Source organism: Astyanax mexicanus, chromosome 12 (genome assembly GCF_023375975.1).
Source record: "Astyanax mexicanus isolate ESR-SI-001 chromosome 12, AstMex3_surface, whole genome shotgun sequence".
NCBI lineage: Eukaryota > Metazoa > Chordata > Actinopteri > Characiformes > Acestrorhamphidae > Astyanax > Astyanax mexicanus.
Window position 1 is genome coordinate 39832029 of NC_064419.1, and position 71262 is coordinate 39903290.

A 71262-nucleotide genomic window follows, 5' to 3' on the forward strand; every position below is an offset into this window, starting at 1 on the left:
CTCTCGCCTTGCGTCCTCAGAGGATGCTCCGATGCTCTCTGTAGCTTGAGGGCAAAAAGTCTAGGCGCCTCTTAGAGGTGGAAGGTCATATGCAAATGCTGCTGTGAGGGTGTGTCAGCATCTGTGCGTGCGCAGATGGGTGTGTCTGCCACGCTTATGCGTGCTTCAATTTCCATATATTAATATATCAGTTACTCGCAGGCCCCGTCCCTCGACCCATCTATTTCTCTTAGTCTTTGTTCTCAGGGGCTTGTGTCACCCCTCCCCCTGTGCGTGGCTCCTGATAGGGGCAGCTCATTGACTCTTCTGTGTGTGTGTGTGTGTGTGTGTGCTCGCACATTTCTTGTTTGCCATTGTGAAACTGATTTTAACGGACATTGTGAATACAAATGTTCAGTTGAGCAAAACCTTGACTAAAACACTTTATAACAAGTAATTTCTTATCATATACTGATTATACATTTGTTATACACATATTATAACCATGTGACTATAGCCATAAGTGTTTACCACTATTTATTTGATGTTTTATATATAGGATTTGCAAAATTTGTCTCAAATAAATTGGTTACTGTGCTAGTTACACTGGTCACATATGCAAAAGCTGTGCCCATGATAAAATTGTATTTTTGTTGATTGTCTAGGTAAAGATATGTAAATATAGGGCTCCAAGTGATCCAGCAGACTGCCGCTGCCAAGCACTGCCACTATGATCAAAAGAATCCTGTTCATGTAGCTTGCCTTCAGCTGCCGGAGTCCTGAGAGAGCACAATCGGCCTTGCTCTTTCTGGGTGGGTAGATGCCGCTCTCTCTCTCCACATCACTCCAAAGGGTGATGTTGATCAGCACAAGGCGTCTGTGAGCTGATGAGCTCCATTGGCTACCAGTTGATGCTCGCATCAAATTCAAAGCTCTTACAATCGCCTACAAGGTGATGACAGAACAGGCTCCTTCCTACCTGCACTCGCTCCTGAAGGCTTACGCTACCTCCTGGCCGCTGCGCTCCTCCAATGAACGTCGCCTCGCTTTGCCAAACATTCACACAAAGCAATCCAGACTGTTCTCATACAGAGTTCCCCAATGGTGGAACAAACTACCTTCCACTACCAGATCAGGAGAATCTCTCGCTATCTTTAAGAAACTCCTGAAGACAGAGCTCTTCAAAGAGCACTTACTCTCTTAACACCTCTAACACACTAACTACTTCTAACCTCATTTCCTTCTTCCCCTCCTTCACTCCTCTATCCTATTATTCCCCTTTGACCTCCTTTTATCCCTATCCAAAGATGCTTTACCTTTAAACTTATTTTACATTGTACTTGACTATTGTAAGTCGCTTTGGACAAAAGCGTCTGCCAAATGTAATGTAATGTAATGTAAAATGTAATGTAATGTATCGGAACCGAGTCACTGCACTTTCCTCCGAGTGCGCTGTGATGCTACTCGGCAATGCTGCACCAGCAGCAGTTCAAAAAAAGGTGGTGACTGACTTAACCCTCTTGGTGTTGGGGAATTACTAGTGATAGGGGGAGTCCTAAAAGTCCTGTAAATTGGGTTTAAATTGGGATTTTGTACATTTGTTGTATGACTTATACGTACTTGTTGTGTAATTCTGTTTTCTGTTCGTATCCTTCTTTTATAAAATATATAGAAATATATGATCTATCCTTTAAAAACCTTTTCAATTTACAAATTAATCATGGACAATAATTTCACACATCAGATTTTTTATAATCTGTTGGAAATACAACTTTTTAACTACTGTGAGAAAAACAAAACTAAAATAGGCTAATTGACTAACTCCTTTGTAGTAATAACAAAATTATTTCAAAATAACTTACACAAATTAGGTTCTCTGACCGCATAAATTGAGCAGGCTGAATTAGCTTAATGTGTTTTTATTCAACAACATATAAACATTTTAATAAACATTTAATTAACATTAACAACACTTACCATGTTCACAACAACAAATTTTGATTTTGCAAAAATGCATGGTTGTACACAGTACCATTCAGCATCATAGAGCCACACTTAGCAGCAAAAGAAAGCATTAACTTGCTTTTACAGCCTTTAACGCTGTGTCAAGTCCTTGTCCTGTCTCTTGTTAGCCTCCATGTTTTTCCCCTCCTTTGTTTGTTCTCCTAACCATGTGCTCATAGCACATGGCTCTCCGTGTCTCTCCTTGTCTCTGCCAATGTCTTCAGTGCTCCCACCTACATTTGTACCTCCGCCCCCTCATTATCTGTCCCCAGGTGTTTCCTGTTTCCTGTGCCCTCCTTGTGAATTAAAGCCCCTGTGTTTTTAGTGTTAGTTTGCCTGGTCTTTTGCGTGTTCAACGCTGTCAGGTTGCTGTTTCTTTGTTTTTTTTGCCTGTAGTTTACTCTGTGTAAAATAAATATATATAGTTTTGGTTTATACTTACCAGGCAAGTATAACACAACAAAGATTACAATAGCACAAACTACACACTACAAACAGCGAAATTAGTTGTGTCTTTGTTTAGCATCTTTATGCTAAAATACAAATAACTTTGAAGATAGGACAGGCCTTTGGTAGGACCAAGTCATGCAGTTTAAATTGCATGAAAGATGAGAATGTGTGGGTAGAAACACAAGGCTCAGTGGACCAATCACCGCTGCTCCTGCGTAGTTACATTTATACAGAAGTGCATATCAGGTTACAATAAACAATACGGCATAAGGTATATTATGCGGCTACCTTTTCAGCATCATTTTTGTATGCTTGTAGAGAATTGTGGGTAATTGTAGCCTTGAAGGATACATGGGTTCTATTCTCAGAATTGCTTCGAACACAGGCTGCATTTCTTGGCTGTATAGGAGGGGTCCTTTATTTTGCAACAGCCTTATATAATACATCAGCCTAGGCTTTGGGACACTGCTGAGGTCTTGTGAGGCTACTCTGGGATATTTGGGTACAACTCTGACATTTCTGCAGATATTTAAGTATATCTTTTCATGAGACAACAGTGACAAAATTACACTTTGACACAATGAAAAGTAGCCTTGGCCATCTTCATGTAGAGCAACAATTCGTCTTTTAAGATCCTTAGAGAGTTCTTTGCCATGAGGTGCCATGTTGGAACTTTCAGTGACCAGTATGAGAGATTGTGCGAGTTGTACTACAAAATTAAACACACCTGCTCCCTATGCACACCTGAGACCTAGTAACACTAACAAGTCACATGACATTTAATAGGAAAAATGACAAGTAGTGCTCAATTTGGACATTTAGGGGTGTAGTCTCTTAGGGGTGTACTCACTTTTGTTGCCGATGGTTTAGACATTAATGGCTGTATATTGAGTTATTCTGAGGGAAGAATAAATGTACACTGTTATATAAGCTGCACAAAGACTACTTTTTATTGTGTCAAAGTGTAATTTTGTCAGTGTTGTCCCATGAAAAGGTATATTTAAATATCTGTAGAAATGTGAGAGGTGTACTCTGTTTTGTGCTACACTGTATAGGAGTACAGAGTGAATTTTAAGCATTTAAATTATCTTAATTTTCAGTGATTATTACCAAAGCAACTTATGGGTTTATAGGTTTTCTGATAATCAGCACTTTCTTTGCCCTTTAAATAGAGATAGATAGATAGATACTTTATTGATCCCAGAGGGAAATTCTGGAAATTTTGAAATTCTGGTCTTAAAGAACACACTACTTTTTCCATACTTTCCCAATGTTTATCACTTTTTGTTATAGAAACAATGATATTCTGGCTGGTCTGTCCATGAGGTCATTTTTTTGTACCGCCCCCACGCCGAGGTGATGCATGCTTTGTGATTCACTGATCAGCTTTGCATATTTATCACAAATCTGAGTAATGTTTACAAGAATACTGTTAGCAAAAACAAATTAGACCATCAGCGTTCCCCCATTAAGCAGATGTGTTGCTGTTTAATTCAAAATGCTTGATTGCATTCCATCAACCCTCCCTACAACCCACCCTACCCCCATACAGAGCGCTCCAGAAGCAGCCAGCGTCTCGTTCCTAACACACAGCCATTTGCATTTGCAAATGATGACTAATTAATCTGACTCATTTAGGGCATTTCTCACAAATGAGAGGAATATTGTCATTTATAATAATGTCTATTAGACAGAAATCAAATCAACATACAGCGACAATCAGCCGCCCACTGTCCCTTTGCGGGGATTAAAAGAAATAGTAGTGGGTGGAGAGAGAAATCGCTGTAAAAGTCAGGTTTGTGAAAGCAGGCTAAAATACTAAGGGAAAAAATCATACACATTACATAATATAAACATATTTAATAATAGGTAATATGCCTACATTCACTATCTTTCAGAGTAGCAACTGAAGTCTGTCATCTAAAAAAATGACTTTTTGTAATTTTTATAGGAGAATGCACATTTGTCTCATTGTTTTTACTGTGGCTTAAACTTAATTCACACACATATATATGACTATCTTTGAAAATATAGGGTTTTTCCCTCAGTCTCCAGTAGCCTTTAAACAGCTCACATGATCATGCCAAACCAGCAGGGGGCGCTCAAAGCTTACACAGTTTGATGTCAGATTCCACAAGGGGTAGCATAACAGCCAAAACAGACATAAATCAAAGCCATTATATATGAAGAATCTGGACACCGTCTTTCAGGAAAAAGAGCCTATGTGTCTTTTATGTTAGCATGTAGTATGTTAAGCAACAAACATGGCAAATGTGGCAGAGGCCGTAATGTACTGAAATAAAACAAACAAAAGGGTCATAACTGTATAAACTGCAGTGTAAACCCTTGGTTGCATCCCAACTACAATACAAATTACTAAAGATCTTACAATACAACACTTGTTTTTTTAATATAAAACATATAGTATAGATAAAAATACATAAAAGAAAGTTGAATATTCTTAAATATCCATATACATACTGCAAACCGGTAATTTTTTTAATGTGGTTAGGATGGACACTATTATCCTACAATGCAACTCGAAATGAAACATATATTACAGAAATTGCAGATAATATAATATAGTATACAGGTGCATCTAAAAAAATATAGATAATCATTGAAAAGTGACCTACTTTTAGTAATTCAGTTAAAAATGTGAAACTCATATATTATATAGATGTATTACACAGTGATCCAATATTTTGTTGATGATTATGGCTTACAGCTTCAACTTATGAAAATCCAAGTCAGTATCTCAGAATATTAGAACATTATATAAAACCAGTTGGTACTTTCGGCAGTGTGGGCAGTGTGCCAAGTCCTGCTGGAAAATGAAATCCACATCTCCATAAAAGTTGTCAGCAGTGGGAAGCCTGAAGTGCTGTAAGATTTTCTGGAAAAACACTACAGTGACTTTGGACTTGATATAACACAGCGGAGCAACACCAGAATCAACACCAACATCAGTGAATTTTACATTTAATTTGGAAATTAAGGGAGCAGAGTCTGGAGGAAGAGTGGAGAGACACACAGTCCAGGCTGCTTGAGTTTAGTGTGAAGTTTCCACAATCAGTGAAGGTTTGGAGAGACATGTCATCTGATGAGTTTCACATGTTGAACTGAATTACTGAAATTACTAAAAGTGACAATAATATTCTAATTTTTTGAGATGCACCTGTAGTATAGTTTTATAGTATTAGTTTCACACATCTTCAGGCTTTGCTAATTATGCTTGTAGACCAGCTAAACCATCACACTTGAACCTTGAACAAAAACATACCTTTTAAACATAGCTTTTTCATCAGGGTTATAGTGTAGCACCCTAATGTAGACCTGTGTGTTTCTAAGGAGTTGTTTATGAGTCTGGACACCTCAGATAGTGGCCAGAGCAGTTTTAAAACCTGTGATAATCTCTTTATCCTGGGGATCAGAAGCTTATTTTTGAGAATATTACAAATATACAATAATAACAGCCCCAGAGTTAGATGGAGCCACTGTAGGCTGTTGTTTTTTAGGTGTTTTTTTATTACGTGTTTTGTTTGCTTTGGCTAATGCTGTGATGTGATTGGACAGGTTACTAATCCCTCGGCTCGTTCCTGGGGTTAAGTAGTGCGCGTGCTCGGGGTCCAGGTGCACGAGCGTCCATCATCATTACATCACAGCATGGAAACAGGAGGAAAGAAGTGGCCCAATGCCCAACAACACCAGGGGTCCCAATTCAGCCTCCCTGCGCCCCACAGCGAGGGTCCCGGGACAGGAGGGCTACACAGGGGTCACTGGGAGGAGACCGTACTTCACAGTGACCGCGGGGACCACACCGGACACCCGGCAGCAGATCCACCAGACCCATGCCGCTTTCGAGGAGCACCAGCCACGCGGAGGAGGGGCGCGAGCGAGAGGGCGCGCGCACTGCGCGTGAACATCAACGCTCGCGAGCGCAGGCGCATGCACGACCTGAACGAGGCGCTGGACGAGCTGCGGGCCGCCATGCCGTACCGGGCCGGACCCACAGCCAAGAAACTGTCCAAGATCGCCACGCTGCTGCTGGCCAAGAACCACATCCTGCTGCAGGCGCGCGCGCTCCAGCAGATGAGCGGGATGGTGGGACAGCTGAAGTTTGGACACAGTGTTAATAATAATAATAATAATAATATTAATACAGCAGCTGCCAGAGGAGGAGGGGGGCTCAGTTATCAGCCCGAGTTTATGACTGAGATCATTATTAGATGATGTTTTTTAATCTTTAATCTGTTTTTCTTTCTTTCTGCTTATTGTTTTATTTGTTCTTTTTTATGTTGATCTATATATTTGTATAAAAAAATCTAACAGCTCTGGAATATAATTAAGAGGAAGATGGATGACCACAAGCCATCAAACCAAACTGAACTGCACGATTTTTTGCACCAGGAGTGACATAAAGTTATCCAAAAGCAGCGTATAAGACTGGTGAAGGAGAACATGTCAAGATGCATGAAAACTGTGAATTAAAACCAAGGTTATTCCACCAAATACTGATTTCTGAACTCTTAAAACATTATGAATATGAACTTGTTTTCTCTGCATTATTTGAGTTCTGAAAGCTCTGCATCTTTTTGTTATTTCAGCCATTTCTCATTTTCTGCAAATAAATGCTCTGAATGATAGTATTTCTATTTGGAATTTGAGAGAAATGCTGTCCGTAGTTTATAGAATAAAAAAAACAATGTTGATTTTACACAGACATATACCTATACATAGCAAAATAGCAGAGAAACTGATTCAGAAACTGAGGTGGTCTCTTAATTTCTAAAGTTGTATATACGCTTGGTTATACATTCTTGTAAATAAAGCTGCAGTTGGAAGCAAAATGTCTTTTTTGTAGTGATGCCTCAAAGCAACATTTTATTTAAAAACACTGCTGAAACTGATGATAATTAGTTCAATTTTAAACTGAGTTATTGACCTCCTCCAGTACCAGTTTCTCTAGTTTCCTAGAGTCTTTTAAAGGTGTATTAACAGTACTCACACTCTCTCTAAAGACAATACTATCTTTCACTAAAAGATGTTATCGTAATAAGACATTAACTACTATCAGAATTATTATTTTGCAGAATTATTTGTTTATTATTTATGAAGCGCTTGTAATCTCCAATAAACATTATTTAAAAGCGATCTTTTTCACTATTATTGGAACCCACATAATAAGAGCATAACAACCTGTTTTTATGTTGTTGTTTTTTTAAAGTATTTTCCACACAACAATAATATGGTATACTAATTTTGTGCCATTTCCAGTTATTGACTTATTGATGGACTTTTTAGATGGGTTAATAGGACAGTTGTAGCAGTAGTGAGGGTCAATTACCAGCCCAAACTGCTAAACAACATGATAATCAAGATGGTAATGATATGATAATTTATTTATGGCTATACATGTCTATACATTTGTTTATATACTTGCATATACACCTGAACATCTTGACCTGAAACAGTTGTGCTAGAATAGGAATCAGGCTAAACTCCACTAGTGGGCACCTCAGAGTGACTCAGAGCAGAAGCCTCCAGCTGCTGTTCTTTGGAGGGCAAGAACATCCTGAAGCCCACACTTCATAGATTTTTGATATTTATAATAATATAAACTGCTCAGCACCTGCATTGATTTTTGCATTTCAGGCCTGAAACAAAAACAAACAGTTGAATGAAGATAAAAGATAAATAGTTAATATACTTTCAAGTAATGAAGTTTGTATGGTGTTCTCTGAGACATTGCTGTTCTAGACAGCAATCCTGATTAGGATTTAAAGTAGGGGCACTTCAGTTGATCCTCATTATCTTCACATAGTTGTGGTTTATTAATTAAATTACTGATGAAAAAAATTATATAGGTAATATTTGGTATGTCAGGAGTCATTTAAACTGTATAGATGTAATGTAATGTAATGTAATTTTCTTGGAGTGTTGCTCAGACAACTTTAAAATTAAAAACACAAGAAACCATGATACATATTGTTAAATTATTCAATTAAATCCTAAAGGAGTTTTTCTTAAATACTTCTTTAAATACTTGTTTATCCAACATGATAACATAATAGTGGTTAACAGACAATCAATCTCTTTATTAGTTTGAAAGACATAGACCAGTTTACACACTTCAGCACAAAATGTGAAAATGTCTTAAAATTAGCAACAGAAATGCTCAAAAATTGCATTGATTTGATTGTGATTTCCACTGATTTTTCCTTTTCGTGTAAAGTTGCCATTTTTAAGAGAAATAGTTATAAAAGGCATGTTAATTGTAGTATGTGCAAAGCAAATATATTTATAATTTCCTTAATAAGAAGGTAGGAAACACTTTCACTAATAGATTAATTAGTTTCATAGTTTTATAAGCTTGTAATATATGTAAAATTTCGAGTTAACATTATTTAAAAAATGTTTACTTTTACTATTATTGAAACCCACTTGATAAGAGCGTAACAACCCTGTATTATTTCTTTTGTTTTTTGGGTTTGATTGTTTTTGTGTTTTTTCCATATTATCTACACGACTGTAATATGGCAAACAGTTTGATCATTAACCTGAAAGCATGAATAAACAAGTACATTAGATCAGCCTGGCACTAATACAGAGCGCAGAAGTTAATACCTTGTTTTTGTCTTATTCTCAGGATGAAAACAATAGCTGATCTCAGTAATACTGTGGACTATGCAATACTAAAATTATACCCCCTCCTGTCTTCTTTACGGGGGATTTTATAGAGGAATTGCATCAGTAGATCCCAAAAAAGGTGACAGACCCACATGGATTTAAATCTGTTATTTTTCTCGCTGTATTTTAATGCTTGTTTTGAATCAGCTCTCTCTTTAGTTGGGTGTGATAAGAGGATTGAGAAAATTTAAGCTCATTTAGGAAGGTGAGAGTGTATAAGGCATCAGCAGATTGCATCATTGTTTACAATAATCTATAATCTTAAAGCGTAATCTATAATTCAGTAAATTGTAGGCACAATATACTGTGTATATTTTAAAATCTAAATAACAATGTTAGAAATAGTAATGGTAAACAATGGTAAATAATATTAATTATAATTATATAATTATAATTTGATAAAATATAGGATTCTGTGGTTCTAATAGCTATTGTTTCCTTAGAGAACCCCCTCTGCTAAAGTGTACAGTAATTAACAGTTCTATGATTATTTAATTATACAAATGATTGTGTCATTTAAACACATTTGATGATTATTTCTAAAATAAATTAAAATAGCAGATGATAAGCAAAAAGGAACCATTTATTTTCTGTAAAAACTCACCAGTCTCATTTGAGCTGAACCCAGCCAACATGCTTGGGAGTAACTCTTGTGGGTGAACATATTACCTATGTGAGTTTTAGGTGGGTATGGGCACTAAAGGGTTTGTACATGTGTTTTTCTTGTATCCTATTGTTACTTGTACCCTATTGTTAAAGCTAATCTTAATCTCACCCCCCATTTTGGCCCCATGTGCAGTATACAACCCAGATAGGCCCCATGTTTAACCCTTCCTGGTCCCATCACTGGCCTTGATGGGGCACATCTTTGACCTATAGACTACTGCTAAATGCTACAATTTTGGTAAAAAAAAAAAAAAATTAATGAAGTTTTAAACAGTTTTAAACTATGAAATTATATGATTATATATATAATATTACGATATATATTTTTCCTTTATATTAATTGAAATATTAATGTTTAATGTGAACAAGATATATCTCAACTAACTTAGTTAGTGTTTATTTAAGACTTTCAATTTAGTTTAGTTCATCGGTTTCAAAGTATCCTAACATAAAACAAAAAAAATAAAAATATGCGTCACAAATGTGAGAGTTTCTAGCATTCTAGCATTTTTAAACAGCTGGTAGGCTGAAAGTTGTTCCTCGATTGCCTTATTTATTGTTTCATTTTAATGTTAAACATTATATTAGATAAACTTAGATATATATTGAAACTATGCAGTACGACGTTTGATTTCACATGTTCTATCTGGCAACCCCAGCAGCTCTGCCACAGCAACCATGACATCACCGAGCTGGCCAATCACATCGCTCAGCCCAAGTCTCGTTCTGGGCTACCGTGTGATCTCGCGTGATCTCCGTATCAGGCCCGGTGCCATCGCGGAGAATTATTTGTAAGTATTTATTTATAATAACTGCGCGCGGTTTACGGATTATTTTAACTGAGAATAGCGGAGATATGGGTTATTTTTTCTGTACGTGTGTTTTATATAGAGCTATTGGAGAAAGTTCTGCGCGTGTTTAAAAGGCGAGCGCGGCTCTCAGGCTTCAGTGTTTTGCTTCCTCTCGAGGCCGCGGCGGAGTTTCTGTTTTTTACGGAGAAAAAATCGGTTTTTACTCAGATTTACTTCAGTTTCGAGGCTTCTGTGGGCAGATTTAGAATAATACAGAGTCTGCAGTGTATTTATAAGAGTGTTATTAAACGCAAGCAGGATAGTAAACGCTGATCAGGCCGTTAGTAGAGCCTCTGCTGATGGGTTTACTAACTACAGCAGCTTAACCGCGAAAATACGAACTGTGCGCTGAGAGCTCATTCATTCACCAACACTGCAGAGCAGAGCCTAAATCACAACACAGACACTAACAGCAGCTCTAGTTACAGATAATATCTATTAAATGTTTCCCTAATATAAAAAAACTTTAAATAAACGTTATTTTTTTGCATTACATCATTTAACGTTGATGATGGAAAAGCAACCTTAAAACAACCTATAACCTACTATTATAGCATCAGACACTGTTGAAATTCTGACATTGATTCAACGTTTATTTAAATCTTTTAAATGGTTAAGCTCAGATCTGCTACACTCACAGGTTTCTAGCTATCTAATGGTTTTTGGCGAAAGGTGCTCTCTTCAAATAGTAATTCAAGAATTCAAGTAGAGTTTGTCATTCACATCACATGTGGTACAATTGTAAAAATTAGATAAATATAAAGAATACATGAAATAGAATTAAATAGATGTCAAGATAAATACGCAAAACATAAAGGAGAGTCACAGCAACATCCAGAGATGCTGTAGCATCATGAATGATTATAAAAGAATAGCATTAAAGGAGAATACCAGTGTAAAATTGACTTTTGGTGTAGTAAAACATGATACAGAGGAACTAACCTTTGTCGAATAGCCCACCTCCGTTCTTCTGCAGCTTTCCCAGATCCAGAAATTCTTTGCAGTTTGTCTAAACAGGCTGGAATGGGTTTAAAATGGGCATATTTAGCCCCTGCAGATAAATCGCTTACAGCCAGCATAACAGAGGAGAAGGCAAAGGGAGAAGAATACATAGTGGTTTGTATTTGTGCCTTTCCATGCTGCTTTATTATGGCAGTGAATCATTTGTTTTACTGTACAGAAATGTTACATTGGAAGATTCCTAGAGGCACCCTGTGCTGCACTTTTTAATAGTTTTCCTCCGTTAACACACCCACTGCTACTCTGAAAGGCTTGTTAAACTAATTCAATAGTTGAGTCAGGAGTGTAAAGAAAGGAGAGCAGTAAATGTGTAGGCAGGATGTCTGAGGAGTTGAGAAAGGCGCTAAACATAAACAGTCATTCCCTAAATTGAACAAATTATTTCTCTGATTTAAGTCTTTTCCCTTAATTTAGCAGATTGTTCCTTCAGTTTAAGTAAACTTCAGTCTGTAAGCTAATGGAATGATTTATTTAATTAAAAGAATTAAGCCAGATTTAGGTATTGGATTGGTAAAAAGAAGAGGAAACTCTATTTTTGGCTTAATATTTTCACCCATGCAGAGAACTGATTGCAATTTTTTTGTTTTATAGGTGGATAAGCAGCAACTTGAGAGACGTGTCCATGATGAGCTACGCGGAAAAACCTGAGGAGATCACAAAGGAGGAGTGGATGGAAAAACTGAACAATGTGCACATTCAGAGAGCAGACATGAACCGCCTCATCATGAACTATTTAGTAACAGGTATGTGTGTTCATGGCTGCTTTTCTCTGAGTAGATATGCAAGTCTTCTTTTATTATGTACAATTTGCCTTGCAGTAATCCACACTTCTGATTTTGTCTTGTGAGTTGCTTAACTAATGTTAAGCCTGGGGGTCAAACACATTTTCTCTTTGCAAACACAGAAACTGTACATTTACATTGTTTATATCTTTAACGCTTCATATATTTTGTAATACTTTTGCTTGTAAACAAAAGTCTTGTTAATACTTTTCATTCTACCAGTTCTTTTCCACACAAATGTCAGAACCTGCTAATTTAACAAGCATGCCTTAAATAAAAGAAGCTCCATAATTATATTTTGTCTCACAGAGGGGTTTAAGGAGGCTGCAGAGAAGTTCAGGATGGAGTCAGGCATCGAGCCTAGCGTGGATCTGGACTCGCTAGATGAAAGGATAAAGATCAGAGAGATGATTCTGAAAGGACAGATTCAGGAGGCCATCTCCCTCATCAACAGTCTTCATCCAGAGCTCCTGGACACCAACCGTTACCTGTACTTCCACCTTCAGGTAAACACATTGTTCTGTATGGTCATTCTGGGAATAGCTCTGCTCCTGAAATAGTGAGATTTAGTTAACGTGATATTTGTGGATCTGACCACTTTGCAGCAGCAGCATCTGATTGAACTGATCCGTCTGCGGGAGACGGAGGCCGCACTAGAGTTTGCGCAGTCGCAGCTGGCTGAACAGGGCGAGGAGAGCAGGGAGTGTCTGACTGAGATGGAGAGAACTTTAGCCCTGCTGGCTTTTGACAACCCTGAAGAGTCACCTTTCGGAGACCTCCTGAACATGATGCAGCGACAGAAGGTGAGGGTTCATTTTTTCCTGCTACATTCCATAGCTGTGCATGGGACTGTTTATCCTGTATGGACTTTCACATTAACACTATGCATATGTCCAATACTCACTCACATTCTCACAATTCATAACCTGCTCTTATATTACCCACAGTAACTCATTGCAGGAGTAAACACGAGATAACCGCATGGCCTCCATCCACCTGGCTGGGCACATGCTTGTAAACGCATGTGTGGAAAGCTGTTCTCCTCAGTCTAGCACAGTTTATTTATTTATGCTTTTAATCCCAGAAAAAACACTCTTATTTACCTTTTAAAAAGCCATTTAAATGCCTATTTAAAGGGCAGATTACTGTTGTTTTGCTGTTTTCCTCGGGTTTTGAGTGCTCGGCGCTGACTCAGCTCTTGATCAGTCTGAACGCGAGACAGCGCGTGGTTAGGGGCGGGGCTGGTGACGTCATGGGCCCTGCATTGTTTAATATCGCGATATATATTGACGATAAAAGAACATTTGCAATGTAACATTTTTCCAATATCGTGCAGCCCTACTGTCCGATGTGAACCAGCAGAGGATGGGTTTCCCTTTTGTGTCTTGGTTCCTCCAAGGGTTTCTTCCACTCAGTCTTAGGGAGGTTTCCTTGCCACTGTTACATTTGTGCTTACCCCAAAAAAAGACTTGGACCTAGATTCTTTTGAAAGCTGCTTTGTGATGACGTTTGTTGTAAAAATGGCTATTTAATTACATTTGTATTAAATTAAATTGATGTGTGCACACATGCTATCCTGAAACAGAAAAGTGTCACAGATACCTTTTTTGTAAGGATGTAAAATTTGATGGGTTATTTCTTGTTGAATGAACAAGAAATCACAGTTTGTATAATTGCAGTTTGTTGTAATTGAAATATTACTGAAATACTACTGTCCAGCTGCATATTCTCAACAGGGCATAGTTTAAACCTTAGTTACTACAATATATTCTTCTATGATCAGTGGAGCTGATATTGTAGACAGTGAGTGTAGAAACATGGAGGTTGACATAAAGTTCAGATATGACTGTATAAAAGGCATTTATCTCTTGTCTTTCTAGACTCTGTAAATAAACAGCAGATGTAAATACTAGTTCCACTGCTTGTCCACAAGGTGGAATCATTGTGCTTTTTTTTTTGTCTATATTTATGTTAAATACTGTAATCCTGTTCTTTTCTCTTTTAGGTTTGGAGTGAGGTGAACCAGGCAGTGCTAGACTATGAGAACAGAGAGTCGACGCCGAAACTGGCAAAGCTCCTGAAGCTCTTGTTATGGGCGCAGAACGAACTGGACCAGAAAAAAGTCAAATATCCCAAAATGACAGACCTGAGCAAGGGCACGATCGAGGACCCAAAGTAGAAATTGACAAACATGGACACCAATGCTCCCCCCCCCTCCTTATTTATAAGCGGTCAGTGACTGGACCATATATGTAAATCATATATATGAAAATGAATGAAACTTTTTTTTTTTTTCCTTTTTTTTTTATTTTGTTGTTTTTGATGCGCATACAAGAGAAGTAACCTAATCGACTGTACTTATATGGTATTATTTTTTAAAAGCATATATGCTAATCAAGTAATTATAACAAGCATTCAGACATGTCCAAAGTGTCATTTGCTGTCCACCCATTTGCAGATTGCTGCATAGTTTAGTATTTGTGGATATCCACCATGTTTTGATTTTATTTTTTAAGTACTGACTGGTGGTTTTTTTTCCCAATTTTATTTTACTCTCATTTCATGTATATTGTATTATTTTATTTTATTTTATTTTTTTTTTTTTAATGCCTAAATTAGGCCATAGGTTAGACGGGTAAAATCAGCTAATGGTTTTGAAGAAAGTGTTTAGCTTTAAAATCTGTTTTTTGTATGTGAGCGTTTCAGAAGTGTGGGACTGGCTTTGGTGATGTTGGGTTTGGTTGGTGGAAAATGCCACTGAACTTGTCTTTGTGTTTTTGACTGGTTTGTTGTTCGTGTCCTGGTGAATGGAACAAGGTATTCTGGTTTGTCCTCTGCCCCATGCCTGATAGACTTGTGCTCATGCTGTGCCTTGTGTAGGCTAGGTTGTGCTTTTTTCGCATCACAGTGTGCTTAAGAATTCTAGCCTTGCGTTGTTTCCACTTGGAATGGAAACAGGCCTACTCGTATGGGGATCAGAGGAGTATGAATATTTCAAGAAGGTGGATGAGTGTGTTGGATGCTCTATTTAGACGTCCACATCATAAGCTATTTTTACTTTAAATGCACATATTTATATTGTCCTTGCAGTCACTACAAAGCCGCCATGCCTTGTACGACTTGGCTGTGTCCCCACCCTGTCCCTGTTTGTTTTACATTTCTAACTGCTGCTGAAGTTCATAGTTTATTCATACTAGATATTGTTGTCATTTTAGTATTATTTATTCAAGAGCACATTCCCTAGCCCCTGCTGTTTTTAAAGTCAGATTTACAGGTACAATAAAAACTTTTCTTTTGAAACAAGTGTGTGTCTGACCTTTCAGGCTATTCTGCTGTTATACCTACATTTAATTCTCTGATTCTTGCTCTTTAAAAAGAAAATCAGTCACCTTTATGATGTAGAGTCAATAACTCCATCAACGCTTGATGTCAAGCCTGTTTTGTCCCTCTCCGTCCATCCCCGCCCCGCCTGCCATACCTGTCAATCCTGTCCTGCAGCACATGAAGTGTGATCGTCATTCCGATTCATGATCCTCAGTAGCTGAACACTCAGTCTTACAGCACATGAAATCACTTCATGAAGGAGAAACTGGAAACACTGAATGGAAGTTGAGGAAAAGTCGATCAGTTTCAGTTCACAAGTGGACAATGTGAGACATCCCTCCAGCCATGTGTGCACGGCTGGCCTTGACACGACCGAGACGAACAACGATAGGTGTGGAATTTGGCCCAGGTAAGATAAAACTTTGCTTCTAGTTTCACATTGTACCTGTCTTTACTTCTGTAGCTTAGAAGAGTGCATAGTTTCACATTCAGCGTAAAACTGCACTGGGAAATGTTTACATCACAAACTAAATGTGTTACATTGACACACAGACAAAAAAAAAAAGTAAACCTGTACACTACTTATTTTCTCACTTTCCACTTATTCATGTGGAACTGATGTACATTAGACGTGTTTGTTTGTTTTTACACTTTTAACATTATAAAAAGCTTTCCAGGGCAGTTGTTTTCTAAACTTATGACACAGCTACTAGATAAGGAAGCACATTACACTAGTATTGGCTTCACTGCACTGGCTGTCTGTTGCTTTTAGACTAAAGTTTAAAATTCTGGAGTTAAAACCATGTGTTTCATGGTGATGGATCAATATGTATATAGTAGTAGGACACTTTTAGTACAGGGCTTTTTAAGGATTTGTTGCTACTGATACATTTAAGAGTACAATCATGTTTAGCAAGATAAATATTGTATCATATAGCTCTGGAAAAAAAATACCACTTAAAATTATAAGTTTCTCTTGATTTTACCAAAGATGGATGATCACAAGCCATTAAACCAAGCTGAACTGCTTTAATTTCTGCACCAGGAGTAAAGGCGTAAATTTATCCAAAAGCAGTGTGTAAGACTGGTGGAGGAGAACATGCCAAGATGCATGAAAACTGTGATTAAAAAACAGGGTTATTCTACCAAATATTGATTTCTGAACTCATAAAACTTTATGATTATGAACTTGTTTTCTTTGCATTATTTGAGGTTTGAAAATAATTTTCTGCAAATAAATGCTTTAAATGACTTTTTTCATTTGGAATTTGGGAGAAATGTTGTTCGTAGTTTAAAGAATAAAACAACAATGTTCATTTTACTCAAACATCTCTCTCAAATGTCTCTTTTTCCAGAGCTGTATATATCATAAATTGGTTTTGTAGCATAACAGCGTAACAACAAGGATATTTTTTTTTTGTAAACTACAAAGCACTTATATAGTTTAGTTGCTATTATATTTTTACCCTATTGCTCTCTCCCCATTGGACAGTTTTTCTTTCTTTGTGATGGGGTGGTGACTTGAGGACTGGCTTGAGTCCTCATTTAAATAGAAACAGCTGCAGTTAAGTCACTTGAAGGATGTAGATCACTCTGAGCCCTCAATACTGATACAGGTACATCAGGGCAAGTTAAACATATATAGTTTATATATATATATTATATATATATATATATATATATATATATATATATATATATATATATATATATATATATATATATATATATATATATATATATATATATATATATATATATATATATATATATATATATATATAGTTTTTTCTCAAACCTTGACTATCTATTTAAGTTAGCTAATGCTAAAGTTAAGCTAACTGACTGTCACAGGCTGTAATTTATTAAGCACACAGTGGGTTAGATATGTGGGTGTTTTGATTCAGAGACGAGTCTTTTTAACCAGCTATCAGAAACAATCTCATTACAGTTTACATGGTTAGCTCATTTACCTTTCTTTTAGAAAAATAACATCAGCACTGCAACCCGCTGCAAGAACTCAAAAACCCTCTACTTACCCACTGACACCAGGCTTTCACCACAGCCTCTTTCAGTTTGTGTTTGTTTTAGGAAGTAAAAGTAAATGTTAAGTATTTTCTTAAGCAGGTAAAATGAATGCCCTATAGGGTTTAAGTCTGGAGATTTACTGGGAGATTGGGCATTCTTAAACCTACTTTTTATTGCTGATGAACTCCTTTGTAGTTTAAGTTTTTGGATCCTTATCTTGCTGCATGATAGGATCCCCCACTCAGTTTGGTTGCATCTTTTATCAAATCGACAAATAAAATGTTTTTTTTTGTGGACTTCTAGGGTCATTGTACATTAATGAAGATTAATAAACATGTCACAGACAAAACCATGCACGCTCAAGCCATGAGACTACCTCCACTGTGTTTCACAAATGAGCTTGTATGTTTATGATTATGAGCAAATCCTTTCTTTCATCCAGTTTTAGCCTTTAACTTTCCATCACATTGGTAAAGGTTAACCTTTGTCTCATCAGTCCATAGTCAGTGAATAGGCTTATCTCTGTACTAATTTGTAAATTACAGCCTGGCCTGTTCACCTAGCAATTAGTGGTTTGTATCTCTTTCTGTTTCTGTCATCACCTGTTGTTTCCTTGGTCTACCCGTTAGACACCTGTTTTTCAGTACACCAGTGATGACTTTCTTCTTTATGAAATTATAAAGTGTTGTACTGGCCATGCCCAATATTTGTCTCACAATTGCAGGTTTTTCACTCATAGACAGTTCTCTGGTTTTAATCTAAGTTACTCCTCTAACAATAAATTCACAGTCTGCTCAGTGCTGTTTATTCTTTTGAATAATCAATGTATCAGGACACACCTGGGCAAAAGGTGCTATCTTCTAAAATGTGCATCAGAGGCAGATGTAATGACCTAGAAATAAAAGCTAAAATGTTAATCTTCTGTGCCTCCGATAGCAATGAAATGCAGATGGTAGGACGTCACCAGAGGGGTGGTATTATTGATTGACTGATTTACATATTGGGAGTGTCCATGTACTTCAATACTCATCATCCTTGCCTATAGTACAGTTCAACTTGAGAGGGCCATCAGCTGCCGGAGCCCTGAGAGAGCACAGTTGATCTTGTTCTCTCTGGGTGGGTAGATGGCGGTCTCTCCCCTCATCACTCCAAAGAGTGATGTCAGTCAGCACAAGTTGTCTGTGAGCTGATGTATCAGAACCGAGTCGTAGCGTTTTCCTTCGAGTGCGCTGTGAAGCTACTCGGAAATGCTACATCAGCAGCAGTTCAAAAAGAGGGCGGCTGACTTCACATGTGTCGAAGGAGGCATGTGCTCGTCTTCCCCCTGCTGGTTTTGGGGCATCACTAGTGATAGGGGGAGTTCTAATGAGTCAGTTGGTTAATTGGCCATGTAAATTGGAAATAAAATCGGGGGAAAAAAAATCTGAAATATAATTATTAAAACAAGTTCACCTACTAATGGGAAAAATATGGTTTAGGGTTTAGTTGATACAATTTGCCACCATAAAAAACTGTAATAACCAATCTCAAAACTTTTGGCCACAACTTTACTAATAATCATAAATCTTTCAACATTCCTCTAATTCATAGGCCGCTTGCTCGAACATGGACCCTCATGCTGCTGCTGGTCACCTGCCTGCTGCACTGGGCCCGGATGGCCATGCCGGTCTGCGCGGTTACAATGGCGAAGCAGTTCGACTGGAGCAAGACAGAAACTGGACTGGTGCTGGGTTCATTCTTTTGGGGCTACTGCTTCACACAGGTGGTTGGAGGGCATATCAGTGATAGGTCAGTACTATTAGACAGTGCATGTAAATTGTGCAGGGTTTTTCAGATGAATAAATGCAGGTTACACTCTCCTGCTGTATTTCTTTATTTTGTTTTGTATTTATATGGTTGGCCAGTATATAAGGGTCTTTAAAAAGTTTAAGAAGTTATAGAAATGATATATAAACCAGATTTTTTCCATTTACAGTATGACAAATATAAAACATTATGTATCTAACCATGGGGCTGCAAAACAAATTAATATCAATATATATTTCAATAAAAATGTTCAGTAATAGTGATATGTTTTAAATTTTAATATTTCAGTATACATTATTTGCAGCATCTTTAACCGACTGACATTCATTAAAGGGTGCATTACATGAAAAATACACTTTCATTTCTGGTAGAGAAAATGGCTGAGGGAGTTTGGAGTTTTAAGTTTTTTGATATTGTTCATGGTATTATGTTAAAGATCGAATTATGGTTTCAATTTTGGCCTTATTGTACAGCCATACCCCCTAATTTACGTGAGATTGAGAGTCAGCTTTTTATTAAGAGATTTCAAGAATTAAAGAAACTTTAATATATATATATATATATATATATATATATATATATATATATATATATATATATATATATATATATATATACTTACTGTAAAAATAGTCTTATTGCCATATAAAAGAAGTCTGGCAATATGTGACATTTAATTATACCCTAACATGCCAATAGTAATGGGATTTATAAATGCAAATTGATTATGAGGTTTTTCCTCTGAGAATGACTTGTGAATATCCGCACCAGTATGGTACCAGGTGTTATCTTGTGAGTGAGGTTAAACACAGGCCCGGGTGCGCATGGCAAGACCACTTGAATTACTGCCGTTCCAAATGTGTTTACCAGGTATGTGTCAAAGAATGCATTACCTTCCACAGTGGACAGTGCAATGGATGGTAATTGTGGTAAAAATGAATTGTTACTGGCGGTGTCTGTTTATAAGGAAACAGTCCGTTTTGTTGATGTGTTGGATTCAGGAAAATAGTGGGCACCTACCTAGCTACCTAAACAATATTAATATTTTTTTAAAGTTATGACATGTTTTAATGTTATGGCAGAAATGGTTCACGTACATGTAACTCAACTCTGATTTTTGTAATGTAACAATGACAATATTTAATATTCAAAATTTGTGTTTTGCAACATTTTGTCAGGATTGGTGGAGAAAGGGTCTTGCTACTGTCCACCATGTCTTGGGCAGCTATAACAGCAATCACTCCTTTTCTAGCCAACGTTGGCCTCCCCCCACTCATCACCATGATGTTCGCCAGGTTCTTAATGGGTGTGCTGCAAGGTTAGTATCTAAAGATGATTATAAAAAACGTAAGAAGAAAAGAAAAATAATAAGCTAGAGATGGAATCACAGCAGTAAGACCATGCTATATAATGCATATCATATCATGCGTGCCATTTAGCTTACAGAATCTGGGAATCTGGGGGTGGTGAGTGGGGGAGGAGATGGATGCAGTCTCACTAATGTGTGAAAATACATTGGAGCGACATGTTTGAACTAGCTGGCAGAATAAACGCCTGAAAATCTCTTTAGCTGGGCGTTGCAAATAATGGGGTGGGGATCCTGTGAGTGTATGTTTTGGTCTTTCTTAATGGACCCTTTTTTCTTGGTTCTTAATAATTTGAGTCCGTTAAAGATTATCTTTTTCTATCTGCAGTTTATGATCTACATAAATATAGTCACTACCATATCATACTCAATGTCAATGTCATGTTTCGCTTCATTTTCACTCCACATTGCTCACTAGCAGCTCAACACACAGATGTATCAAATATTTAGATACAGTATTTACTTATATATTGTCAGTCTGATTTTAGAGTTACAAAGAAACATATTGCACATGAATATATTAACTTAAGATTAAGTTAAAATAGCCTGTTTCTTCAATTCAACTTTGTAATTATATGGATACTGGGTTGTACAGGACAATGAAACACTGTTAGGCTTGATCTCTGGTGCAGTTTCAAATAAATATTAATGAATAACAGACAATGCATACAATAAATGGCAATATAGCAAAATAGCAATATTATAGAGGAAGTAAAAACTTTTCTAACCTTGTTTTATTGATTAATTAATAAATAATAATAATTGCCAAATTTAAACAGTAAAAATAGGAGACAATGTGTAGCTTCAAGGCTTTTGTGAAAATGTATTGTTATTGTATTAAAAAGTTCAGCTTTCAACTTTAGTGACCAGAAGTCAGAAGTCACTCTTTCCCCTCATCATTTCAAAGAGTGATGTCGGTCAGCACAAGGTGTCTGTAACCTGTGAGCTGATGTATCAGAACCAATGCATGAGCTAGTCTTCACCCTCCTGGTGTTGGGCATCACTATTGATAGGGGTAGACCTAATGAGTGGGTTTGGGTAATTGGCCGTGTAAATTGTGGAGAAAATGGGAAAATAATTAAATAAAATTAGAAAAAAAAATTATATCATGTGATAAATGATGTTTTATTCTTGTATAAATTTTACATTTTTCTTCAGATTTGTTAAGAATGAATAGAGGTCAATAGAAATGTCTAATTATAGATTTAAACATGTATTGGTGTTAATAATTATGGTTTGTCAATATTAAACATTATTTATAATCTTATTTATGTTATTTTTGGTAATATCCTCAAACTTCAAACTTTGGTCAACTTTTAATGTATTACTAGGAAAGTGAGAAAATTATATAAATAAATATTTAACTGGTGTTTAAAGCTAATGTTTAGCATTATCCGGTCCAAAGGGTTCTGCAATCTTATTCTACATTAGTAGTGTGATGTTTGTGTGATTAAAACAATGTGTTGCTGGTCTTTGTGTTGCAGGCGTTCACTATCCCTCTCTCACGAGTGTCTGTGCCCAGCGTGTAGCTGAGGGAGAGAGAGGCTTTCTGAACAGTATGTTAGGCTGTGGCTGCTACCTGGGGTGAGTGCACAGAAACTACAAACAAACCAATACAGAATAAATTAATTAAACAGTTGCAAAAGTTTGCTTACTGCTTACTGTGCATGATTCCGCACACATCTGGCAGTGGACATGAACTAATTGGCAACGTTCCAACTCCAGGTTATGTAAATGGACTGCAACAGGTTAGGCACACTTGTTTTGTCACAATGATGCAAATACTCTAGTAAGACACACCCAACAACACCCAATCACCTGGCACACCATAGCATCCACTTGTGATTAATAACACCTGCCTGGCAACATAGTATCACCCTTGCCACCAGCAATGCCTAAATACCATTACAGTCACCTTGCAACAGTGAAGCACCCATCAAGCAAACACTTTTAGAGCAAGGTTATAGCAACTTCCTGTGATAACATAGTAACCAGCTTGCAAAATACTGTATTTTACAGACTGTAAGGTGCACTATTAAAGAATGTCTATTTTCTGGTCTATTTTCATGCAAAAGGCACACAAGGACATTTTAAGCAACACTAGTAAGGAACAACTGTTATTAGGTTAGCAACAGTGCTAGCCACGGCTAGAGTTGTTGCTAACTGTGGTTAGCAGCAGCCCTAGCCACAGTTAGCAGCAGCAGCAGCCTTAGCTGCAGTTAGCAGCAGCAGTCCTAGCTATGGTTAGCAGCAGAACTAGCCGTGGTTAGCAGCAGCACTAGCCGTTGTTAGCAGCATCCCTAGCCTCAGTTAGCAGCAGCAGCCATAGCCGCAGTTAGCAGGAGCATTCCTAGCTACAGTTAGCAGCAGCCCTAGCTGAGGTTAGCAGCAGCACTAGCCGTGGTTAGCAGCAGCAGCCCTAGCCGCAGTTAGCAGCAGCAGTCCTAGCTACGGTTAGTAGCAGTCCTAGCTACGGTTAGCAGCAACCCTAGCTGCGGTAAAGCAGCAGCACTAGCCGTGGTTAGCAGCAGCACTAGCCGTGGTTAGCAGCAGCACTAGCCGTGCTTAGCAGCAGCCCAGCTGCAGTTAGCAGCAGCAATCCTAGCTATGGTTAGCAGCAGCCCTAGCTGCGGTTAGCAGCAGAACTTGCCGTGGTTAGCAGCAGCACTAGCCGTGGTTAGCAGCATCCCTAGCCGCAGTTAGCAGCAGCAGCCCTAGCTGCAGTTAGCAGCAGCACTAGCCGTGGTTAGCAGCAGCAGCCCTAGCCGCAGTTAGGAGCAGCAGTCCTAGCTACGGTTAGCAGCAGCCCTAGCTACAGTTATTAACATCCCTAGTTGAGGTTAGCAGCAGCACTAGCCGTGGTTAGCAGCAACCCTAGCTACAGTTATTAACATTCCTAGTTAAGGTTAGCAGCAGCGCTAGCCACGTTTGGTTAGCCAGGGTGCTATCAGCTAGCGGTTTGTCCCACATAGCTTGTTTTAACACTGTAAACACACAGGCTACAGTCCCATATACTCACCTCTGAACGCTGAAAGAGCTAGCGCTGCAGCTAGCGACTAATGCTAATACTGCTCCAGCCACAGTGCTGAAGAAACTTCACTGAAACTCCTGTATAACGCTGCGTTTCTGTGGAGCAACTTTACTTCTCCTTAATACATGACTTTATAGAATTTATACATAAGGTGCACCAGATTATAAGGCACACTGTTGATGTTTGGGAAAATTAAAGGATTTTAAATGCTCCTCACAGTGTGAAAAATATGGTACATAGAATATCACAACATCATATAATCTCAATTTTATCACATTTCGACCTGCTACTTTAGTTGTGCAGACCTTCTGCATTTCCTTTGCACAATTCAAATTTCAAACTGGCATCAAATTACCTTAGGTAAATCATAGTGAAAACAGTACAGCACAGAACGTCAGCAAGTAAACACTGCTCTTTGTCCACCTGGTCCACGTATGAAGCTCCAAAACTGCCTGCTTTACATAAGCAATACAAATGTGTCATGTCACGCGCACACAAACTCCCATCGAACAGCAGCAGTTTAACCACATCTGTTCATGCAGAAGTGATAACGAAAGGTTAAACATTGTGCAGGTCCTGTTTTTAATTTGTTCTGTACATAGTCTGTTTTTTATGATTAAAAAAGGCCATCCAATGCCTGATGATTAATGATTATTTCCAAATGAATATGAAGTGTTATAATGACTTTTGTTGTTGCATATTAAATCATACTAACATTAAGAATCTAAATATGAAAAAAAAAACATAAAATGAAAATGTTTGATATAGGCCATACATGGTTCATTTTCTCTTTTCTGTATGTAAGGATGCTGTTGGTTGGTGGGGTGGGCTCCATCATGTTGGAGTTGTATGGCTGGGAAAGTGTGTTTTATGGACCTGCTGTCCTTGCTGCAGTCTGGGCCTTCTGCGTATGGAAATGGCTACTTAGAGGTACAGTACAGAGCTTAGTACAGTACAACTTTACTTGCTTAGGTTTGTTCAACAAGCAGTCTAGACTAACACACAAGTGAAAATATTAACATGCAATTGGCCAATTGGCCTACAAGAGGCTGATTAGGATGATCTATGTAAAAAAAAAAAAAAAAAAAAAAGTTCTATTACAAGCTTAATGAAACCGGCTGAAGTATTAAACATAATTTCCATATGTACTAAGAAGTGAATATTAGTAAAGAAATTAGTGAAGTAGGGACAGTTTGACACATTTAATAAAAATACTTTCTGTGAAACATTCATTTTTCTATGATATGGAACCAAAGTAAAGGGCCACAACATGAATATTCTGATAGTCTTGACTGTTTTGATAGTCAAATAATCTATTGATTATTGAAACGAATATTCATAATATTCAAATAATGAATAATCAAATATTTATAATCTAACATAGATCTTTAACATTTAGCTTGATATTTTTTTATTTCACATGTTATTTTCTATAGATGAACATCATATTAAAATGTAAATTCATTTTCCTACTAATATAAATCATAAATAAAAAGAAACTTTCAGTATCTTTTTCTTGAAAAAATTAAATTGAATTTATTTTTACATACAGGACCAGTAATCACATTTGGCTCCTTGTGGAGTTCCCCTGTACCAACACATCAAACTAAAGCCCTAAACGTATCCTGGCTTCATCTGTTTAAGCAGCCCTGTGTATGGTAAGATTGATCAAATTAACTCATGAACCAGATATAAGATATTGCTTAAAAAGGACCACTAGTACCATGTTTAAAACTGTAAATAACTAAAACAATGCTGCTGTTTTTCTGCTCTCTGATTCATCATAAAACAGGCTGGTGTTTAAATACTGAAATTACTTTGCACAGAAATTGAACTGTAAATATTATCTGTAAATATTGTATTAATTTAGGTTAAGCTACATGCTTATATATATTGAAGTTGCATTTTTCCTTCTCTCCCTCTGCTGTAGGGCTATGATCTTTGCACATCTTTGTTACAGCAGCACCTATTACACCCTCATGTCATGGCTACCAACTTTCTTTAAAGACACATATCCTCATGCAAAGGTAACTCAGCATTTGGCACAGTCTTCAATGAATTATAGTATTGGTCTTGAACGCGATGGTATTAATCACAGTGTTTTAAGCTAAAATTACTTGCTTGGCCTGTATCATTTACATATGCTACTACATATACAGAATGTCAGTAGGTATCCAGGTGCTTCCTATGATTTGAATTTGAATTAATGTAAGGTTACTGTACTGTGAACTTGATGTAGCAGGTTCAGCTCTGCAAACACAGATTGTTCTGTAAAACTTCTACAGAAAACAAAAGCAAAAGAAGGTCTGAGGTCAACATACTCAGTGACATGCCTCAGCAACGGATGTAAATTCTCCAGATCTAATCATCCAACATTAAAATCTGACATCACTAATTTTCCTTTGTGGGAATGCAATCAAGTCCTTACCAGATACATTTTGAATATATAAAACCAAGGTTAAAATAACAGTTTCATGTACTGATGTGCCAAAAGTCATAGAAAAGCAGTATATATTGGCCATTAAGTGTTACCTTAGTAGATGTTTTGGGAATGTCCACACATGTATAAGTTATGAGATGAAACCTTGTGAGTGAGGTGAGAGACACTAGCCATCATGCTGGTGGCAAGGCAATGTGAATTAGCTATAGGAGTTATAGGGAAGGATCCACAGTGTCACATGTGTACTATGGATACCTCACAGAAGGCATTCCCACCCACAGTGTGCAGCACTGTGACTCTCATTAGTGATTGTGACTCTCAGCATCTGCATAGAACTTTCCATACAAACACATAATAAGTGGACTCCGAGTGGTCCAGCGGGCTTAGAGCTGCCACTATGATCAGGAGATCGCTAGTTCGAATCCTGTCATGCAGCTTGCCATCATGCAATCAGAGCCCCGAAAGAGCGCAATTGGCCTTGCTCTCTCTCTGGGTGGGTTGATGGTGCACTCACCCCGCATCACTCCAAAGGGTGATGTTGATCAGCACTAGGCATCTGTGAGCTGATGTATCGGTACCAAGTCGCTGCCTTTTCCTCCGAGCGCAGTTCAAAAAGAGTCTGACTTCACATGTATTGAAGGAGGCGTGTGCTAGTCTTTACCCTCCTGGTTGTGGTGGGTTTGGGTAATTGGCCTTGTAAATTGGGCAGAAAATGGGTACAAAATAGAAATAAAATTATATAAGAAAAAAAAAACACACATGAGAAGATATTCCAGCAAGATCACACATGATGTCACTGGGCCCATGTTGACAAAAACTGGTTTGAGAAGCATTCTGGAGAGTTCTGGATGATGTGATTTGCATGTTTGCATTTGTAGCTTTCCATAGGCATGGTTTAACATCCCCTCAGATGTTCTCCATCCACTGGTGAAATGCCACACTGAGATCCCTTTACTTGCTTAATGCTTAATGCTTCATTTGCTAGAGGGGGTCCTACACTAAACTAGTTCCCATCCCATGACTTTTGGTATTCCAGCACATGTGGATCCTGTAAAAAAATTTATGTAGAAAATATACCCAATAAACAAAACAATTAAAAAAAAATTATTTACATATTTAAAACAGCTTGTTAGAGGCCACAAACTCAAACTTTGTTTTCTGTATGTCATGAATTTTATCACATTTTTTTCTGTGTGTAGTTTTGAATCACTTATTTGACCTAGCTGCTTGATGATATATGTAACGTGTAATACACTGTGTTTTGTGTGGGAGTGCAGGGCTGGGTGTTTAATGTGATTCCCTGGTTCATGGCCATGCCTTCTTCCCTGTTCGGTGGTATTATATCAGATCATCTCATCAGAGAAGGTACACATCTTTTTTTTAAATACATCTAAATAACATCAAATGTTTTGTTTTAAAGCAGGAACTATGACACACGCTTTAGAATTTGATCAAGTGTGATAAATAACAATTTCTGACTATTTTTACATTGTTGTGACATCTACAGCTCTATGAGCTCCTATACACACTGTAGAAAATAGATATTTCTCATAAAATATTTTTCTGTTGGATTTTGTCTTCACTGCAGGAGTCGACACTGTGACTGTCAGGAAATCCATGCAGGTACATAAAATAAGATCTTCTCACTTTGATATTTTGTTCATTTTAGCCCATCACAGGTCACTGGGTTCATTCTTTCTGCAGAGATTGGCACTGTTGGCACTGTTTTCACAGTGGAGGTGTAATTAGCTGATGGGTTGAACCTATATAATTAGCTGATTGGTTGAATCTATTTAATCAGCTGATGGGTTAAATCCGGTTTGTGCATCCATCGAGGAAAAATGCTCAACTTTACAGTGCTCTGCTCCATGAAGAATGGAGTCTGACACAAGTGCCCCAGATGTTGCAACACACACCAAATGCACTCATTGACTTTCTACTGAAACCAAGAATAGCACCCCCAGTGGAGAATCTTGAACTTGCAGATAAAAAATAAATATATCAAAATGTCCAGTGTAAATTAATCATTACAGCAGCAAATATATCCACGTTTAAATGTAAATGTAAAGAATATTTTCATTTAAATGTATTTTTTTATTTTTTAAACTGTTATATTTAATTTAAAAATCTCTAATCAGAATGCTAGGTTTAGTCTCTTTCTGAGAAACAGCGGATATGCTTTCGGTGGATTTCTGATCTCAATATCGATACATAGGACTGTTTCACTGTTTCAACTTATATGTAAAGTTTTACTTTTGTCTTTATTTTAATATGCGGTATAATGTGTATCAGGTTACATTTTACAGTAACCCTCCCAACCTGGCTTGTGTCTGGTGGAATTTGACAGTTTTCTTATAAAAATGATTATTCATCATTATTCATCATGAAATTCTTGTCTCTTCTTCTCAATGACATCAGGCAGTATAAAAGAAATATAAAAACTGTATAAAGTGCTTCCATTATTCCATTATTTTCTGTATTTTCTGTATCTTGTAGCTCATGTGTATAACTATTTTAGAAAAACTATGTGTGTAACATTGTCTAAATAAGATTTTTAAATGGAACATATATTGCTTTTAAGGTGCATATTGACTCTTGACATCTAGACAGGCTTATTTATTTATGGTCAGAGGCACTAACAGTCTGCAAGTCTGCAAATTCCTGCAAACAAGTTATATCTAGTTCAGATATGCAGGGTATCTTGCCATGAGCAGTTATCTGTGAGGGAGAAGATTGTGATGCATTATGAAACCAATGTGCTATTATTTAAATATTTGCTTATGTTGATTCACTTATACATTTGTCCACATAAAATATGGATTATGTTGCATAATTCTTACTAGATGCATGGTGTCTGATTTAAGAGATCAGCTTCTGTCAGTCACATTAAATGTACATATTATATTTTATGCTTCTTTTTCAGTTCTGCTCGATGGGCCTTTCGAGTGTGTTCACCATCCTGCTGTGTAAAGCCACTGCCTTCCTACATGCTATAGTCTTTGTCTCAGCAGCCATAGGCCTGTCCACCTTCCATAACAGGTCAGTTAAATACCACATACAACCTTTGAAATGTCTGTTTAGTAGGGGTGTGCTTTGTCATATCATATAATTTTTGTATCATTGTTTATGTGTGCAGTTTATGCATGCACTAAATATTATAAATTATTTGTTACATTACTTTATTATTGTATCACATTACTTATTTTGCTGATTCATGGTATGTTACAATTTTACTACTAAAAACGTTTATTAAATATATTTCTTCTGTGTTTTGCCATATCCCCAAGGAAATTATTACAAAAATCCCCTGAAATATTTGTAGATTATTTTACAGCCGTATCGCCCATCAGTAATATATAGCTCTGGAAAAACAAATAAGAGACCACTTAAAAATTATGAGTTTCTTTGATATTACCAAATTAAAAAAACCCTGTAATGTAATGAAGAGAAAGATGGATTGTCACAAGCCACCAAACCAAGCTGAACTGCTTGAATTTTAGCACCAGGAGTAAAGGCATAAATGTATCCAAAAGCAGTGTGTAAGACTGGCGGAGGAGAACATGTCAAGATGTATGAAAACTGTGTTTAAAAACCAGATGGTGATCCAGTTTTAAGTGTTGAGTGATGTAGGAAACCAGTTTGGCCATGTTTCCTAGTGTCTAAAATTACATCGCTGTCTTTAAACCAGTTTTCATTTGAAAGAGTGTTTACTTGCGTTTGAGACACCCTGTATATTTTAAGGCAGCCCCAATTATGAAACACTCCAGCTGAGATGAATGTGAGTACTGTATATGTAAAGGTGAGTAATATAATAGCCAATAACTGAATGTCTGTATCCATCTAGTGGCGTGGCAGTGAATGTGCATGATTTAGCACCGTCATGCGCTGGAGCTCTCTACGGTCAGTCTGTCTTCACTGTATATATTTACAGTCATCATGTGCATGTGGGTGTAGGTGTGTGCATATAATACTATGTGTTGAATTTTGGCACTTAGAAATAACACTTCTTTGTGTTCAGTGGAAGTCACTTTGAAACAAATGTATTGGTCCATTTATCAAAGTGAATAAAATGATGATATAATGATTTACATTATGTCAAATGTCAAAAAAACTGTAAAAATGAAGATGGGTACATACCACTAACTGTAGTTAGTAGTGTATTTAGTAATGTAGTTCAGTGTAGATTTTCAACATTGTAAGATGCTTCAATTATTTTTGTATTTATGCTGTTTGTACTGCTTTATGTTTATGTTCCACCATAAACTGAATATCTCATTCATTTTCTACAGGTATTATGAACACATGTGCTGCCTTTACAGGTAAGTAAAGGGTCTACAAAGAACATGCTCTACAAAAAAATCACATTGTGAAATTCCTTCATAATTAGGAACTGCAAAAAGCAGTAATTTAGATTTTTTTTTTGTAATTACAAATGTGTGCCATCTCCACAGGTCTGCTAGTGGTCTATATCTCCGGCTACCTGATTGAGGTCACTGGGTCCTGGGCAATTGTATTCACTCTCCTCTCTCTGGTGAATTTAGTTGGAATCGCTGTGTTCATTGCATTTGGTAAGGCAAAGCGATTGGACCAAGCGGATCAGTCCGAAGTGGCGGAGACCTAAATACAGTATTGTTGTTTCAGTAGCGAAAATGTACGAACTATGTTGAAGGGTGTGATGTTTATATAATGTCATATATAAACTTTGTATTTCGCTGTTTTATATTGTGGTTTGGACTGAATCCAGACTGAAGTTAATGGTAACAGTGGCAATAGTTTGTTATTTAGAGTCAACAAACATATTGTTTGCAATATTTATGAAGAGTTCAATTACAGTGGCTTGCAAACACATTTATACCCCTTGAACTTTTTCATATTTTGTTATTTTATTACAACCACAAACTTAAAAATTTTATTGAGATTTTAAGTGATAGACCAACACAAAATAGCACATAATTGTGAAATGGAACGAAAAATGATACATAGATTTAAAATCAAAAAAGTGTGACGTGCAAAAGTATTCAGTATCAATACTTTGTAGAGCCACCTTTCACTGCAATTACAGCTGCAAGTCTTTCGGGGTACATCTCTACCAGCTTTCGACTGTGGTTTTCTTCTTGCCAGATTTGTGGAGTGAAGATTCTGTCGACAGATTCTTCTTCGAGCTGTGGATTTCTGCAGCTCCTCCAGAGTGACCATGGGCATCATACCTGTGCGCATCACACTTTTCAGATATATATTTTATAAAACCTTTGAAAACAATGTATCATTTTCATTTCACTTCACAATAATGCGCTATTTTGTGTTGATGTATCACTTGAAATCTCTATAAAATATATTTACGTTTGTGGTTGTAAGGTGACAAAATATGAAAAAGTTTAAGGGGTATGAATACTTTTGCCACTCAAGCCACTGTATATATATATCAGTGGCTTGAGTATATATATATATATATATGAGTGGCTTGAGCCCAAATATATCAGTGGATAATATTATATAGCTGTATTACATACAGTTTTTCTGAGTTTGTTGGGTGGTGGCAGTACAGAGTCCTTCACAGGGGCTCTAATTAAACCTTTTACCAGTGTTACCCTGCCAGCAACAACAACCCACTGCTTTAGAGGGGATTAAAGACCCATTAGAATAACATTTTACATCCGATTTAAATTTCTTCTGGAAGAGGCATGTAGGTGGAGTGTGGGACGTCTTTAAATCTGCACAACAGCCAGGTGGTGATAAAAAGAAAGAGCGTGAAAGAGAGAGAGATCAAGCCTCCTCCTCTTAAGCTCCTACTGCTGATAATAAAACTAAGCATGTTAGGTTGTTTATTTGTATATTTTTTGTTGGAAAAAATGAATTATATAAAAGGTTACTTTTTGGTAACTTGTTTTTTTTTTACATGAGCTGTATTTTTTTAATCTTTCTGGTGGAACAAAGCAATAATGTACCTAAGTGAATTAAACATTTTGTTTACTGTATTACGCAGCCTGCTGTATGATGTTTAATTTGATGTATGACGTATCTCTAATTAATAACTGAATGTTGTTTTCACATATAATTTTTCTGCTTTCTTTTACTTCATTACCTAGAATGTATTAGGCACATACAGATCTGGACAAAAATAAGAGACCACTTACACATGATTAGTTTCTTTGATTTTACCAAATTGAAAACATCTGAAATATAATCAAGAGGAAGATGATGGAAGATGGATGATCACAATCCATCAAACCAAGCTGAACTGCTTGGAATTTTGCACCAGTGGCATAAAGTTATCCAAAAGCAGTGTGTAAGACTGGTGGAGGAGAACATGCCAAGATGCATAATAATTGTAATTAAAAACCAGGGTTATTCCAGCAAATATTGATTTCTGAACTCTTAAAACTTTATGAATATGAACTTGTTTTCTTTGCATTATTTAAGGTCTGAACGCTCTGCATCTTTTTTATTAGTTCAGTCATTTCTCGTTTTCTGCAAATAAATGCTCTTAATAACAATATTTTTATTTGGATTTTGGGAGAAATGTTGTCTGTAGTTTATAAAATAAAACTACAATGTTCATTTTACTCAAACATATACCTATAAATAGCTAAATCAGAGAAACTGATTCAGAAACTGAAGTGGTCTCTTATTTTTTTCCAGAGCTGTATGTAATCCAATTATTGGGACCCATACTGTGTTTAATGTGCAAAAATGAATTGGAGTTAAATGGGAGTAACAATGTATGACGAATTACAAACACACTAAGGAGAACATGCAGTTTGGTGGATGCTGGACAACGGCTAGAATGAGATTTGATAGGGAAGAAAATGAATGGAAGTAAATAAGAGTAATCAGGAATAAAAAGAAAATGGAAAACTGAGTATGAATGACAAAATGGCATTTAATTTGTTCCTGGGGGCCATTCCTTCAGTCCTAAGTACATCTGAAACAGTGTGTATCAGTCAAGCGGCATTTATTGAAAAGCTGTATATAAGCCTGCTTCAAACCAACAGAATTAAAAATATACCAGTTAGAAAATGTAAAAACATATCTTAAAAACTGTGGGTCATGTTACATTGTGTAAACACTGGCCTGGAACACCTCCTAACTCCGGTGACTGGCAAGGAAACCCTGTCATATACACACACAAAATGGCTGTAACTGGATAACTATGTTGAAAGGTTACTGTGTATGTGGCTTGGGTACATTCTTCCTATTGCAATGATTGTATAAAGGTCACACATTTGTACAATTGCAATAATATATTTTGTTTTCTCGCAGAAATGTTGCCTATCTGGCTTTCTTAATACCAGCAAATTATAAAATATATCAAACAAAAAGATCAGTTCAATCTGTCTACCCACCACCTCAAAGCTCCCCAGAGCTCTTCCTACCTTCAGGATACTTTATGTCCTCAGAAGAGGCTTCTCTGGTCTTTAAACCAGACTTATCCTGCACTAGAATTCTGCATGATAGCTATAGGATGCTGGTGGACCTGACTACAAACAATGTAGTGATAATTTGTCTCAATTTTGACTGGAGTGTACTATATAGCGTAGTATTTTTAGTGTAATAACATTCTCAATAGAGCAACAACACATTTAATTATACTCAGTCTGTATGAATAACAGTTAGAAACTCAATTATATTATTAATTATATAGTCCAATTAGACCAATTACACATTAAAAACTATTTCCAAAAATGTCACAAAAAGAGCAATTAAATTGAACTCACCCTATTACTGTGAATATTGGATATTTGTTAATATTTAAAGTATAGTCGCAGTCCAATGAAAAACAAGTATCTTCATATTTGTTGATTTTTTGACAAACTGTCTCTTACACTAAGCCAAAATTTTTGGATGATTGGACCAATCACTTAAAAGACCTGAAATTAACTATTTTTACATTGACTTCCATTGAAAGTTAAGAATGTTTTTTCTCTCTCCTGGTAATATAATACAGGAAATTGACAAATCCTGCACCTAACAGCTGGGGTTATGCATAGGGCTCAGCCAGGATCTACTACTCACTCAACTAACAATAATAGCAAAACCACCACAATCTGATACTGGCTCGACAAGAATCCAGAAGCACAGCCTAACACTATGTTCATGGTCCATTGCCTCAACTGCCAAGTAACAGACCTACCAAAAAATAACCTATGAACACACAGAATCCCTCCTTAATCTAAGCTCACTTCCTTTAACTATGGCAACAACACACTTACCTAAGCACAATCACACACAATAAATCACATTATAAGTTGCGTGAGCAGAACACAGCAACCACTACCATCCGATACTGGCTCGACAAGAATCCAGAAGCATAGCGAACTATGTTCATGGTCCGTGCCTCAACTGCCAAGTACTCAGACGTCTACAAAAACTCATGAGACAAATTATTACAAGAGCAGGACCACACCAATCCCCTTCATCCAAACTCTAACACAAACTTCAGTGCAAGCTCTTCTCAGGGGTCATCAGGCAGGCACCTTCCTTCGTCAGTGTTTCGCTGAATTAGGCCCACAAAGTTGCTGTTTTGGAGATATTTGTTTTTCATTGGACAGTGACAATATATGTATTTTTTGATTGATTGATCGATTGATTTGCAAGGCTGCATTTGCAAAAACATGCCAGTTCCTTGTTTTTTTTATAAACAAACAAATAAATAAATAAATAGCAATAATTAAAAAAATACTACAAACATATGGCTCTAATAAATAATACATGCCTATGGATAGTATAGTTACAGCTAAAGTCTAAAAACACATTGCACACACTCTTGTATTAATCGATTGGGAATGGGGCAACTCAGTTTGCTGGAAATTGCTAAAAGTTAAAGAAAAAGGATAGCAGGAATTGCCAAACTGAACAGAATGTGTATTTCTCTAGATGCATATTTACTCTTTTCTAAATAAATGAATCATGAAGCCACTGTTCTGCTTTAAGTGGAGTGGCTTGTTTCCATTGTAAAAGAATTTGTCTGCAGGGCAACAGAGATGCACACACAAAGGGTTTTTTTTACCGGTTAAGCTGGAAATATGGTTCCAAATGTCAAACATGGAGAACCAGTATCCTGTCAGTCCAGAACATGATTAAAATATGTGTCAAGTCACGCATTTGTATGAGATACTTTGTAAAGGATTTGTTTTTCTCTGTAAGTTTTTATATTGTCTAAGCTAGTATTGTATGATTAGTTTCAGACCCTCAGTCTTCAAATCCTTTCACTTTTATTTGTTTTGTAGTTATGTTGCAACTTTATGCTAATAATGTTTGAATAGTTACTACAAAGCCTCCAGAGAAATACTTTACAGTTTAATAATAGAAAAACCTCATTGTCTGGCTTCGGTTGAAGGTCAGTTGTTCTCGGATGTGTTTTTGGGAGTGGTCTGCTTTTAATTGTTTTCACATCATCTATGGAGAGAATGGATTACTCAAATAAAACAAATGACTCAGCAGATGAAAAGGTTTACATGCTAAATGCTAACGTTTTGCAAAGTCTCTGCTATCTAGATTCTTTACCTCAGTTTGGCTCCTTTTCTTTGGCTGAAAGTGTATTTAAAAAAACAGCAGAAAATAGCTAGTCTTGACTGTTCTGAGCACCACACTGATTCCCAACGGTTGTATGACACATGCATACATAGCATATGCTGATGCATGCTGGGTAACGTCTTTAGTATTACACATTAAATGGACACAACTGTACAGGATATTGATATCAAATCATGAATTCTGCCAAACTAATGAGACTGATGGACACACTGCTCTTCTACATACTGTTTAACACATAGACTGTATATAAAGATGGACGCCGTGTCGCCGTTCCCATTCATTCAATGAAAATGAAGCCAAAATCTTCCGCCATTTTGGCGATTCAGAGACCAGAGTCTGCGCAGTAGAGACCAGAGGAGGGAGAAAGGCTGAGGAGAGACCGCCTACTCATTTAAATAACCCCGCCCCTGAGGGCTGCCTCGCGGTCACAGACTGCAGAGCGGGGCGGAGCGGAGCTGACGGTCTGTTATTGGTCCCGCCCATAAGCAGCCCTTTTACCATAACCACACCTTTTTTGAATAGAGCTGAATAAAGTTTTAAAAACCGAATTCTGTGGGGATATAAAAATTTGACAATATAAGCAGAGGTTACACTAGCTGTTGCATTTAAATAATGGAGGTAGAATTACAGTATATTAGAAAAAAACGTGATTGAAAGTTGTCTGTTTTGCCATTGAAACCTATGGGGATGGGTGGAGTTACACAGCTTTCTGCAGCCGAACAGCAGGGGGCGCCCGACCTGTGGTGGCTTCACTTTTAAGAGACTATGCTCTGTCCAGCTATATACAGTCTATGGTTTAACATCACAAATAACAACTTAATTTTATTTGTCCAAACCATCACTGATCATCAGTAAATTTTGCATTTCATTTGTAAATCAAGAGACAAGAGTCTGGAAGAAGAGTGGAGAGACACACAGTCCAAACTGCTTGAGGTCTAGTGTGAAGTTTCCACCAATCAGTGATGGTTTGGAGAGACATGTCATCTGCTGGTGTTGATCCACTGTGTTATATCAAGTCCAAAGGCAGTGCAGTGTTTTCCCATAAAATCTTACAGCACTTCATGCTTCCCTCTGCTTTTACTTTTATGGAGATTCGGATTTCATTTTCCAGCAAGGCTTGGGACATATGTCCACAATGCCAAAAGTAGAAATGTGTCTTATATAATATTCTAATTTTCTGAAACACTGATATTGTTTTTTTTTTCATTGACTGTAAGCAATAATCATCAACAAAAAACTAAATAGAATAAACACTTAAAATAGATCACGTAGATATGTGTAACACATCCATATATAATATTTGAGTTTCACATTGAATTCACTGAATCACTTTTTTTGTTAGTGCTGCAACTAATGATTATTTTGGAAGTCGACTAATCTGATGATTATGTTTTCGATTAGTCAATTAGTCAATGATTATTTCTGCCATGTCCTCCATCTCTAAAAACGATAGAAACATCTGAACATGAGATTTAAAAGGCATTTAAATGTCTGGATGTTCTGATTTATGTTTTGATATTTAGTAAGTAGATATGTAATCTGGAGACACAGACCAAGTTGAGTGCAACATTTGTAAGTGAGCCATTTACCCATCTCTCATTACACTTTTGTTGCTATATTTGTGTAATGCGGTTCTGTTAAAAGGCCAGGATTTTTGTCAATTGTCTGCCTGACATTACACCACTAAATTCTAAGGATTTCTATTCAAGCATTATATAAAATCCTTCATGTTTGATAAGGAAGATTACTGAAAAGCATAAATGTAACTGTAATAGAAAATATAAAAAATATATTTAAGTAAATCTGATAATATCAAAATATAATGAATGAAATCATAAAAATGGTTCTTTCCTGAACTTTATTTTAAAATCCATATTTTCCTGAATACAAATCAATCAATTCATGTCCTCCAAAATTTCAGTTAGGATGTTTGTCTAGTTTTTACATCTATTTTCAAAACTGCAGAATTTGGGTTTGATTACTGTTACTAATGTGGAATTACTCAGTGGACTATAGAGAAAACAGGCAGCTTCTCCAAGTTTCTTGTAGAAGATTTTAAAGTATATACTGTTTATTTGCACCCCTGGACACTAGTCACTTTACTGTACATCCTGTACATTTGCACTTCTGGACACTTTACTGTATATCCTGTACATTTGCACTCCTGGACACTTTACTGTACATACTGTACACTTGCACTCCTGGACACTTTACTGGACATCCTGTATATTTGCACCCCCGGACACTACACTACGCACCTAACTTAAATACAATACTTGCACAGGTTTATGTTTAATATTGTCATATCTGCTGATACCTGCTATACTTAATTTATTCTTTTACTGCACTACCTCATATCTACAACTGATTACTTTAACACTTTCTATAGTTTTTTGTCTAAAATAAGTCTTCATTTAGAATTTTATAGTTTAGAGTCTTAGATATCCCTCAATGTGCCCTTGCATTGTACGATACTTATTGTTTGTCTATCTATCTATCTACATTATATATAATCATATATTCTCTATATTATAATAATTATTATACACTATATATTAGAATAATTTTCATTATTAGATGTTATGATTTACAGAGAATCGCTTTAAACAGCACACACTCAATCACTCTAACACACACACACGCAGGGCCTTCCTCGCGACCCCCTTGTTGGCGGGGGAGGAGTCGCGCGAGACCCGCCGCTGCTGCAGCTCACCGTTCGCGTCCCGGGGATGCAGCCACGAATTTAACGTCGAGCTGAACCGCACTGAAACCGCAGGCAGCCGCAGCGCGTCGAGGCCGACGGAACGGTAAGATCACGGGGGGATTATTACATCTTAACGCGGGCGGGTCTCGGGCAGCGGGCAGTTTTATCCGGGCGGCTGCGCTGCGTCGCTTTATTCAGCGGGAGAGACGGAGCTGAGCTAACGGCTAACCAATATGGTAACCGAGCTAGGCTAGGCTAAGCTAACTTAGCGCTATACCGTTACACAGCGCTGCTGCTGGGTTAGCTAAAATATAACTACTAGCTCAGCTACTGCAGCAGCTAGCGGGCTGGAGATTAGCCGCTGTAAAAACGCTAAATCCGCCCGTTTAGAGGAATAATCCAGCGGAAGGGCTGCAGCAGGGCGGCTGGGAGTGTTTAGCGCCTTTAACTGCTGTTATTTTAGCCCGGGTTTGTGTGAAGCGCAGTGGCGGGTCGTGATTTCGTCTGCCTCCGCTGTTTGAGAGTGATATTGCGCTCGCTCGTCGTGAATGAGTGGTCGGGCCGTTTGCTCGGTTTCTAATGGAGGTTGCTTGGTGGTGTTAGTGGTGGTGGTGATGTTACAGGATGATATTGCCAAAAGTGCGCCATTTCTCATGCCAACAGCGACGCACCATCCATTGTTCTGAGTGTAAAATGCTCCTCTCTTCAAATTCATCAAATTCATAAATTCATCCTCCCGTAATAGAAATCCGGAGCTGTTAGCCATCCTGTCCTTCATATCATCAGCTCCCATCTAGCTAACCTAGTTATCCTAGTGGGAAAGGAGGATAGGATGTGTTGCTACCTGGTTTCGACTCTATTCCCACTACTTAAAAAATCCTGTATGTATTTTCAATATTAGGTGAATTGGTTTCTTGATATATAATTACTTTAAGATACTACCACTACTAACTAGTATTTTTAGTATCCCCAAAATACTGACTCTATCACCACTGCAAAAAAAAAACGTTATATATATTGTTTTAAAATACTAACTTGTCAGTATTTTATTTATCTCAAATTAAAGACCAATTATCTCAAAACAGTGTGTGAGATTTTTAAATTAAAGACTAGGTAAGTATCTCAAAATCATGAAAGCATCTCAATCTCAGAATAATTAGAGCACCTTCTAAATTAAAACCAAAAGTGCCTCAAAATAATGATATAGCATCTCAAATTAAAGACCATGTGTCTCTAAATAGTGAGAGAGCATACTAATTTAAACACCAGGTATCTTAAAACAATGAGAGCATCCTAATTTAAAAAATAAAAACCAAGTGTCTAAAAATAATGAGAGAACATCTAAAATTAAATATGAGTTGCTCAATCATAGGATAGCATTTTAAATTAAAAACCAAGTATCTCAATACAATGAGAGAGCATTTTAAATTAAAGACAATGTATCTCAAAATAATGATTTACTTAATAATGAAAAACAATAGGTGCTGTATTTTTTATATACATATTAAGTGGTGGGAATGGGCTTCTGTCGTTTACAGCTTAGCTGATGCTTCAGTAAAAAAAGAAGGGCATCTGTTCTCATGCCTTTTTTCACAACAATTACACTTGTTTTACAGATTTGTAACACGACTCTCACTACTGTAAAATGACCATAGCTTGCTACTGGTATCAGCTTTCCCCTGCATGGATCTGCTCTGCTGTTGTGATTGAGCTGTATAGTTATAGAATTCAGTGGTTCTCAAAATTTGAGACACATGAAGCACTGGTGATACACCAGATGACATCAGACTTTTCTTTTTCTTATATTAAAGATTTTGATATAATAATAATAGTAATCAGTTTCATATGCCCTACAAAACCCTGTGCTAAAGCATCCAGCTATCAATTGGTTCCTATAATTTCTGCGTTAGGATTGCTAATTAATGTAGAAGTTAAGAGAATGCCGTAATTCACTACACTGCACCCCAATACATCTCCTAGTCACAGACTTTCTGAGATGTCTCAGGCATACTGCACTGACTTGAAACAATAATCAATCATACACTACCATGGGCGCAAATGTGTGTGTTATGCCACATAGATTCCTGTGAAATGAATTGTCGGCAGTACTTCAAAGTTTTAGATTGATTGCGGGTGGTAAATGCTCTAAAAGGTCTAAGATCCATTGGTCAAATGGATTCCACCTAAATTTAGGATTCATATTCCTTATCGTTATAATGTCCTCACTCTCGTCAGTGATTTGGGAATTGGTAGTCCTACTCTTTCAAGCAATCCAGTCCCCCTTTGCTCTCTTTGTGCAGGCCTTATTGAAACCCTGTGTATGGTCAGGAGGGGGATGAGTGGCCGGCAGTGCTGAGTAAACTGGCAGAAAAGGGAGAGTCAGCTGAAGGGTGCTCAGTGAATATACACTAGAACTGCTTGTGATAGTTGGAAATCAGCCCAAGCCTCTCCAGATATATCCCTGATAAAAAAAGAGCAATGCACAGACTCATATGCTTGCTCACTGACTGTATGCTAGATATATATATATATATATATAACCTATTTTAGAGCATATTGTGTAACTTGCAGTTTGGCCACCATGTAGTGTTGTACTGCAGAGTAAAAAGAATACTATTTTTTACTAGGGATGGTTGCCTGGGCCTTTTAAGTTGCATATTTTGTCAATGTGTGTTATATCCTTTTCCAGATAGGGTTTGATTTAATCCAGACATTCACATTGTCCAACAAATGCAGTGGTTGGTGGAGCGTAGCAGGTGACAGCACTGTATTCCATCTGGCAGACTAGGGTTAATTTTCCTGGCCAGGCAACCGCACCACACTGCACCAGTTTGAGTCCATTGGCAAGCTCTTTACACTGCATTTGTCTGCCTGTGTCACATAGTTCACGTACATAGTGAACACTAGGGCTGCGACGATTAGTCATTTTTTTTTTTTTTTTCGTTGACTCCAAATGTTTATTGTCAACTAATCATTAATTTGCAGCACTACACAAAGTACAGGGGACACTTATACAGTTTGCAGTCTTCAAAAGTGCCCAAACACAACAGATTACATATTTCCATACTAAATATTAGCACTCTCAACATATGAAGGGCAATGTTCTAAACATTTTGAAGGGTGTTAATTCCATTGTTCAGATATTTCTATGTTTTTAAAGCAAATACAGAGAATTCTAGAAACAGGAGCTATACACACAGCAGGCAGAGATGGGTCAAGGCAGACATAATCAGTAACTAATCAACTAATCGGAAAAATAATTGCCGCATTAGTCAACTACCAAAATAATCATTAGCTGCAGCCCTAGTAAACGCACAAATCCATGTTTAAAAAGTTCCCTAAAGAACTGTTTAACTATTTTTTGCGTCTTCTGTTTTTCAGTCTTTGTGGTTCTATATAGTACTATATAATCCTACTCTTGTCATTTTTAGTAATGCACTATATCTTTTCTGTACAGCTGGTAATAATAAATCCTGATGCCAGAACTCCCTCTTTTCTTGTGAGCGCTGGACACAGGCCTTGCGTGTAGTAGTTAATGGTAGGCCTGCACCGAAATGCAAATTTTGGACTGATGCCAATATCCAATCCTTTTTATGTACACTCGTTCAAAAAGGGGGTTCTTCAACGGTTGTTCATCAGAGCCAGTGGATCCATTCTTTTAATGGATTTGTGAATTCTTAAATAGTTCTTCGTAAACAGGTAAAACCTCTTATACATGGTTTATATATTGTTTGGACACTTTTTAGTGTGTGAATGTGTGCAAGGAACAGATGCGTTCACATTACAGACAGATGCAGGTCACTTATATGTATGAGCGTGATCTGTCAAAAAAGTAAAATCTGAATTGAATAATAAGGTTTGTAATGTGAATATAGTCTTTGTTATCCCAATTTTCTGATCTTATGGACTGTAATAAACACAGATGTGTCAAATACATCCAACATTGATTTGATATGTTAGTTACATATAAACATTTGTCTCTTTGCTTTGTATTTATGCAATTATGCAATTATCTGCTGATACCTATATGATTCAGATAATATTGTCCGTCTATGCGTAATGGATTACTCTTTGCGTCATTATTGCTGATCTGTAGATGACTGTGTGGCTGTGGCTGAGCAGTTTTAACCTGCTGTTGAAACACTACAGCTGCAGTATCCATGTTGGTGCGTCGCATTGCTGGAGGCAGCCTATATGGTTCAGACCTATCTATGTTCTGAGCAGCTGGCTGAGGGGAAACGCCTGCTTTCTATCAGGTTGGTATATTATAGGCCACAATGGGTGACACTTCCAGAGAACAGAGGCATATGATCAGTATTGATTTCTCCTGGTGAAAGGCGGCAATAAAGGAGCAGCTGACGGGAGAAAAAGTGAGTCAGCTGATGAATCATGGGTAATTCCTCTGATCACTGTACAGGGCCGGGTGATGATGTCATTGTGTCATTTGTGTACGGGCACTGTCAGGATCTGTGGCAAGCAGGGAAAGTGTTCTACTTAGCATCTGTGAAACAGATATAATGATTATTTCCTGACAGTGTATCCTGTGTTATTTTTTATAGGCAATAGACATGTAATTTGAAACATTTATATGTGTGGATTTTCTTTGGCTTTGGCACTACAGTCTGTTATATTCCCAACAGTGCATTCTCTGAATTCATCATGCATTATTCGAGCAGTGGCATTGAATCTATTTATATCACTTTGAAGTTACTTTTTCATTAAAAAGCTGGGTTCATTTATTCACGCCGTCATCTTCTATTGAGACAAAATTTTCATCTGATGTCTGCCATGTTTAAACGGTTCACTATATGCCCGATCATGCTGATTTCAGACGATATTAGAAAGGGAGTCTAATAGTCTTTGCTAATCTACCATTTAGATGCTGATTAATTCTAGGGAATGATGCTTTCTAGGAGCTCTTAGATCTGTGGGAGACTAGGGTTGGGATCTTGTCTGCTATTCAGTGTCAGTTTAGTCAGATCAGTTTCTGAAAACAACAATTTAAGTCTGCTGTGATGTGGGTCTACTTGTTTCTAGGGTTGAAATGGTGCATGTATTTTTACCGAACGACTGTTCAACAGTACTAAAGTCACAGTTTGGTGCACGCACTTGCACAGAGAATACAAGGTAGGGTTGCATCTGTTTGGATTTATTTCCTTTTGTTATTCTTCATCATCTACTCTGTTCTCCATCAAAGTGAAATGACTGAACATAAAATCGTAATTCTGGAACATTCTGTCCTTCTTCCATTTTATTTCAAACCATACAATTACGTTGGATCAGATGAGGATAGAGGTTTGATAGTGTTGTTAGACATTTGTTGTATATGTGCTGAAACACCTTAGACTAAGGTTTACACAAGGATTGGGATCTTGTTTTCCATTCAATATCCGTTTATTCAGTTCAGTTCCTGAAGCCTACAGTATAAGTCTGCTGTGCATTGTTACTAGGGGTAAAATGGTACATGTATTTGTACTGAAGTGCCTTGCACGAAATATACATCATGGGCTGGTTCACTTTTCCTTTCTTTTGTTATCATTTATCACTCATTGTTCTGTCTGCAAGTGAAATGATGGTAGCTCCACACATCCCCATATTTTTCATCATCTTATTGCTTCTTTTCAATCTCGTACCTCTCCTGTAAACTGTTTTTCTATATCCATTATCTAATTATACTTATACTACATTCATACAGCCAAAATCCAAACATTTTAAATCTTTTGGAATCTTTTGGCCATATGAAACGCAGACTTGTTATTTGAGTGGCAGTGTAAATGAATAAAGAATATTAAATCTAACAATTTCAATTCAAATTTGGACCATTCAGCATGTGGTATTGAAATTGGAAATCTGCCTTGTGGAAGTACAGCTCAGTCTGAGCAGCCAGAACAGAATTTGTGTGACTTTCTACGTCAGTTGTGGGATAGCAAGGTAATAGATTTGACAAAATTTCATGTATTTCTCTTTCTCCCCACTGCTGTTAAAACAAATCGGCCTAGGATCTCCACCTTGTGGGCAGCTATAATTGTGCATTTGTTGAGAAGCTGAAAGATACTGAATCAGCATCTAAAATGAAAACGTGGATTGTTAACTAATGTTACCAACAGTCTCAGAATCAGAATGTGGATGCAGTAAAATTGGGTAATGATTTTTTTTTTTTTTTTTTTTTTTTTTTTTTTAGCAGTATTATAGGCTAAGGCTTTAGCCCCTAATGCTGAATCGTGTCAGTAATTTCGGCATACTGTTGATTTATACTGCAACACCTGAACACAGAGCTTACCAATATTACAGATCTCAGATGTGTGTGTACATTAAATCACCACATCTCATCACCACAGAGAGATCCTCCTACTGTAGTTTGTTGCAGTATCGATCAGTCTTCCATTTAAACCACTAATTAACGTAAGTGGCTTCAGTGTTTAAATCTCTGTGCTGAAATTGCAGCTGGAAGCGCCAGGTTCTCTGTGTCAGTGAGACAGACCACAAAATCCTTTTTAAAAAGCAAAAACCCTGCCCTGCTGGTCTTGATGTTCCTCTACTGTAGCACCCCCAGTTTTTTCAGCACGAGCTCATCATTTAGTTAAGTAGTTGGATTAATTGCGTTGGAATTAGGTGAAGCTCTAAAATCTGTGTGGCAGTGGTAGCAGGACCAGGATTGAGAACCACTGTTAAGAGTATTCGCAACCTGCCTTCTTGTTTGCAAAGACGTGCTTGTGCAAGCCAACAAACTCCATCTGGAGAAAATTATTCACTTGTGTGATTTTTTATTATTTTTTTTCAGTGCAACGCTGAATCCCTAAAATTTGTGGCTGTCCTTAAGCTGCTTCATGGTTTTATTTAAATTTTAAGTCCCAGTAAATGCTGCCTTTTCAAAACCATTTGAAATGGAAAGGAGGACAGCTGTGTAGCTGTATAGGTAATAACAGCTATATAATCACATTTCATTTGATTGGCTGACAATGTGAGTTTACTCTTAGTGGATATCAAGGAAAAGCAGGATTGTTGGCCACAGTGTGGAGTGTATTAAAGAGAAAATAAAAGCTTTTCATTTTTCCCTGCTTGCTGAATGCATGCACAGGATCATTAAATAAAAACACACTTCTCCTCCACTTTAATCTCTATCCACACTCCCTCATCCAGTGCCACTGCCAATGAGGTGCAGCAGGACAGAGTACTCTTTCATAGTTGAATACAGACTAATGTCTATCTCTCAATGTTTGTAAAATGCTCACATGCAAGAAATGGGATAAAAGCATGTCCATTCCACAATCATCTTTAGGTCACATGTCCAATTTCTCTTAAAAATGTCAGTTTAAGGAAAAATAAATAGATATGGAAGGGTGAAGTGTCCATGTATTAGAATCAGATGATAATTTAGCCTATCCTCAGTGCTGGTCAGATCATATGATCCATGTGTTGTAAGTTGGTGAGGTGGCAAGAGGTTGCAGTTCCTCATCCGTCCGCTAGATGGCAATGTAAAAAAAACAGTGTAGAAATCTACATATTGCCTAAATTAAACTTGCATATTTGTAGGTGTGTAAAATGAATGGGTCTTATATTGAAAGCAGAGTACAGGCTTTTAATGCCACTAACTGGGTACCCCTCTTAAGAGTACTTCATTTGCACAACAGAGCCTGGCAAAGACCACTAATGACACTGAGATCCACAGTGCAATTCTGCATGGGAATTTACTAGCTTTCTCAGCTGGTGCTGTCAAATCAAATGTATAACAAAGTGCACAAGCACAATAATCACATTGCAGGACATGCAATGTATGACCAACAGAATCACAACATTGAGGATTAAAATAGATGGAATTAAAAAATAAGAATGGACATTAAAATTGGAATGCATTTTGAGAGAAAAAATTACATTTACATTGTAGGGCCCTGGCAAGCCCTTACAGGGTGAATTTAACCATATACCTATTATGCCATAATGAGCTTAATCAAAAATTATATTTTCATTTTTCATGACATACAGATCTACCAAAATCAGAGAGTATTGCAGTATGTGTTGCAGAACAGCAAAATATCGCAATATTAGTTTTTTCCCTATGGCCTTGTTTTTTTTCTTTAAGTCATTTTACATGACTTTGCTTCCAGTTAAGATAAGCTGCTTCATAATGATGTTTTTTCACACTAAACATATTCAAACAAATTCCAAAACAAATATTAAAGAGTACTAGATAGAAAATCTAAAACTGTTTGGTTGGGTTTTATTTTTCTGGCCAGGGCATGGCAGCACATTCATTCCAGTTGCCTTAAGCACACAGACCCAACTATCCCATCTCATTGCACTCAGTGTCAACCACAGTTGATGAAATTGGTTCATCTGACAGAGCTGCTTACGTGGTAAAACTGGGATGTCAGGCTGACTCTGTTCAGGTGGCAAACTTGATCATGAACCTCAGCCAGTTACACTCTGCACTCCTACAGCAGAGTGTTGGATGAGTGGCTTGAGAACAGGTGGATTAGGTGTAATCTGTGTCTGTGGGGGTCAGCTGCTAACCCAGGAAGGGGATTGGTTGTTTGGACCCTTAAACAGACATTATGAACTAAATTTGGGATTAGGCTTAAAGTGGTCCTGATACTCAACCACTGAACTCACATTTTTACAGATGAGCTGCTGCATGCTGGAATTATATAAAACTGAGAAAATGTGGTAATGTTTAAGATGATGATGATGATGATTGAGGAGTTGTTTGAGGGTAACATGGTTATAAAGATTTTTATCACTGGATGAGTGGGATTAAAAACTTTGCATCCTGTTTTGTGTCATTGTTTTGCATATAATACTAGATCTTTAACCACTTCCAATCATTTGTGAGGTTAAAGTAATGAATCAGTTTCGATGATTATTATATGTCCAAGTGACAAGCATTCATCCATCTATATATCAACATATTGGAATAAGGTCTAGGGTTGCATGATACTGGGAAAACTGACATTGTGATATTTTGTTGTTTTTTGGTTTCTACATTGATTGTTCGTAGTAACAATAACACTGTCTGTATGTTTAGTGTTGGAGTAAACTATGTTATTGTATCAATATTGTATTAAGTAGCAAAAAAGTTTAATTTAAGACATTGCACATTCTTTGATGTGTGTATTGTTCTTTAAGTATATATTGCACAGCCCTATTAAGACCTGTTTGTATTTTTTTTGTCTTTCTGTAGATTGTTGAGGACGTGAATCGCCATGGCTGAGCAGCAGAGGCAGCGTACCCTCTCCACCTCCGGAGAATCTCTCTACCACGTGTTGGGTGTTGACAAGATTGCCACTAATGATGACATAAAGAAGTCCTACAGGTAATTTTGTAGAATTGTCTGTTAAACTTGCTTTTCTACAGTACCCAGCTGACCATCTCCATTTACCCTCACACAATAATTTTACAATTATACATTGTCGTACTTTTCCTCTCATAGGAAACTTGCACTGAAATATCACCCTGACAAGAATCCGGACAATCCTGAAGCAGCAGACAAATTTAAAGAAATCAACAACGCCCATGCCATCCTGAATGACCCCACCAAACGCAACATCTACGACAAGTATGGCTCCCTGGGCCTCTATGTAGCCGAACAGTTTGGCGAGGAGAACGTCAACACCTACTTTGTCTTGTCCAGCTGGTGGGCCAAGGTGAGACTGGATATGCATATGGATTAGGCCTAGCCTTGGACTAAACAACATTTTAGATGTACATTTTTTCCTTCGATAGAAAATATAGGAAACAGCAAGGCGTACCCTGCATTTACACTGGCAGGCAACAGAGCGACAAGTGACAAATCGAGTTGAGATTTTCTCAACTTGATGCAAATGACTTATGAAGCCTTGAAGCTTCATTCTACACAGTGGGGTCCGAGATCCCCTCCTTCTTCTCTGCTAACATTAAATTCCTATCATACTTTGTTCATATCGCCAGCAGTATGATTCTGAAGACGACAGAGAGGCTTAGAACCGACATTTTTTCCCCGTTTTTATATGCTCGAATGCTAGATTAGCCTCTGTGCTAAGTGGCCAAGCCAAAACACGCACACAGTCAAAAACGCGCTCACGAGACAAATATGGGGCGATGCAAGCAAATTGTAACCAATGTGAGCACAGGGTTAATCCCTGCCCGGGAAAATACTAAAAGTGTTAAGTTTGACGTATTCTTTTTTGTGAAGTAATGCTTGTGTGAATTGATGGATAAGGAAATGCATAATTCGTGACATTTGTCACACTAAAACACACAATTGGATGATATGGCTGGATATATTCATGTTTATTACCTTGTTTTGTGCTGCTTCTTTTTTATGACTAATCATCATCCTTTTTTTCTTTCATGTTCTCTTCTGCACGCTGTCTCCCCCTGTAGGCACTGTTTGTGTTCTGTGGGCTGGCCACAGGCTGCTACTTCTGCTGCTGTCTGTGCTGCTGCTGTAACTGCTGCTGTGGGAAGTGTAAACCACGGCCACCTGAGGGACAGGACCCGGAGTTCTACGTCTCTCCTGAAGACTTGGAGGCGCAGCTGCAGTCTGATGAGAGAGGTTAGGTGTTTGTCTTGGTATGCTGTGTTATGGTTTTATAATTAGGAATGTTTAAGTGCTTTGATGCATTAAAATTGTTTGCGATCAAGTGTGTGTGGTAAAATGTGGGTATGTGCTCATTTGCAGCAACCATACTGGGAGGAAATTGAAACAGAAAATTATTGTTCATATATAAATACTGCTTTTACTTCTTGTATTTATTAGATGCAAAGTGCCTGATTGGTTTTATGTCATAAATATATTATATAAAATATTGATGTACAATAACAGTATTGGATCAAATAATGGTGACATATTAGACCATTTAAACCTAAACACTGCATGTGAAATGTATATATTCTTAGATTTAGCACATTTTATTGTGGAAATGTACTTATACAATTTATTTTATTCTCTCTTTCAGAGAGGGGAATGTGTGTTGCAGTTGTATTGTAAATTTTTTATCAATTAATATTTTTTTTTGTTCCTTAACAGAGGCGGGTGGAGGTGAGCCCATTGTCCTGCAGCCTTCAGCTACAGAAACCACTCAACTAACATCCGATGGCCACCACACCACCTACCGGACCGACACTGGCTTCAACTAATGCTCACCGCCCTCCCCTGCCTCTGACACGTGGCCCTCCATCTGCCACACTGCTCCCTCCCCCCAGTCTGAGGAACAACCAGAGGAGCGACTCCCTCAACAACAAAAAAGAAAAAGGCACCATTGGCCAGGAGGAAAGCCAGTGATCGTGGAAAACAAGCTGAACTCTTTCAAATATCCCTCATTCTACCCTTATCTCACATCCACCACCATCATCATTCTTTCAGAGTGGCTTGTATTTGCCTCAGTGTAGCTTGGGAAAAAAAGCGTAAAAAAAAAACAAAACCACTAAGACGTTTGTTCTCCTGTTGTACTCCTTTTTTGGCCTTTGACTTCCAAACTTGCCTTCCCATCATCCTTTCCTCCAGCCAAACTTGCTCGCTGTCCAGTAGCATGCACTGTTTCCCCGCCATTGGTAGTTGAGGTTGATTTTAATTTTTTACTAATGGATATATTAATGCACACATTTGTTCCTGTTCAGAAGTCAGTTATGGATGTGTGTGTGTGGTTAACAGTTGGCTCACTTGGCTTTTTTTTGGAAGTGTGTAGGTAAGAAATGCTGGTCTAACGTTGGAGTAGTGGTTGTTTCATCAGTCCCATTGCATTTCTAGGAAGAGAAAAAGCTGATGGTGAGTAGTTGTAGTTGTAGTTGTTATAGGTTTTAATTTAGGGCCCAGGCTCCTTGTTCAGTGTCCACCTCATTAACCAAGTTTTTATTTTTAACTTTTTTTTTTTCAATCCACTGATCCTGACAGAAAAGTCCTCTCCTTGCTCATCATTTCCCTTTGTTCATATTACATGAGAAAATTGCAAAAGATGCCACCAATATTTCAGAAGAACTATTTTCTTAATATTTATTTATTTATTCCATCTAAAAACTGTACTGTGTTAAGGTGTCGACCAACTGGAAAAGCTGAGCAAAAACTAAGTCTGCATCAGTCGACTCAGAATGACCTTTAACATCATAAGCTTGTGCGTTATGTGGGTGTGTATGGGTATGTTGTACTAGCGTAGCCTTTTTAGGCTATTTGGTCCTTCTTAGACTTTACGGCATGTTCTGAGTCTTAGCATTGGTCTTATTGTTATTGCTCTTTTGGCTTTGTAATATCCCTCATCTCATACTGTAAGGGACATACAGACACAAACACAAACACATTTTGTTGGTCTGTCGTATCTCTACTACCCAAATGTATATGTAAGAAGGAAGGAAAAATCTAACGGTTTTTATATAGATATACAATATACACACGCTGTGTGTATGTACAGTATATGTATATTTTGTGCATTTTTACTTTGTAATTGTTGACTCATATTTATTATAGTGTTCTTGATCCTTGTGTCATGTGACTGGTTTACTAGGGTGCCCCCTCCCCATCTTTGTGGTCACTTGAGACCCTTAAGCCAAGAGGTAATGTTGATTGTGAGTAAATTTGCCTGTGGTAGTTGGAAGTTGTTTTTTTTCTGGGGAAAGCCATGCCTTTTAATTGCTGTTTACTCCTCAGTGTTAAAACAGGACTAGGTCAGTTGGTCAGTCGGCAGAGTTGAGACAGTAAATGATGTTCATACATGCAGCTTCTAAATCAGAAAACAAAACCCATTTTCTGCAGCTTTGAGAGTAGAGGGGAGGGTCCTTGCAGTAAATGTTACTGTTTATGTTTAAGGTTTTAATTCGTTATGGACGGTATGTTGTGAGTCATATGAAATTTCTGAACTGTTGTTTTGTGAGATGTAGGCTCTGAAAAATAAAGGTGCTTTAAATGGTTTTTGAGTGATGCCATAGAAGAATCACTTTTAGTTCAATAAAAACCATATTTGAAATGAGATACGAGTGAAGTGATTCTTCAAACCCACAAAATAATTCAAATATTAGTTTAAATTTGAAATAAATACAGCACAACAATCAAATATAGCCTTGACTTAAATCACCTTCTGATATTTAATTGCGAAAGACCCTGTTTTTAACCATTTATCCGTGTTCCATACAAAAAGAAACGTTTTACTTATTAACATAATTGCTAATCCACGAACAAGCTTTGTCAGTCATGTGACTGTACTATGCAGATCAACAAGTGTAACCTTAAAATATTTTTTTTGTAAACTAACTCACTTATCTTATTATATATGAACGATTTTATTTCGATTTACTGATTATAACAAAATATAACCATTTTTTTGGGGAAAAGGTCCCTACTATTACCACTATGGCCCACTAGGCATCCCCCACCCAAAAGTTAAAAACCACTGCTGACATATAACAGGGTCTTCTTAAACATCTTTCTTACATCTCTTATCACATGGCATTAATCAGAGAAACATTTAATCAGGCATGTTTTTTTTTTCGAGTTTAATTGTGTAGTTTGTAAGCTGATTAAAGCGAGGCTTCTGCAACACAGTCAGCATTTCACTCCTCATGTAATGTTAGTAAATAAAGGAACTGATACGTTTTCAGTGAGCAGCTAAATGTTTAACAGATTGTGTTCTGAGCCAAAGTGTGTGACATTTCTTTATTTTACGATAACCACTTAGCCTGATGCTTGTTACTTTTTGTGTCTCGTTTTATTATTATGTAACGTTACCTTCTTTTTGCGAAGTAATCAATCCTGAGAGTGAGTAGTGCTCTGTTTACGTTCTGTGTCCTGAGTGAAGCTGGTAGTTTGGATTGTTATGGGTGCTGTATCCTTAATTATATACAGTAGTTCAAGGTGGCCATATACATAAACCTACATGTCTCTAATCAACTGTTCTTTACCTTAACCAAGTGCTTTAACCTCCTACAGATTTTGCTAGATCTTGTCTGCATTTCTAACTACGAAAATATAAGAAGATTAAGCTGCTTATCATTTCTAGATCATCCTCAGCTTGTACATTTTACATGAACATTTCCACCGCATTTGCCAATCCTTCAGCCCACTTTTTAGGGTGTGTTGATGCTCATTTTGTGACTTACTGGCTGACCATGCAATGATTTTATGCAGAAAATTATTTTAGCTGCACTCAGAACAGAAACTTAGTAGTAATCATGTCACCAGCCATGCTCGGTCATCTGTCTCTTTCTTCAGAGTTTCACAGAGTTGTGTACACTGAGCCTGCGAGCACAGTCCTCTTCTTACTCTATCACTGGGACACTCTTCTCTGTGCATTCTCTGTGCACCTCTCTCTTGCTCACTCCCTGTCTTTCCCTGTTGTTCCCCTGCTCTTGATGGCTTTTGATGGATGTTTGCCTCTGTGATCCTCTCCTGTGCATTATTTCCCTTCTCCCTTCCACACTTCCATTGATATATGCCTACTATGGCTTCTACATTGAAATGTTGGAAAAATGCAACATGTTTTAGTTGAATGCAATGGAATAACATGACCAGGAAAAAAAATATCCTTATAGTCTTCGGAAGGAAGAAAAATGTGTGTAATTATAGTGAGACGGTAAATTGCATTTTTCTATTTAATTTATTACCTTATTTTGTCATGTTTTTAAAGATTTGTCCTTGTTTCAGATGGTATGTTATTTGGATGTGGCTATGAAACTATGCGACTCATAGTTCAATGGTTAAGGTCTCATGTACATACACTGAATAATGAAGTATAATAATAGACCTTTTATGTTGTAGCATGGTTATTGTCTGTCTGAAAGAAGAAAAAAATATCTGGTTTGCTGGTGTAAAATAAATGTTTATGAACATTTCCTGGGTCTTTGAACAAACTTTTTTTATATAGTTTAACAAGGGTACCCACACATCCTTAAAAAGTCTTGCATTTTGTTTTTAATTTTTAGGGTTTACATTTTTTTTTTTTGGACTGTAGGAGAAGAGGTATTACACTATGTCGGGGTGGAGGCTTCCAGGTTTCAGCATTTGTTATATTCCACAACCATAACTATTTCTGCAGGGTCCTATATAGTATTTGTTTCGGATAAATACAAATTTAATTAGAAGCATTTAAGAATGACTAGTATTGTGGCTGTCTGAAATCTTTCAGAAATTAGAATATACATTTTCTTACATAAAAGTATTACTGTATGTAAGAAACATAAAACTAAAACTGTGTTAGTTTCAATTAAATAACTCCGCTTAGGAGGCAGAGACATTGTTTTTGTAATTATTAAAGCGTAATTAAATCCCCTTATTTCAGCTCACTGCACCCTTACCTCAGTTGGTAAGGGCACTGCAGTGATGTATGGGTTTAGGAGTAAAGCAGGGAGGAAAAGTCAATTGGGCTGATTCTTCTCCACCACCATCCCAATCTTCCACAGTGGAAGGGGTTTCTGATCAGGCAGGATTTCTTCATCCTTACCAGTGTAAACTATTGGCTCAAACCTAGTGTAGGGCTTTGTATTGGCAAGGACTTACATACACAATACAGGGGTTATGATACACAGGAAATTTGGCAGTGTTAAATCAACACTGTTAGTGTTAAATTAACACTAAGAGTGTAAAGTTTAACACTAATAAGTGTTGATTTAACACTGCCAAATTTCCTGTGTAAGATGTTTCACAATAAAAAAGTTTTTTAAGTTTTTTTAAATCAAACTTATGAAAAACTGTCGTAGCATAAAAACATACAATTATAATTATGTAAATAACTATGTAAAAAGTAAAGGAAAAGTTTTCTAATTTTTTATCCAATCAATGAACCACTATCTGATACCAGTCTTTATATGTAAACTATTCATTAAAAATCTACACTGTGTCTTTAAAAATCAATACAGTATGTCAAAACAGAATATCACAATACTTCAGTATATCAATATATTTTTATATATCAATGTTGAATTGTGTCAACAGGGCCCCTCTTATGTTATTTACTTGTAGGTTCTTTCCTCAATGAGAAAACAGTTATAGAAAATAGCAAGCACTGCATATTTCTGATTTTTCTTTAAATGGTAAAGATATTAAAAGGGGTTTAAGTCATTAAAATCTTAATTTTAGATATGTGCATATGCCTGGAACTATACTGTAAAACAAGTTAACAACTTAAATTTTACTTCCACTGTTTTTATTTATCTTTATTGCTATTTAAACAGTTTAATTTAAAGACAAATGGTGATGACACTGTGAATAAATTACAGTATATTATATATATATATATATATATATATATATATATATATATATATATCAATCTACCTAGCTCTACAGAAAGGCTAAAGCTATATTTTCTTTAAAACTACAGAAGCTCAGCTCTTCTCCCCAGAGTTTTGAGCAGGTGTTGGTTAAACCTGGCTCTGTGAGACAGGCTCTCCGCTCTGGAGGTCTGCAGCAGTTCTCTCAGCATGTGGAAGGTCAGGTCCAGGGATGTGGGTTTGCTGCCCTGAAGCCTCTTCGTCCTGCCCGCTCCTCCAGCGCGCGCTCCCAGGCGAAGCGGGTCCGGCTCCGGAGCGAAGCTCGAGCCCTGCTCTCCTGCGGACACATCCGCGCTGTCAGCCAGCGCCATGCTGCGGTGGTGTCCTTCCGCCGGCCGGATCAGACTGCAGAGAGCGGCCGCGGAGGGAGCGATCCAAATGCGGGAGAAAAATAGTGCGCCGTGTAACAGAAAGTGGGCAGTTACCCTCATCATAACTGCGGCACACCTGCAGAGATACCCAACACAATAATAAAAAAGAAAACTAAATAATACGTTTAAAAAATAAATTAATACTAACAATAACATTGATACGTATAAAAATATCGGATTAATTAGTAGTATCATTTTTTTAAAAAATATTTTAAACGTTGTTGTTGTTGATTAATACAAAAGAGCTGTCTAAATATTTGTTGTTATTATTATTATTATTATTATTATTATTATTATTATTATTATTATTATTATTATTATTATTGGTGATAATAATAGTATTAAAGTATTAAAATACAGTAAATATATAGTAGCTACAGGTTTGATTTACTATGAATAAAAAAAAAACTTTAGTAAATAAAATCAAATTGTAACAAAAAAATCTTATGCATATAAAAGGTTCCTGGTTAAGCATAATTGTTTTTTTCTTATATTTTATACTTTGTCTATTATTTACGGTGGTTATTATTATTATTATTATTATTATTATTAATTCAAAGCAAAGTAATATTAGTTTTATTCTCATTATTAGTAGTTCAGATATAGTTCAGAGACTGTGTCCAAAATCACAACTTTACAACACATAGCCATATAATACTATTTAATAGCTACTGGTTTGACGTTAAATTAAAAATGAAATGTTTTACTTACCAGCTGTAGTAGACCAGAGTTGGACTGAATCTTAAAGCTGTGCGTTCATGTTTTATAGACTACAGAACACACAAATCCTTAAGGAAATAAAAAAAGCTTCTTTTGGCTTATTAACTATGCAGATTTTATTCTGAGCCCAGCATGATGTAATGAGAGAATTGGGATGCTTTGCATCAGTGAACTGAAAAAGGCTTTATTAAAAAGGGACCAGAGATAAGGGAATACACAGTTGTGTAGCCTGATTTTAGGGCATAACTTCAAGTCTAATACTTTTGTATCTGTTGTTTGATTTGATTCTTTTTATCTACCCTTAGCACTTCTGTGAAAAAAAGGTTTAATTTTTACAAACATTTAGAAAATTCTTACAGTAATAACTGTGTGTCTGCTGTAATACATCAGCTGTGTATTTTGGGTATATGTAACCTGCTGTGAATATTTCACCTAAAAATGATATCCAGTTAATTAAAGCAGCAGTCTTATTTTTTTCTTTCAAACTGAAAGTAGTAGTGTTCCTAAATGGGGAGAGGGCAAATATTACAATAAAATGGTAAATAACAATACAATAAATGTATTGCTACCATTCCTGCAATGAGTCTGGTAGGTTCTGAGATCTTTTATAATAGCTTTAGCTGGTTACTCAAGCAACCATGGTGCTTCTCATGGTCCTGATACAAAATCTACTGTGAACATTTAAATGATTTGGGGGTATGGGTCAATTATTTTTTTACAGTTTTCTTTGACTTGGAATATGTTTTTTTTTAAATGTCCACAGTGTGGCCTGGTTAAGTTGAATAATTCTTTAACCTTTCTGTAATATTTAACATCAGTGACATCACAACCTTCACACTGTTTTACTGCATGTTCACCAATTAGTAATTGTAACATCTTTTTATGACTTTTTACATTGTAAATTTAATTTTGAACTCTCAATGATTTATATAAAAGGGAACAGATATATTACTTCCAAATATTTACAAATATTTACTTTCACTGTCAGATGATAGCAAATACATTAATAAAAGCTAAATTAAATCAATTGGTATGATTTTCCCTGTATTTTATCCCCAGAGGGGGCGGTACAGGTCACTTCATATTTATTTTGCTACTGTAAATAAATAAATGATGATAAAAGCAATTGTTTTATCGTTTGAAATGGCAAAATGATCAAATAAATACTATAGCAGAATCTTAGCAAAATTAGTACACTTGTAAAAGCCACATTATATATATAATACTAGTCAATTGTGTTTTCTTTCTTTTTATGATTTCTTTTTTTACATTGTAAATTTTATATTGTAAAATAAATTTCTTTGAAACTTTAAAACCTCTGGAATATAATCAAGAGGAAGCTGGATGATCACAGCCATCAAACCAAACTGAACTGCTTAAGTTTTTGCACCAGGAGTGGCTTAAAGTTATCCAAAAGCGGTGTGTAAGACTGGTGGAGGAGAGCATGCTAGGATGCAAACTGTGATAAAAAAACAGGGTTTTTCCACCAAATATTGATTTCTGAACTCTTAAAACTTTATGAATATGAACTTGTTTTCTTTGCATTATTTGAGGTCTGAAAGCTCTGCATCTTTTTTGTTATTTCAGCTATTTTTCATTTTCTACAAATAAATGTTCTAAATGACAATGTGTTTATTTGGAATTTGGGAGAAATTTTGTGCGTAGTTTATAAAACAAAACAACAATGTTTATTTTACTCAAACATAAACCTATAAATAGCAAATCAGGAACTGAGTTAGAAACTGAAGCGGTCTCCTATTTTTTTCCAGAGCTGTATACTAAACAGCTGCGTCATCGTCCTGTTCCGGAAGCGCGTGTCTCACTGGTAACTAAACCCGAAGCTGCTGCCCTAAAGTCAACAGCGCGGGTCCAGCGAGCCATCTAAATTCTACATTTACCCTGTTTCTGATCATTTACCCTCCTGTTCTACTGCATACATGGATCCTTCTCAACGGGGTGAGTAGTTTAGAGCGGGTAGAGACTGTCGGAATTCAGAAACCGCTGATTTACTGCGGGGTGTCTGCTGCTGTCAGCTGGAGACTGAAGTTAGCTAGCTTAGCTTAGCATTAGCTTAGCCGAGTTGTCGTTAGTCTCAAGCCTGTCTGGAAACCCTTTTCTACAGTTTAGGTCAATTTTTACCCCTGTAGATCATTTTTACAAGCTTATTCCTCACTAATCCATTGATTAGACTGATAACAGTGTTTTAGCTAGTCAGTTGTTTGGTTGTCAGCTAACTAATCAGTTATTCATTATCCCATATGTGTTGTATAGGAGTGTGTGGTTCGATAACTATTTAATTTAACGTTAGCTATTTCTATATTTTAATTTGCCAGCTTATCGCGCTTCTCTGATGATCTAATTAAATAAAAGTAAATACATATCAGACTTGCTCCAGTTGCTGGATCACTTGTCAGGTACTGAGAGCTTTTACTGAACTGGGAAAATCTGCTTTTAGCAAAGGATCTCATTCATTACTCTGTAGGAAGAAGTACAGATACTGGAGTTTAAAATACTTCTGTAGAAGTTGAAGTATCAACTCAAGCTTTTTACTAAAGTATAAAAGATTGGTTCCAAAACTACTGAAAGTATAAAAAGTAATCTGAAATATATATATATATATATATATATATATATAATATATTATATATATATATATATATATATATATATATCTATATATATATATATATATATTTCAGATTACTTTTTATACTTTCAGTAGTTTTGGAACCAATCTTTTATACTATATATATACTATTTATACTATATATATATATATATATATATATATATATATATATATATATATATATATATATATATATATATATATATATTATTGAATTATATATTTTAGATCTACTTGCAGCTACAAAAATGTTGAATACTTTAGTACTTCCAGTGTGTACGTAGGTGTGGAGCTTAACGAACAATCCTTTTTTTACTACTTTTATGCTTTAAAGTCACTTTTTGGTAGAGTACTTGTATTTTCATTCAAAAATAAACATATTAAGCTCATCATAAATATGTAGAGTAAAAGTGGATAAGTGGACATAAGTAAAAGTACACCAGTAGAAAACAGATGCAGCAATTTAATACTCAAGTACAGTAGTAAAATAAATAAAACTTATTTTTAATGGGAAATATGCCCCTAAAATAATATAATTGTATTTCAGAGCTTTCATTGAAATATATATTGCATTTATTTATTCCATGTATTATATCAGATATATAGATAGATATAGGCAATCTCAAAATCTCATGCTTTCTGCGACTTAAATTATGAGACTATTCAAAGCAGATTTTAGTAAATACACCGTGGACACTTTCACAAATCATAATTTCTCAGTTAGCCAGATGAGTCACATGAGTCAAAAAGCTTCAAATGTGAAAAAGCTATGTTTAAAGGAGCATTTATGTGGTTTAGTGTTAACTTATGGCTAAAGTTATGCAGCTGGAAAATCTTGTGTATGAAATTCCTTCCATTCTGTGACACGTAACCTGAGTTTTTGTTTTGATGGGCTGGGTGTAGACTTTACAATGGATGGAGCCAGTGGTGGAACTCTGCCACCAGGCCTGAGTGAGGAGGAGGCTCTGGAGATGCAGATAGAACTCACAAAGGTACTGGACACACTGTTGTAATTCCTATCATACTTCTTAAGACTGGCAAACCAACAGTCACATTTTCTACTATTTCATTATTATTGTTTTCCTTTTCCAGGTGGAAGATGAAATTCAGACCTTGAGGCAAGTTCTGACTGCAAAAGAAAGACATGCTGGGGAACTTAGGAGGCGATTGGGTATCAGCCCTCTTGCCGAATTTAAAAATAACATCTCCAAAGGGTGGCAAGAAGTCCAGTCCTCCAATGCGTGAGTATTTCATGTTTGTTAAATAATTGGGAGTCCCTCTTCCCAATTAAACATCTTATACTTGGTCCATGGGAACAATTGAAATCTCTGTTACACATCTTTTCTGTACTTCTTCATTTATCTGGTCATTTGCCTTTTATATTAATGTCAGCTCTCTCTTTCCATAATCATATCCTACGTCTTCATTCTAATTAGTTAGCTATTAATCTTGTGTTAGAGTAGTTTAGCAGCAGCTAAATCTATTTTTCCTTTCTTCTATACACTTATCTTTACTACATCTCTGCTTCTAGTTATATGAAAACCTCACAGACTCTCGGGGACTTGAATCATAGAGTAACGTCATCTAATCTGTGAGTTTCTCACTTTGTTCTCATGTCTGCTTTCATCTTTCTGTCTGTCTGTCTGTTAGCTGTGGAGGTGTTCTCATTCATCATCTGCCTCTCATCTGTCTCTCAGTTCACGTTTTCTATCTGAATTCCCTTTCCCCACAACCATTTGTAATAAGGGATGGATTATTATGGACTTAGCCAGCTGTCAGTCATAACAAAATATATATGCCTTTTTGGTTGATAACAGCTGACAGATCTAATTAGTGTAGCTCATTACCACATACTGGCAATTTAAGGACAGAATCTGTGTCTCTTTTATGTTAGTTTTAAAACTTCTAAACTGCAGCTGGCTAACTTCTAAAGCTTTGTGATGGTTTTTGAACCTGTGCCAAAATACAGGGGTTTGATAAAATAATGGGAACAATTTTAACTTTAGGTCTGAAGCATATGTGCAGTATTCCTGACTTTGTAACATTACAACATTCTTTAAGATATGAAGTGAAAAAATGTAAAAACTTCAAAATTCTGTCTGTTACGACAGTGTATTCTTTGATATTTCCATTATTTTGTCTACTCTCCTTATACACTGCCCATGTATGTGCTCATATACTGTTCTGAAATTTACACAGGAATTTATCTTGCCATTTCTCTGAAAAGTGAAACTGCAACATTCGATTTCCCCCATAAATACAGAATGTAGTGGTTTTGCTCAGAAGTCTCCTGGGTTTTGAGCGACACCTGTGCTGTAGCTTTATTTAGCTGCTGGAAGATCGTAGAATCTTATAAATGAACAAATGGTGGAGATTTCTGTGCTCAGTTTGTTTCCATTCAGTAATCAAATGCGCTATTGGTAGAGCTAAAGAATGGGTCCTTAAGACAGTGTTTGATGTGTAATGGTTTTGACTGTTTATAGTAGATTTACTTTTACCCAATCAGTTTTCTTCACAGTACAGATCAGGCAGGAAAGAGAGGTCAAACCAGTTTTAGCAGTATGTCTGCTTTAAGGGTTGGACACGTGAAATGTTACGCATATGTAATGCTGTTCACACTTTGTACTACACAAATCAAACAAGTTGGGTGGCTACTTGATTGCCTTTAATATTTAATGTATTATATATTTATTTATATAATATGTTCTTTATATTAATAACTGTTGTTATGCGGGTATATTTTAAACTAAAGCTGCAAATCGTGATATGACAAAAGTTTGTAGTCATTACGTAAATGCTGATATAAATCATTGTTTGTTGTTTTTTCCCCCAAAATAACATCCTCAGCACTCCTACACGTTTTCATACATGAGGATCTTGTAATGCAAATGTGGAAATGTGTGTCTGTGTGTGTAGTTATCTTACAGCTTCTGCCACTCTGGACGATATTTCCCATTCTGACGCGTGAGTTTGATTCTGTTGTATTTTTATTACAAAAAGTCAAATCATGTCAAATTGCATTTTTTTTTTCAGTCCTTCAGAAGTTTTCGTTAGCTCTTAGAGCAAATTAAGATAACATGATTTCTGACTGAATAAAAATTGTTTTAAGGGTCTGAGCTGAAAAGGTAAAGCCTAGATTTATAGGCTGTGTTAGTCTATTCGGTAATTTATTATGGAACTTGCGCTTAAACTGCTTCTCCTACAGAGCAGATATCTCTGCTCTAGACTTGGTCACTTCACTCCGGATCAGATTTAAACTACATGCATTTACACATGGTAGTCAACTGTGGTTCCTGTTTGTCAGACTGAAGTTAATGTGTCTTGAGCATCAGGATTATTTCTGCCATGCTTTGCATATTCTAGTCCACACAGTCCACAGATTTCAGAAATGAGTTTGACTACCCATTTTCTTTTCTTTAATTTATACAATCAAACTGTTCAAATTTTAGGAAGCACAAGCTTTTCTACAATAATGACCGAAACATTTTGCTTGTGAATGTATATACCACAAACTGCACAGTTTTTAACAATGTTCTAATTTTGGTTTTAGTACTAACATGGAATCCCCACAACAATATATAAAAATATGTTTGCTGATATTAATTGCAATTTAAGGAAATGTATATATTGTAACTAAATACATTACAGTGATTTAACTCTAGACTGAGTTGCCAATGCACCAATACAATGAGGAATGACGAAATAACAAATAACTATTAGAAGTCAAACCACCTCCTAAGGTGGATTCAGCAATCATATTTGTATCTGTTTTAGAGGTGCTTACTTTGGTTTGTTTGATTTTCTTGGGCTTAGATTTATCAGGATAATCCTGATACTTAATATGCATGATGTGACTAGGTCTAACAGAGGTCTGCAATCCAAAATATATTAATATCATGAAATTATTATTAATGCTATTATTATTAATGCCATTAAAATCTGAAGTAAAACAAATGACAGTGGGCCAGTATAATCTGTCTTTGTTAGGTATGTCATTAAAAATGAGAAGAGTGGGTATTTTTCTTTTTTTGAGCAAGTTGTTGCATGACATTTGTTTTTTGTTTAGGTTTATTTGCATATCCTGTGATTAATGTGATTAATGCACGTGTGCATATTATAATTATAATTATAGTACTGAAATTATGTTTTGTGCAGTTCTAGTCTGGGAAGTACCCTTTCCACTTTGATTTATCATATTTGTTGCCCAAAAGGTTTTGCAGGACACTCTTAAAACAGTGTTTTTAGGCCTAACCATTTGGTATATGGGAGTGAGCTTCTGTAATTTAGCTTTGTATCACCAGCGCTGTGAAGGTGATGGTGATGCAGGTGAATTGTAGAATGGTTAGTGAATTGTGTGGGCTTCTTTGCAGGATGATTTAAGTGTGTGAGTGTGTGGAGGGTTTTGGTGGGTTAATGTAAAGGCTGGAAGTTGTTTGTCTGTGGATCAGGTGTGTTTAGAGTGAACAGGCCAGGAGAACAGCTGATGGGATTGCGAGGTTAAAATGGCTCAGTGGCTTCTGATTATAGCATCTTAGCTGTGGGTAGGTCATTGTGCAGGCCGTATTTGTGAGGAAGACTAAGACCGTTTTGTGTTGTTTGTTAGTTCACATGTGCAGTTAGGAGCATGTGAGCGAGTGAGTAAGTGTGGCTTAGATCGTAGGGCAAAGAAACAGGTGCAGGTGTGCGTCACCTGTGATGCTTTCACTTCTCCTGCCTTTCAGACCTGCTTTTTTTCCACTGCATATGTGCTTTAAACTGAGCTGTCTTTCATAAAGACTTCTCTCAGTTTGTCTTTTTCTTTCAGATAGTCAGTAATTCTAGTCAATATTTGCTTCTTTTTTTTTGTCAATTCACAGGATTCTGTACTTATTAAAAATGTTTCATGGTCCATATTTGATTTATTTTATGGTGCTTTTCTATATTCTTGTTGCAAGATATGCAGTTCATCTGTTTTTGTGCGGTTTTTTTTATATTTAGTTTCTTGTTACAGCAGAAATAGAAATATGAAAATCTATGAAACTGTTGTTTAAACTTAAAGCAGCAGTCCATAATATTTTAATTTATGGTATGAGTGTCTAGGTCTGACCATCCCTGTAACATCTAATACAGGGGTGTCCAAACTACCACCCGTTGGCCATTTGCGGCCCGTTTCATTTTTTGGAGCGGCCCGCGAGGTATTTTAGAAATAGAATGAAAGTTGGCCCGCTGTTAAGCAGGTTTTTATAATGTGAGATTCAAAGTTTGAACGCTAGGTGTCAGAAACGGGCCAAAGAGTCTAAAAGCGGCGAGATTGAAGTTGTTGCGCGGGCCAAAGAGTCTAAAAGCAAAGAGAGTGCTCAGTTATAGCGCAGGAAAAAGGGCCAAAGAGTCTAAAAGCGGAGAGAGTGCGCAGTTGTAGCGCAGAAAAACGGGCCAAAGAGAAGCGGAGAGGGTGCGCTGAAAGTAATCAGGAAAATTTATTTAAAGTGGTATATTTCATTATTTGTTTTATTATAGAGTCTGTGGCCCGTGACTTCAAGTATATTTCTCCTTCTGACCCCCAACAAAAAAAGTTTGGACACCCCTGATCTAATATATACGTATAATAAACAGAGTGGTCTGGTAGGTCTGTTGGATGAAATTGTTATTTGTCATATTGACATTTGACAGTATTTCATAAATCAACAAAATGAAAGACAATTGACTAAAAAACACTGAATTTCACACAGCAATTTATTTTAATTCAACTGGCATTAAAAGTATTTTTTCATATAATTTGTTCAACTATACATTCTCACAATAGAGGTCTCTAAATTCCCAAATTCTCACAACGTATGGACTGTCGCTTTAAAATACTAACTTACTAACATAATACCAGCGAAATACACCCTAACCAAAAACCTGCTGTTGCCAAATAAAAGCTTCAAACATAGTCACCCACACACGACTGGTGATTTGTTTTGGCTTACTAAACGGATTAATCAACCAGTTGCTTCCTTTTTTATTTCTTTTCTAAAATAGTTACAATAAATCAGCAAGCTGAATAACCACTGAAATCTCCCCTCATCTTCTCTCTCTATCTTTCTGCAGGTATAAGAAGACTCAGGAGACTCTGTCCCAGGCTGGTCAGATGACATCATCAGCTTTGTCTACAATGGGCTCAGCTATCAGAAACAGATTTGGAGAAATGAGGTTAACTTTCATGATCTTCATATTTCAATCAATTCTCCTTTCTTTCTTATATAAGGCCACCTATTCTTTCGCCCATTATACCCCATCCATAATGTTTTACAGAAGTTATGTGCAATTCTGAAATTTCTGTGGAGAAACAGGCAAAATAAGTTGTTTTGTACAAAACAGTTATATCTTTTTATATCTTTTTCCATGCGTTTTCGTAATGGTTAAAAGCCTGATGGATAAAAAAACACTTACATCTCATACCCTCTTAAAGACCTTTACTTCTGACTTTCTCAACTAGTGTATCCATAGAACATCACAGTATGGCCATATCTTGCTCCTACCTAGTGCCTAGAGTATGTGCAGTGGAACACCCCTTAACAAACAGGGTATAATTTATTTGACCTTTCACACAAATATTTGCTTTAATATGAACTTGTTGGTGTGTGTTAGTTATTGTTTGATGAAAGAATGCTTTGTTCATGCCTCTCTTTGTTTTCTTTACTGCTGCATTGTGCTGCTTAGGGCCTTAACTTACACTAACACACCTGGGTAAGAGTCTGCTAAGAAACTGCATATAAACTGCAACTGTATTTTTGGTACACTTGTAAGAGTGATGTACTGATTAAGTAATTGCACTAATAATAATTGTTTCTCAACCATGCACTTTTTTCTACTGAATTTCGTACGTAATTTCCTTAGAGGTGTTTTTCCTACTGCAGATTTAGCCTTTTTTTTTATTTATTTTACTCTTGGTTAAAGTTAAATGATGTAAGATGTCTTTTGTAACATAACAGCATGTGATTGCTTTTGGCTGAACATTTTATCTCCATTTATTTATATGCACTTTATGGGCATGATCTGTTCACTTAACTCTTACCAACAAAAAAGCAATGTATTTTTTGGTGCAAAGACCTCTGAGTTTTTGCAGCGTATAAAAAAAAAGAGATATAGATTAAGTGTTACTGGCTACCTTGGTTAACTTGTGCGACTATAATAAACACTGCAGTGTTTGTGTGATGGTGCTGTGCTTTGCTCTGCGCTTGATGCTCTAATGCTTCTGCCTCTGTGTTCTTACTGCTTTCTGAAGTAACAACTACTCCATGCGCCACTCCCTAAGTATGCCTGCAATGAGGTAACGTATCAGACATGAGAAATCTTCCACCTTTTCTCTTCCTTCCTCTTCTTCCGCAGTTTACTTTTAGGTTTATTTGCGTGTGTTTGACTCGGGTACATCATGAAACTTTTTAGTTCAGAGTTATTGTTTTTTTTTTTGTTTTGTTTTTTCTACTTTTGTGTCTGTCATAGTTCTTAGTCTTGACAATGTAAAAGTTTAAATTTAATTCAAATTTTCTGTTTGTCTGTTTTGACATTTTTTCTTTCAGGAACTCAAACACCTTCAAATCATTTGAGGACAAAATGGTAAGCATTAAAGTAACTGTAACACTTTACAGTAAGGGTACATTAATTGACACTACTAAGGACTCACAATACTTATGTCTCCACTAATAAATAAGTGACACTAGTTAAGGCATTATTGCTCATTACAATTTTTAAAATTAATTTCTTTAATCATTATTATTTACAACGATCTTAAGCATTAAAATTAGGAACCACTAATATAGGCTTAAATAGTGTGAATTAAAAATGAAAAGAAATTATTTAAACATTTATCATTATTTACTACTGTTAAAAGTCCTGTTATTTGTGACCCTTATTTTAAACACATTTTCTTAAACATTTTATAAGCGTTATGACATTTGTGAATGGGAATATGTTTTATATAAAATACAGCTCTAAAAAAAAATAAGAGACCACTTAAAAATTGGGTTTCTTTGATTTTACCAAATTAAAAACCTCTGGAATATAATCAAGAAGAAGATGGATGGTCACAAGCCATCAAACCAAACTGAACTGCTGGAATATTTGCACCAGGAGTGGCATAAAGTTATCTAAAAGCAGTATGTAAGACTGGTGGAGGAGAACATGCCAAGATGCATGAAAACTGTGATAAAAAACAGGGTTATTCCACCAAATTAAATCTTAAAACTTTATGAATATGAACTTGTTTTCTTTGCATTATTTGAGGTCTGAAAGCTCTGCATCTTTTTTTGTTATTTCCGCCATTTCTCATTTTCTGCAAATAAATGATCTAAATGAAAATATTTTGATTTGGAATTTGGGAGAAATGTTGTCTGTAGTTTATAGAATAAAACAACACTGTTAATTTTACTCAAACATATACCTATAAATAGCAAAAGCAGAGAAACTGATTCAGAAACTTAAGTGGTCTTTTAAAATTTTCCAGAGCTGTATATACAGTACAATTAATAGAACCTAATACAAACCTAATCAAAGCTAAATATTTTGTGCATTTCTATATTTTATTGGATAGCAAGTTCTCTTGGTTTTCAAAAAGCAATCTCAGCTGTTCCCACATTTTTAGCAGTTTGTGACCATTATTAATGTTGCCGATTTGAATGTTGTGAACACATGATCACAGATTGGTGTGCTTTCTTAGTCTAAGGTAGTCGGAGGTGGATCCAACGGTGAAGGACCGCAAGGCCCACCTGGCAGCAATTCAAACTTCTGAGCAGAAAGCACAAACTTCTCACCAGGACGGACCTCTGTGATCCATACGACCCCTCAATGCACTCTGCTGAGAGCCAGGACATGCCGCGCGGATTAACCAATGTGGAATGTACTAAGATACCAAAATGCTGTACTACTGCTACCAGTTTAAAAGACAAAGCCTGTGTGTGAGGGTCTAGCTTGCTGTGTGTATACACTCCCTTCCCCTGACTTTTCAAACTGCATAATGAGGAATATTATATGCACTAATTAGTTTTTGAGTGTGCAAATAGGGTTTTTGGAATCCGGTCTGCTCTGATGACTGCAGTGAATGTACTCATTTGATTCAGTTCACTCATGCCTAGCGGCAGCATGACAGTTTGGAGCACCATGAGCACTCCTGGACACACTGTAGAAAACACACAAAGGCTTCCTTGGCAGTGTAAGATGCTGCTGTCTCATATGATTGTTACGTTCTTATTATGCTATATATCAAATGCTTACTACTCAGGGCAAAAGGTGCTACCACCTTCAGTGTAGTGTGAGTAATCTAATACACATTCGGCACCATTTTCACTGCTTTGAGCTATAAAAGGTAACCCTATTCTGATTTGAATTTAAAAATATTTTTTGCTTTTGGGTAAAATGTATTCTTCCCTTAGCCCTCTTTACAACTTTATTTTTCTAAACCGTTACTCCTATAGACATAATTGCTATGTTCATAAACAAAATCCTTTTTTATTTTTTTCCTGGTACAATGAAGAATTCTGTTATTGTGTGTATGTCTGTATATATGTATTATTTTGGTATTTAGTTGAATGTGATGTCTTATGTCTATTATCTTTTTTCTCTTTTTGTTTATACTGGTGAGACTGGTAAATATTTTAATAATACTTTTACTTTTACACTTTACTACAAAGAGATAGTTTACCAAGCTGACAAAGAGTTACGATCAAAAACATAATCAGAGGGCAGGCAGCGAGAGTACCACTCTTGAAGTAAAACATTTATTTTTGGTGTGGGAATGATAAATTCTTTGATTTCTTTTTGAAATATTATCTGCTGTTACACAAATTACAGACTTTGCAACAACGATCAGATAAACCTAAGACTTGTAGCCTTCATCTGTGAACATTGATTAACCTGACCGCCGTATCTGTGCTTGAGGCTTTAAAGTTGTAACATATTAAGGTTTTGGGGTATTTAAAATGAATGTTCTTACAGAAAAAACTTAAATAAAGGTAGAGGTAGAAAAGAGTTGTTTATTCTTCTGATTATTTTTTTCTGCATTACATATACACAATTATCATCAGTGTCGGTCATGTAATTTTCAGAACACTGCCCTTTCCTATCACTCTGAGTGAAAGCAAAGGTATGTTGAATCAGTGTTCATTTATCCATCTCTTAATGCATTTTAACAACGTTGATCTCTGACATCAGAATTGATTAATTTGTTGACTTGTACTTTACATTTGTATTCTGTTCTTATAGCAATGTACTGAATTCTTAACATATAGAAAGATACAATTAAATAATAATAAGTGTAACTGTTATTATTTGTGAGAAGCATTCAAAACCTTTAAATGAACATACATTTAAAGTCAGAATTTCAACACTAACGATGCTAACTATTAGGCAATGTTAAGGTTATTGTTTAACCCCTTAACATGCCAGCATTTCTGTCAGTTTTCTGCCTGATAGATTCTCTTTAGCATTACATTTAAAGATTTCATGTTTGACAAGAAAAAACTCTGAAATCCTTAATTGTAATTGTAATAAAAATGAAAAACATTGAAGTAAATCTGCAACTGTCGAAATGTAATGAATAAAAATCATAAAACTGGCACTTTTCACATTTAAAAACAATATTTTCCTAAATACAAATGAATAATTTCATTTTCCTCCAAACCTTTAGTTTCTTTATGGTTTTCTAGTTTTTATGTCTGTTTTCAATCATGCAACATTTGTGGCTAATTTCTCTTAAAACTAACCTGAAAAGAGTACAATATAGCTTCGCCACGTGATTTTTAGGAGTCTCCAAAGCTGTGAATAGCTTATTTAACTACAGACATAAAGGAATTTGTTTCACCTTCACCTGTAGCCTATACACAGGCCAAGGACTGTTAAGAGGTTAACAGTTTTTTTCCCATTATAACGCTAAAAAAAGATGTAATGCAGTCAGGACACTACTACAGATAACTGCATATGTTTACCTTTTATGTGTCTGTAGTTTTAATGTTTTCTGTACACATGTCGTTGAAAATCCTGAATCTAAATCCGTATTATAATTAGTAAGTGTTTTTTTTTAACTGCACTCGGCAGGTGACCTGCTCCGTTCTTGTTTGTTATTTAAACGGTAGATGGCGTCAGAAACTGAACTAACTCAAGTCCATACAGTTACATTACATGGAGTTACACGGATATATTAGTAATTGTATATATTTGTTTATACCAAATGTCATTTTTATGCTCAATTCAGCGTAAGCAATACAACTTTAAAGAAATTAAACTCCTAAAAAGGTTGGTGTTCCCTGACCGGGAATCGAACCCGGGCCGCGGCGGTGAGAGCGCCGAATCCTAACCACTAGACCACCAGGGAAGCTGATGAACAATCCCAATCCTTTAGATAAAAACAGAGGAATACTGTACTACTTCTAATATATCTCATTCTGTATGTTTTAATAGATTTTGGGGTGTTTTTTGTCCGATCTTGAATTGTGTGGCCTAATCAGGCTTTTTACTGGGTTCAAATATGTTTGGGAAACAATTTATGGGCAAATACATTGAGGAATAAGTTAAATCAGTTTTAAATGACTTATGCCAGTTTATTTTCTCTATTTATTTTGCTATATTTAGCTAATTGTTTTTCTCTTCTTTTTTACAGTTCTCTGCACATTATTTTTCTCTTTTTCAGTTTTTTTGTGCTTGCTTTATGTTTATATTTTTTGTGGGAATAATAAAACTCTCTTTTTCTGTTCATTTTTAATATGATTTTCTTGCCTTTTTTAAAACTTTCCTTTTTTGTTTGCTTTATCAGTTTTTTACTATATTATCTTGCGCAAACTATAAAATACTGTCCATGCACAATCTTTCTATTTTGTTCTCTTTTTTGCTATATGTGCTTTTTTGTGCCGATAATAAAATGCCCTCTTTCTGTTCATTATTTCAATTTAAATATTTTAGCTTTTTCTCTCGTCTTAACCCTTTTTAAAACTTCCTTTCTTTTAAAATTGTTTTTTTTTTTCTGTTCGCTTTTTGAGTTGTTTGCTATATTTTCTTAAGCAAGTAATAAAGTGTGCTGGTTGTAATTGATTAAAATTTTTATATTTTCTCTTGTATAAGCCATTTTTAACTTTCCATACACATTATTTTTTATCTTTTTGTTCTCACACTGAATTTCTTCTCTCCAGACTGACTGGTTTGCTCACCACAGTCTTATATCTCTAGAGGGACTCCAGTTTGATATTAATGTTTTGTTGTGACCGTAATATACTGCCTGTTTAATATAACGCTTTGCTTAGCAAGCCTTTCCATTACAGCCCACAGAAATAAACCATCCACAGAGAGGACAGATGGGTAAAACTCTGTTACCTGAGGGAGTGTCCTCAGAGCCAGGCCCCGCCCCCCGGGGGAGGAGCTCCGTGCTGTGGTCTGATCAGCGGATAAAAGCGCTGTGGGTCAGGCTGGTCCACAAAGAGCGGTGCCCCACCGGCAACCTGAGCACCTGGGCGGGTTTTACCCCAAAAATAACTAACACAAATGGGCCCCGTCGCCTAACATTTAGCCCACCTAACACCGTCGACCAGCTGTGACTTCATCCATCTGCAGCTTCACATTTTAAAGGTAAGTAAAGGGAATAGTTAGTTCAGATCATGTACAGTAGTCACTTAATGCAGCTCTATAATCTGTT

General features: G+C 36.5%; 6 protein-coding genes and 1 non-coding gene across 19 annotated transcripts in view; 6 read left to right on the forward strand and 1 right to left on the reverse strand.

The window, feature by feature from the left end:
* Window positions 1-6077: 6077 nt before the first annotated feature.
* Window positions 6078-7548, forward strand: si:ch211-196c10.13 (class E basic helix-loop-helix protein 22). The gene has a single exon (XM_049485944.1). The coding sequence runs from the start codon at window positions 6100-6102 to the stop codon at window positions 6664-6666; it is 567 nt and encodes a 188-aa protein (XP_049341901.1). The 5' UTR covers window positions 6078-6099; the 3' UTR covers window positions 6667-7548.
* Window positions 7549-10483: 2935 nt separating this feature from the next.
* Window positions 10484-15230, forward strand: gid8a (GID complex subunit 8 homolog a (S. cerevisiae)). 2 transcript variants are annotated; one of them, XM_049485934.1, is made up of 5 exons: window positions 10484-10580; window positions 12252-12403; window positions 12752-12948; window positions 13048-13245; window positions 14448-15230. In XM_049485934.1, exons 2-5 carry the CDS (start codon window positions 12283-12285, stop codon window positions 14619-14621), a joined length of 690 nt encoding a protein of 229 aa, XP_049341891.1. In that variant the 5' UTR covers window positions 10484-10580; window positions 12252-12282; the 3' UTR covers window positions 14622-15230. The 2 variants fall into 2 exon arrangements, with proteins under 2 accessions (XP_049341891.1, XP_049341892.1); XM_049485935.1 differs by lacking the exon at window positions 10484-10580 and adding an exon at window positions 11426-11756.
* Window positions 15231-15770: 540 nt separating this feature from the next.
* slc17a9a (solute carrier family 17 member 9a) lies at window positions 15771-32412 on the forward strand. 2 transcript variants are annotated; one of them, XM_049485933.1, is made up of 13 exons: window positions 15771-16175; window positions 19385-19582; window positions 20779-20918; window positions 22451-22550; window positions 24803-24927; window positions 25550-25655; window positions 25958-26024; window positions 27715-27802; window positions 28026-28060; window positions 29361-29476; window positions 30282-30337; window positions 30727-30756; window positions 30889-32412. In XM_049485933.1, exons 1-13 carry the CDS (start codon window positions 16045-16047, stop codon window positions 31056-31058), a joined length of 1362 nt encoding a protein of 453 aa, XP_049341890.1. In that variant the 5' UTR covers window positions 15771-16044; the 3' UTR covers window positions 31059-32412. The 2 variants fall into 2 exon arrangements, with proteins under 2 accessions (XP_049341890.1, XP_049341889.1); XM_049485932.1 differs by having other exon boundaries at window positions 15773-16175; window positions 25928-26024.
* Window positions 32413-38633: 6221 nt separating this feature from the next.
* On the forward strand, window positions 38634-53468 carry dnajc5aa (DnaJ (Hsp40) homolog, subfamily C, member 5aa). Of its 2 annotated transcripts, none has more exons than XM_007231885.4 (5): window positions 38634-38778; window positions 47854-47985; window positions 48103-48316; window positions 49035-49223; window positions 49681-49814. In XM_007231885.4, the coding sequence occupies exons 2-4, from the start codon at window positions 47876-47878 to the stop codon at window positions 49209-49211; spliced, it is 501 nt and encodes a 166-aa protein (XP_007231947.1). In that variant the 5' UTR covers window positions 38634-38778; window positions 47854-47875; the 3' UTR covers window positions 49212-49223; window positions 49681-49814. The 2 variants fall into 2 exon arrangements, with proteins under 2 accessions (XP_007231947.1, XP_007231946.1); XM_007231884.4 differs by having other exon boundaries at window positions 38635-38778; window positions 49035-49206; window positions 49681-53468.
* A 4326-nt stretch (window positions 53469-57794) lies between these two features.
* On the forward strand, window positions 57795-68609 carry tpd52l2a (tpd52 like 2a). 10 transcript variants are annotated; one of them, XM_007231880.4, is made up of 10 exons: window positions 57795-57952; window positions 59529-59617; window positions 59718-59866; window positions 60157-60216; window positions 61542-61589; window positions 64695-64796; window positions 65307-65333; window positions 65872-65916; window positions 66167-66203; window positions 67303-68609. In XM_007231880.4, exons 1-10 carry the CDS (start codon window positions 57934-57936, stop codon window positions 67372-67374), a joined length of 648 nt encoding a protein of 215 aa, XP_007231942.2. In that variant the 5' UTR covers window positions 57795-57933; the 3' UTR covers window positions 67375-68609. The 10 variants fall into 10 exon arrangements, with proteins under 10 accessions (XP_007231942.2, XP_015456416.2, XP_007231943.2 ...); XM_015600930.3 differs by lacking the exon at window positions 65307-65333; XM_007231881.4 differs by lacking the exon at window positions 60157-60216.
* A 1270-nt stretch (window positions 68610-69879) lies between these two features.
* On the reverse strand, window positions 69880-69951 carry trnae-cuc (transfer RNA glutamic acid (anticodon CUC)). Its single transcript has one exon. It is a non-coding gene; the product is annotated as a tRNA-Glu (tRNA).
* A 1068-nt stretch (window positions 69952-71019) lies between these two features.
* The window catches only part of ppdpfa (pancreatic progenitor cell differentiation and proliferation factor a), a 5355-nt gene continuing 5112 nt past the window's right edge, over window positions 71020-71262 (forward strand). Inside the window, exon 1 of the mRNA XM_007231879.4 lies at window positions 71020-71195. The gene's annotated coding sequence lies outside the window, so the exon portion shown is untranslated. The remainder of the gene's footprint in view (window positions 71196-71262) is intronic.

Coding starts and splice junctions, on each gene's coding strand:
- tpd52l2a (XM_007231880.4), top strand. Junction 65,334..65,871: donor ACTTACACTAACACACCTGG/GTAAGAGTCTGC, acceptor TGCTTTCTGAAG/TAACAACTACTCCATGCGCC. Junction 65,917..66,166: donor CTAAGTATGCCTGCAATGAG/GTAACGTATCAG, acceptor TTTTTCTTTCAG/GAACTCAAACACCTTCAAAT.
- dnajc5aa (XM_007231884.4), top strand. CDS start 47,876: ATGGCTGAGCAGCAGAGGCAGCGTACCCTCTCCACCTCCGGAGAATCT. Junction 47,986..48,102: donor GACATAAAGAAGTCCTACAG/GTAATTTTGTAG, acceptor TTCCTCTCATAG/GAAACTTGCACTGAAATATC. Junction 49,207..49,680: donor GCTGCAGTCTGATGAGAGAG/GTTAGGTGTTTG, acceptor GTTCCTTAACAG/AGGCGGGTGGAGGTGAGCCC.
- slc17a9a (XM_049485932.1), top strand. CDS start 16,045: ATGGAAGTTGAGGAAAAGTCGATCAGTTTCAGTTCACAAGTGGACAAT. Junction 28,061..29,360: donor CTGTCAGGAAATCCATGCAG/GTACATAAAATA, acceptor CTTCTTTTTCAG/TTCTGCTCGATGGGCCTTTC. Junction 30,757..30,888: donor CACATGTGCTGCCTTTACAG/GTAAGTAAAGGG, acceptor CCATCTCCACAG/GTCTGCTAGTGGTCTATATC.
- gid8a (XM_049485934.1), top strand. CDS start 12,283: ATGATGAGCTACGCGGAAAAACCTGAGGAGATCACAAAGGAGGAGTGG. Junction 12,949..13,047: donor ACCTGTACTTCCACCTTCAG/GTAAACACATTG, acceptor ACCACTTTGCAG/CAGCAGCATCTGATTGAACT. Junction 13,246..14,447: donor ACATGATGCAGCGACAGAAG/GTGAGGGTTCAT, acceptor TTTCTCTTTTAG/GTTTGGAGTGAGGTGAACCA.
- si:ch211-196c10.13 (XM_049485944.1), top strand. CDS start 6,100: ATGGAAACAGGAGGAAAGAAGTGGCCCAATGCCCAACAACACCAGGGG.